The sequence below is a fragment of the Pan troglodytes genome, chromosome 21, assembly GCF_028858775.2.
Source record: "Pan troglodytes isolate AG18354 chromosome 21, NHGRI_mPanTro3-v2.0_pri, whole genome shotgun sequence".
In the NCBI taxonomy this organism is placed as follows: domain Eukaryota; kingdom Metazoa; phylum Chordata; class Mammalia; order Primates; family Hominidae; genus Pan; species Pan troglodytes.
This window is the reverse complement of record NC_072419.2, coordinates 51,939,336-52,011,424: the sequence shown is the minus strand read 5'-3', so window position 1 is coordinate 52,011,424 and position 72,089 is coordinate 51,939,336. Positions and strand designations below refer to the sequence as shown.

At 40.9% G+C, this 72,089-nt stretch overlaps 1 protein-coding gene and 1 long non-coding RNA gene across 2 annotated transcripts; one reads left to right on the top strand and one right to left on the bottom strand.

The window, feature by feature from the left end:
• Positions 1 to 15,770: 15,770 nt before the first annotated feature.
• LOC129138246 (uncharacterized) lies at positions 15,771 to 65,417 on the top strand. The gene is made up of 5 exons (XR_008541390.1): positions 15,771 to 18,859; positions 34,284 to 34,327; positions 34,766 to 39,174; positions 39,529 to 39,593; positions 65,108 to 65,417. It is a non-coding gene; the product is annotated as an uncharacterized LOC129138246 (long non-coding RNA).
• Positions 20,013 to 22,956, bottom strand: SPINT4 (serine peptidase inhibitor, Kunitz type 4). The gene has a single exon (XM_024352279.2). It carries the CDS (start codon positions 20,211 to 20,213, stop codon positions 20,013 to 20,015), a length of 201 nt encoding a protein of 66 aa, XP_024208047.1. The 5' UTR covers positions 20,214 to 22,956.
• Positions 65,418 to 72,089: the final 6,672 nt, after the last annotated feature.

Sequence of the window (72,089 nt, the reverse complement as noted above, 5' to 3'; positions counted from 1 at the left end):
CGGGAGGCTGAGGTAGGAGAATGACGTGAACCCGGGAGGTGGAGCTTGCAGTGAGCCGAGGTGGTGCCACTGCACTCCAGCCTGGGCGACAGAGTGAGACTCTGTCTCAAAAAAAAAAAAAAAAAGAAAAAAAAGAGTGAGGGAATCCAGGGTTTTAACGTTCAAGGATTTTGGTTCATATTGGGCAAATCTTAATTCAATTCTCTTATTAGTGTGAAGATTTGCCTTGCTAAGGAAATAAATTATTATTTTCCATTTGGGCATTATAAATGAGAAGGTATTTAAAAGGTCCAGCTAGTATAAATAAAGTATCAATTCTGTTATATATCCTCACACTATAGCTCCATAAGATTAATAACATAAATTCTATGTAGCACCAAATGTAGGGAACCTCAATATAGATATAGCCAGGACATTATCTTGAAAAAATGTTAAACTTGCATTTTTACCTTTCCAATAACTCTGAATGATTTTGCATATTTGAATTCTATTGTGTTAGTTTTGATCCTGTCCTGCATGTTAGCATAATCAATATACAGATATTTAGTTTCTCTGTTGTATAATATATTGTTAAAGGGAGCCAAATAAGATACGATTCTTTTTTTCAAGGTTTTCATAAAGAAGTTGTATAAAAGAGTTGAAATCTGATTTTATAGTCAATGGGTAGAGGCTAACTGTCTGGTGTTGGCAAGACTACATTCCCCATAGTGTGGAGAAAGGTTAGGACTAGAGCTTTGAGTAAAAGGAATCTGAAGGTGCTGGTTCCATGTTTCCAACAAAGTTAATGTCTTTGCTCCTCCGTATCACCAGCTTCATTGTTCCAATTAAGATAAGGCTGGGTGGTGGCAGGGTTGAGTGGCAAAGACCCTAGGCTACAATGGTGGGATAAATATGTTCCCAAGTGCCAGATGCCTTGTGTTCTGCCCGTGTGTGTTGAGAAGGAGGGCTTCCTAATGACAGTATTATTTAAATGTTGGGTTCCTGAAGTGCCTGTATGATCATGTGTGAGTGTGGGAGTGAATATTTTGAGCTGCATGTCCCCAGGGAGAGATGATATGTTCCATTCGAGAGTGTGGGCCTTAAGACATTGAGTGAAAATGTTATGAGATGGAAAACAGTGAGGATCATTAACTTCCTGTTTGTTTGGTAAAGGCCTGTGAAGGAAAGATGCTTTAGAAAATCTTGGAGTACCCATTGAACCCATAAGCAGTTCATTTAAAAAAAAAAAAAAAAGGACTCTACATTTTACCAGGTATACTATGGCCCTAAAGGTGCAAGTAAGTTTTATGAGCAAGTAGATTATATTCCCAGCCCATGAAATATCCCGTTTTTGTTGTGTTGTCACAGAATTTGAAATCCACACTTATGGCTTCTTTGAGAATTCCTGAAGACCAGATGTCTAATGTTGGAAAAATTGTTGCCTGGTTTGCGCAAGTTCTCCAGTGAAACGTGTTTTAGGACTAATTGTAAACAATCTGCTTTAACTCATTTTCCCTGAAGGACAGCGGGGAATGAAAAATTTCCCAGTAGGCAGAACTTGAGGAAAATGCATTCTTGTCTATTTTACCTGCAAGCAAAGATAGCCTAATTCATGGATTTGGGAGTGGTTGGAATGACCTTGTATTGCAAGGGTAGCGGAATAAGTAAGACTAGAAAGTTGGTGAGAACAAGTTTTAGAGAAGGACAATGTGAATGGAAATTCTATTATGACATATTAATTTGTCAAGAATAATTTATTGACAGCTGGGTGCAATGGCTCACGCTTATAATACCAGCACTTTGGGAGGCTGAAGCAGGAGGATGTCTTAAGCCCAGGGGTAGGAGACCAACCTGGGCAACATAGTGAAACCCTGTCTACACACACACACACACACACACACACACACACACACACAGGATAATTTGTTGGGCCGGGCGCGGTGACTCACGCCTGTAATCCCAGCACTTTGGGAGGCCGACGTGGGTGGATCACGAGGTCAGGAGATCGAGACCATCCCAGCCAACAGGGTGAAACCCTGTCTTTACTAAAAATACAAAAATTAGCTGGATATGGTGGCATGTGCCAGTAATCCCAGCTACTCGGGAGGCTGAGGCAGGAGAATCACTGGAACCAGGGAGTCGGAGGTTGCAGTGAGCCGAGATCGCGCCACTGTACTCCAGCCTGGTGACAGAGCAAGACTCCATCTAAAAAAAAAAAAAAAAATTTGTTGAATAAATGGATCTATAATGTGAGATTATTCATGTTTCATGTAACTGTTTATCAGGGGTCCTCAGTAAAGAAGATATCCTTAATAATCAGATGGACCAGATATGTCACTCTGTAAATTCCATCTATCTTCTTGCTCAGGCAGTCCGTTAACCAAGTAATGGGCTTGATATAGCCATAGTCTTAGACACAGAAACTATGCATAAATTTAACCCAAGTGACTTTCAACTTTTAAGTGTCCTTGTTGGTATGATACTAATTTAGTCCCATGTTACAAAAGAACCAAATAGATCATTTGGGACATTTTTCCTCATTACTATGCTGTTATAATGAACTTAGACTCGGTTTTTTATTGTAGTAAAATATACATCACATAAAGTTTACCTATTTATTTATTTATTTAGACAGCGTCTCATTCTGTTACCCAGGCTGGAGTGCAGTGGTGCCATCTCAGCTCACTGCAACCTTTGCCTCCCAGGCTCAAGTGATTCTCCTGCCTCAGCGTCCCAAGTAGCTGGGATTACAGGCGTGTACCATGACACCCACCCAATTTTTAGTAGAGATGGGGTTTCACCATGTAGGCCAGATTGGTCTTGAACTCTGGACTTCAGGTGATCGCCTTCCTCAGCCTCCCAAAGTGCTAGGATTACAGGCGTGAGCCACCACACCCGGCCAAATTTACCATTTTAACCATTTTAAAGTGTACATTTCAGTGACATTAAGTACATTCACATTGTTGTGGATTCCTTACCACTGTTCATCTTCAGAACTTGAAAAAAAAATTACCTGGTCCAAAATGTCATGTTTTTCAGGTTTTTTTTTTTTGAGACAGGGTCTTGCTCTGTTGCCTAGGCTAGACTGCAGTGGTGCAGTCATGACTCACTGCAGCTTTGACCACCTGAGCTCAAGTGATCCTCTTGTCTCAGCCTCCCAAAGTGCTGAAATTATGTGTGTGAGCCACCGTGCCCAGCCTATACTTTTTTTTTTTTTAAACACAGGATCTCACTCTGGTTGCCCAGGCTGGAATGTAGTGGTGTGATCCCAGCTTACTGCAGGTTTGATCTCCCCCGCTCAGGTGATTCTCCCACCTCAGCCTTCTGAGTAGCTGGGATTACAAGCATGTGCCACCATGCCTGGATAATTTTGTATTTTTAGTAGGGATGGATTTCACTATGTTGCTCAGGCTGGTCTCAAACTCCTGGACTCAAGCAATCTGCTCGCCTCAGCCTCCCAGAGTGCTGGGATTACAGGCATAAGCCACGATGCCTGAACTAGAATTTTGTAATCATCCCATTAGACTTGCTTTTTTCATCCACCATATCTTGTTAATATCAGCTTTGATGGGCTTGTCCAATACCTTATGGTCATCTTAGCAAATAATACTATATTGTTCCTGCCTGTTTTCGGAACTTACTTCCCACTACAAGAAGTAAGAAAATATATTAGTGCTTATGTATCTACTTACCTAGTGTATTACCATCTCTAGAGGCATATTGTCTTATAAAGTTGAAGATGCAACTATGTTTCAAGGCTGGGGATTTCCCTTGCTGTATGCAGTATAAGCCCTGAGCTTATGTTCTTTGTAGCATCGTCAAAACACATAGGTTTGGGGACCAAGTTGGTGTAGGTAGTATTTAAGATTCTACTTTGTAATAGTTTTGCTTCCCATTCTTATGATTATGCACTCTACTGGTTTGATTGTTTTTGTGTCTAAATGGGGGAATACTTTCATCAAGCAATTAAAAAATGGACCTGTTCAATTCAGAGTTGAGATTTATATCTGGCCACTTCAGTCTCTTCATAAGAATAACAAAATTGACAAAAGATGGGTATTACAGTTTGCCTGCAATTTTTGAAACTGTGAAGATAAAATAGGGTTAATTTTCACTTTAGCTACCTTGAAAAATATATACATATAATTGTACCCCATCTCAGTTGTAAAATATAATGGGAGCCATTAAAGTCCAAAAGATGGGAAAATGTAAAGCCTGCCCAGGCAGTTCTCTCAAAAGCTAATATCACACAGAAATGAAGTTTTACATAAAGAACACAGCTTATTTGTGGTATTGGCTAAACACAAAAGTATGAAATGCATAATAGAGGAGGATTGTTAACGCAAGTCAGCTATTACGGCCTTATAATGAACAGCACAAATAACGCTACCTGTATTTTCCTAATCATTGTGTTGTAGCATTAATATTTTTCAAGCATTTATTTTTTATTTCTTTTATTGTATTATATAGGGTATGTTGGTTTATGATATAATTAACCACTTTGTTCACAGTATTTATTGGTAATATACAGATAGAGCTCATTTAGAGATTTTATACTTGTAGCCAGTTGAAGGAGTCGGAGCTGACTTTCGATTGTCTCCCTTTAAGGAGTAGGTAAGTACTTTTTGTGATGTTAGACCAAGGCGTTAAACATATTTATGAACAGAAAGGAGAGAGTATATGCATGGAATAGTCAAGGGTTGGGAGGTAGTGAACAGCCATTGTTTAGGTCTGCTCATCAGTATATTTCACATCTAATAATAGCATTCCAACTTTTCCTTGTAGAATTGTCCTTCCCATTCATAGTGCCCTAAGTTGCCTAAACATATAAACTTGAGAGAATTAAGGATGGGACAGTTGGGGGCTGTGATCATTATTGTAAATCTTGGGGAACTGAGGCATTTTCTACACTGGGATTTGTTTATATTGAGCCATTTTTGGGTTTTTTTTAAAAAAATTCATTTTCGACAAGTTATAGTTGTGTGTGTATCTATATATATATGTAACTATAACTTGTATATATGTTACATATATAGTTTTGTAAACTATATATATAACTATATATACGGTTTTGTAAACTATATATATAACTATATATACGGTTTTGTAAACTATATATATAACTATATATACGGTTTTGTAAACTATATATATAACTATATATACGGTTTTGTAAACTATAACTATATATATAACTATATATAGTTTTGTAAACTACAACTATATATAACTATATATATAGTTTTGTAAACTATAACTATATATAGGTTTTTTTTTGACTTGGGGTCTTGCTCTGTCACCCAGGCTGGAGTGCAGTGGCATGATCTTGGCTCACACTAGCCTCGATCTCCTGGGCTCAAGCAATCCTCCCCCCTCAGCCTCCTGAGTAGCTAGAATTATAGGTGTGCACCACCACACCCGACTAATTTTGTGTTTTTTTTTTTTTTTTTTTTTTTGTAGAGACGATGTCTCACTATGTTGCCCAGGCTGGTCTTGAACTCCTGGGCTCAAGCAATCCTCCTGCCTCAGTCTTCCAAAGTGCTGGGGTTATGGGCAGGAGCCACTGTGTCGAGCTTGTTGTATATATTTCTGGGGTACAAAGTGATGTTATAATTTATGATTTGATTGGAATAATCAACCAAATTAACATATTCATAATCTAAAATACTTATTTTTTGTGGTGAGAACATTTGAAATCTACTCTTAGTGATTTTGAAGTGCACAATATACTATTATTAACTATATTCACCACATTGTGTTAATAGATCTTGAAAAAATCTTATCCTTCTAGTCTGAGGCTTTGTACCCTTTACAATCATCTCCCCATTTCCCCCAACACTCCAGCCTCTGGTAACCACCATTCTAATTCTGCTTCTATGAGTTTGATTGTTTTAGATTCTACATGTAAGTGAGAACATGTGGTATTTGTCTTTCTGTGTAGACTTATTTTAATTTAGGATAATGTTCTTCAGTTTCACCCATGTTGTCACAACTGACTGAATTTCTTTCTTTTTTATTTTTTCTCTGGAGTGTCTGGTTTATTGAAAATCCTGATCATGGAGCAGGAACCAAATTGTTGGGAACTGTGGGGCTGAACAGGAGAGGGATATCCAGGTATCAGAAGGTAAAAGGAGGTCAGCTGGGCAGCCAGGGCAGCATTAGGACCAGGTTGAGCAGGATGAATTTCTTTTTAAGGGCTGAATAGTATTCCATTGTACATAACTAAACACACATTTTCTTTATCCATTCATTTGTTGATGGAAAGTTAGGCTGATTCCACAACTTGGCTATTGTGAATAGTCGATGCAATGAACATAGGAGTGCAGACATCTCTTCAACATACTGATTTCAATTGTTTGAGTAAATATCCAGAAGTGGGATTGCTGGGTCACATGTTAATTCTATTCTAATTTTTTGAGGTGCCTCTATAATGTTGTCCATAATGTCTGTACTAATTTACATTCCTGTTAACAGTGTACAAGGGTTTCCTTTTCTCCGCATCCTGCCAACACTTGTTATTTTTCATTTTTTTGACAATGGCCATTCTGACAGGTGTGAGATTGTGTCCAGAATTGGTGGGTTCTTGGTCTCACTGACTTTAAGAATGAAGCCGCAGACCCTCGCGGTGACTGTTACAGTTCTTTTTTTTTGAGACAGAGTCTCGCTCTGTCACCCAGGATGGAGTACAGTGGTGCGATCTCGGCTCACTGCCACCTCTGCTTTCTGGGTTCAAGCGATTCTCCTGTCTCAGCCTCCCGAGTAGCTGGGACTACAGGTGTGTGCCACCACGCCCGGCTAATTTTTTTCTATTTTTAGTAGAGATGGGGTTCCACTGTGTTAGCCAGGAAGTTCTTGATCTCCTGACCTCTTGATCCACCCATGTTGGCCTCCCAAAGTGCTGGGATTACAGGCATGAGCCACCACGCCTGGCCTGACTGTCACAGTTCTTAAAGGCGGCATGTCCAGAGTTTGTTCCTTCTGATGTTTGGATGTGTTTGGAGTTTCTTCCTTCTGGTGGGTTTGTGGTCTCGCTGGCTCAGGGGTGAAGCTGCAGACCTTTGTGGTGAGGGTTACAGCTCTTGAGGCGGCATGTCTGGAGTTGTTCATTCCTCCCGGTAGGTTCGTGGTCTCGATGGCATCAGGAGTGAAGCTACAGACCTTTGTGGTAAGTGTTACAGCTCATAAAGGCAGTGTGGACCAAACAGTGAGCAGTAGCAAGATTTATTGCAAAGAGTGAAAGAACAAAGCTTCCACAGTATGGAAGGGGACCTGAGCTGGTTGCCACTGCTGGCTCCAGCAGCCTGCTTTTATTCTCTTATCTGGCCCCACCCCATCCTGCTGATTGGTCCATTTTACAGAGAGCTGATTGGTCTGTTTTAAACAGAGCTGATTGGTCCATTTTGACAGGGTGCTGATTGGTGTATTTACAATCCCTGAGCTAGACACAAAAGTTCTCCATGTCCCCACTAGATTAGCTAGATACAGAGTGCTGATTGGTGTATTTACAAACCCTGAGCTAGACACACAGTGCTGATTGGTGCATTTACAAACCTTGAGCTAGATACAGAGTGCTGATTGGTGTATTCACAATCCCTTAGCTAGACATAAAGGTTATCCAAGTCCCCACCAGATTAGCTAGCTAGAGAGTGCCGATTGGTGCATCCACAAACCCTGAGCTAGACACAGAGTGCTGATTGGTGTGTTTACACTCCCCTAGCTAGACATAAAGGTTCTCCAAGTCCCCACTAGACTCAGGAGCGCAGCTGGTTTCACCCAGTGGATCCCGCTCTGGGGCCACAGGTGGAGCTGCCTGCCGGTCCCGCGCCATGCGCCCGCACTCCTCAGCCCTTGGGCAGTCGATGGGACCAGGAGCCGTGGAGCAGGGGGCGGTGCCCATCAGGGAGGCTCCGGCTATGTGGGAGCCCACTGTCGGGGGCTTAGGCATGGTGGGCTGCAGGTCCCAAGCCCTGCCCCGTGGGGAGGCGGCCGAGGCCCAGCGAGAATTTGAGTGCAGCGCAGGTGGGTCGGCAGGGCTGGGGGACCCGGCACACCTTCTGCAGCTGCTGGCCCAGGTGCTAAGCCCCTCATTGCCCAGGGCCGGCGGTGCCGGCCGGCCACTCCGAGTGCAGGGCCCACTGAGCCCACGCCCACTCGGAACTCACGCTGGCCCACGAGTGCCACATGCAGCCCTGGTTCCTGCCCGTGCCTCTCCCTCCACACCACCCTGCAAGCAGAGGGAGCCAGCCCCAGCCTCGGCCAGCCCAGAGAGGGGCTCCCACAGTGCAGCTGCAGGCTGAAGGGCTTCTCAAGCACAGCCAGAGCAGACACCGAGGCCAAGATAGCACTGAGAGCGAGCGAGGGCCACCAGCATGTTGTCACCTCTCAAGATGATACTCATTGTGGTTTTAATTTGCATTTTTCTAATGGTTAGGAACATTGAGCTTTTTTTTTTTTGTATATCTGTTGGCCATGTGTGTGTCTTCTTTTGAGAAACATTCAGGTCCCTTGTCTATTTTTTAAATGGGGTTGTTTTCTTGCTAAAGAGTTGTTTGAATTCCTTATGTATTTTGAATATTAGCCCCCTATGAAATACATGGCTTGCAGGTATTTTCTCCGAAACTGTAGAGCATCTGTTCACTCTGTTAGTTGTTTCCTTTATTGTGCAGAAGCTTCTTAATTTAATGTAATCCCATTTGTCTATTTTTGCTTTTGTTGCCTGTGCTTTTGAGGTCAAATCTGAAAAATCATTGCCCAGACCAATGTCCTGTAGTTTTTTTCCCCTCTGTTTTCTTGTAGTAGACTTACTGTGTAAGTCTTTTTTTTTTTTTTGAGACAGAGTTTTGCTTTTGTTGCCCAGGCCAGAGTGCAGTGGCATGATCTCAGCTCACTGCAACCTCTGCCTCCCATTATGTGTATAAGTCTTTAACCCATTTTAGTTCATTTTTGTATATGGTGTGAGATAAGGGTCCAATTTCATTCTTCTACATTTGGATATCCAATTTTCCCAACACCATTTATTGGAGAGACTTTCCTTTTCCTATTGTGTATTTTTGGCACCTTTGTTGAATGTCAAATGACTGTATATGTATGAGTTCATTTCTGCACTCTTTATTCTATTGGTCAATGTGTCTATTTTTATGTCAGTGCCATTTTTATCACTTTGTAGTATAGTTTGAAATTAGTAGTATGATGCCTCTGCGTTTTTTTTTTTTTTTTCCCTCATGATTGCCTTGGCTATTTTTTTTGTGGTTCCATATGAATTGGGGATTTTTTTCTTATTTATGTGAAGAATGACATTGGGATTTTGATAGAGATGGCAATGACTATGTAAATTGCTTTGGGTAGATGAATATTTCCACAATATTAATTCTTCCATCCCATAAACATGGGATATCTTTCCATTTATTTGTGTCTTCTTTAATTTATTTCATTAATGTTTTATAGGGTTCCATGTACAGGTCTTTTATCTCCTTGTTTATATTTATTTCTGATTATTTTATTCTTTAGAAGCTATTATAAATGGGATTGTTTTTTTGCTTTCTCTTTTGGATAGTTCATTATTAGTGTATAGAAATGCTAATGATCTTTTTGTGTTGATTTTGTATCCTACAACTTTACCATATTCATTTATTAGTTCTAACAGTTTTTTGGTGAAATCTTTAGGGTTTTCTATATATAAGATTGTGTAATCAGCAAATACCAACAATTTTACTTGTTCCTTTCTTATTTGATGCCCTTTTTTCCCTCTTGACTAATTGCTCTGGCTGGGACTTTCAATAATATGTTGAATAGAAGTAGGAAGAATGGACATCCTTGTCTTGTTCTGGGTTTCAGAGGAAAGGCTTTCAATTTTTCACTGTTTAGTATAATGTTTCCTGAGGACTTGTCATATATGGCCGTTATTGTGTTGAGATATATTCCTTTTACACCCAATTTGTTGAGAGTTTTTCTTATCATGAAAGGGTGTTGAGCCATTTTAAAATTGTTATTTATGACTGGTACCTGGAACGTTTTGTATACTACTCATGGTTTTGTATTAAGTAGATAAATTCTTTTTTCTCTTGAAACTTTATTTTTTAATTCCCCCAACTGTATTGAAGTATAATCGACAAATAAAAATTGTATATATTTGAGGTGTACAATGTAATGTTTTAATATATATGTGTGTGTATATATATATATACTATATACACACATGCATACATATACACATTGCAAAGTGATTACTATGGTCAAAATAATTAACATATCTATCACCTCATGTAGTTTTTTTGTGGTGAGAACATTTAAACTTTATACTCTTAGTTCGATGCTCTGAATGTTCATATACCCTCAAATACATATGTTGAAATCCTAACTCCAAGGTGATAGTATTAGGAGATGGGACTTTTTGGGAGGTGATTATGTCATGAGGTCAGAGCCCTAAGTAATGGGATTAGTGCCCTTCTAAAATGAGCCTAAGTGAGCTTGTTTACCCCTTCTACCATGTGAGAGCACAGGGAGAAGTTATCATTTATGAACTAAGAAATAGTTCTGGTCTTACCAGATCTCAAATCTGCTGGTACCTTGATTTTATACTTAGACCTAGATCTTAGATCTTAGACTTCTCAGTCTTCAGAACTATGAGAAATTTCTGTTGCCTATAAGCCATCCAATCTACTGAGTTTTGTTATAACAGCCCAAACAAGCCCAAATGAACTTGTCCTCATTCATTTCATGTGGTGGGGGCAACAGATTTTTGGGCAGTGGATAAGGGTCTGCCCATGTCATAAAGTATTTTGAAGAAGAAAGATTGGAAAATTTGTTTCAAGGAATTTTAGGCTGTAAATTTTGTATAAGTTTAACAAGAGGGACTTCCACCTTCTGACTATCTAGTTTGCTAAGACACTGATTTGTTACCATGCTTGAAGGGAATCACTCCATAGGTCAGCTAGGTGATTTGTTCTTTTAGTAAAGACTCCTTTACAAGCAGCTGTACACCCATATGCTGGGCTTGAGAAACAGCCCTGTGGGTTGCTCCTGGCAGACACACGTCCAGATTGACTGAGCAACTGCATGCCAGTGCTCCCAGCCAGAATAACAGCTCTGTGGCCCCAACCCCAATTTGGCTGACCCACCTGAGAAACACACATGCACTCCCCACCTGAGAAAGCCTAGAAAGCCCATTTCTGGCAAAGTTCACTACTATTATCACAAACTCTCTTAGCCTAGGCCGCTGAGAAATTCACAAACACTATTAGTGTGGATTAAGGTAGAAGAAACTAAATGGATACTATACTACTGCATCCACCTAGAACCAAGGCCAATGAACTCCACCGAGTCAATACCTATGAAAATGAATAAGTCTTTCCTTACAAAACCTACTCTATAAAATTGTAAGAGGCAACTTTTCTACCAGATATATAGAAATCAATGTAGGGACACATCAACCATGAAAAAGCAAGGAAACATGTTACCTCAAAAGGAAAACAATAATTCTTCCATAACAGACCCTAAGCATAAGGAAATATATGACATGCTAAAAAAGAATTAAAAATAATAATCTTAAGGAAACTCAGTGAGATATAAGAGAATGCAGATAGATGAGTCAACAAAATTAGGAACAGAATTCATTATTTGAATGAGAAATTCAATGAAGAGATAGATATCATAAAGAGAGCCAAACAGAAACCTTAGAGCTGAAGAATTCAATGAATGAAATAAAAAACACAATTGAGAGCTTCAACAACAGACTACCCCAAGCAGAAGAAAAGAATTTCTGAACTTGAAGACAGGACTTTTGAAATAACATAGGCAGATTAAAAAAGAAAAGAGAAAAAAAGAATGAAGAACGCCTACAGGATTTGTGGAATTCCATTTTCCATTAAGTGCACAATATGCATATTATGGGTGTTCCAGAAAGAGAAGAAAGGGAAAAGGTAAGGAAAACATATTTAATAAAATAATGTCAGAAGACTTCCCAAGTCTTGGGAGAGATGGACATTCAGGTCCAGGAAGCTCAAAGAACCCCAGATTGATTCAGCCCAAACAGGTCCTCTCTGAGGCACATTATAGTTAACTTGTCAAAAGTCAAAGACAAAGAAAGAATTTTAAAAGCAGCAAGAGAAAAGCATTAAGTCACATATAGGGGAATTACCATTAGCTATGAATCTCCATTAGACTATCATATTTCTCAGCATAAACCTTACAGGTCAGGAGAAAATGGTATGACATATTTAAAGTACTGAAATAAAAATAAAACTCTGCCAATTAAGAATATCATACCCAGCAACGTTATCCTTCAGAAATGAAGGAGAGGCTGAATGTCGTGGTTCATGCCTGTAATCCCAGTAATTTGGGAGGCTGAGGTGGGAGGATCACTTGAGCCCAGGAGTTCAAGACCAGCCTAGGCAACATAGTGAGACCCTGTCTCTACCAAAATATAAAAAATTATCTGGGCATGATGGCGTGTGCCTGTAGTCCCAGCTAGCCAAAAGAAGGTGAGAGATTTGGTTGAGTCTGAGAGGTCGAGGCTATAGTGAGCCATGATTGTGCCAGTGCACTCCAGACTAGGTAACAGAATGAGAGCCTGTCAAAAAAAAAAAAAATGAAGAAGAAATAAGATCTTCAAGACCATCCTGGCTAACACGGTGAAACCCCATCTCTACTAAAAATACAAAAAATTAGGTGGGCATTGTGGTGGGCGCCTGTAGTCCCAGCTACTCAGGAGGCTGAGGCAGGAGAATGGTGTGAACCTGGGAGGCAGAGCTTGCAATGAGCTGAGATCGCCCCACTGCACTCCAGCCTGGGCGACAGAGCAAGACTCTGTCTCAAAAAAAAAAAAAAAAAGAAATAAGATCTTACACAGACAAACAAAAACTAAGAATTCATTACTACTAGACTGGCCTTACATGAACTGCTCAAGGGAGTCTTATATCTGGAAGTGAAAAGACAATAGCCACCATCATGAAAACATAAAATGATAAAACTCACTAGAAGAGCCAATACACAAAGGAGAAAGAGAATCAAATCTTACCACTACAGAAAACCACCTACCTGCAAAAATAATAAGAGAGAAAGTAAGGAACAAAGGAACTATAAAAGAACCAGAAAGGCCGGGCGCGGTGGCTCATGCCTGTAATCCCAGCACTTTGGGAGGCCAAGGCGGGTGGATCACAAGGTCACGAGATCGAGACCAGCCTGACCAACATGGTGAAACCCAGTCTCTACTAAAAATAGAATAATTAGCTGGGTGTGGTGGCACGTGCCTGTAATCCCGGCTACTCGGGAGGCTGAGGCAGGAGAATTGCTTGAACCTGGGAAGCGGAGGTTGCAGTGAGCTGAGATCGTGCCACTGCACTCCAGCCTGGTGACGGAGTGAGACTCCGTCTCAAGAAAAAAAAAAAAAAAAAAAAGAACTAGAAAACAACAAAAAAAAGATGAGTAAGTCCTCACCTATCAATAATAACCTTGAGTGTAAATTAATTAATTTCCCCATTTAAAAGGTTTAGACTAGTTGAATGGATAAAAAACAAAACCCAACTATATGATGCCCACAAGAAACTCACCTCAGCTGTAAAGACACACATAGACTGAAGTGAAGGAATGGAAAAAGATAATCCATGCCAAGGGAAACAAAAGCAAGGAATAGCTCTACTTAGATAAAACAGACTTCAAGTAAAAATCTGTAGACAAAGAAGGACATTATATAATAATAAAGGAATCAATTTAGTAAGATAAAATAATTGTATATGCACCCAATACCACAACACTCATATTTATAAAGCAAATATTATTAGATCTAAGGGGATAGACCCCAATACAATAATCACTGGGGATTTCAACACCCCACTTTCAGCATTGGACAGATATCTAAACAGAGAATCAACAAAAAAACTTTGGTTTAAAACTGTACCATAGACCAAATGAACCTAACAGACATTTATAGAACATTTCATCCTGTAACTGAATGATACACATTCTTTTCTTTGGCATGTGGAACATTCTTCAGGACTGATCATATGTTAGGACATGAAACAAGTAACAAAAAGTACTCATCTGACAAAGGGCTAATATCCAGAATCTACAAAGAACTCAAACAAATTTACAAGAAAAAAAAAACCCATCAAAAAGTGGGCGAAGGATATGAACAGACACTTCTCAAAAGAAGACATTTATGCAGCCAACAGACACATGAAAAAATGCTCATCATCACTGGCCATCAGAGAAATGCAAATCAAAACCACAGTGAGATATCATCTCACACCAGTTAGAATGGCGACCATTAAAAAGTCAGGAAACAACAGGTGCTGGAGAGGATGTGGAGAAATAGGAACACTTTTACACTGTTGGTGGGACTGTAAACTAGTTCAACCATTGTGGAAGACAGTGTGGCGATTCCTCAGGGATCTAGAACTAGAAATACCATTTGACCTAGCCATCCCATTACTGGGTATATACCCAAAGGAATATAAATCATGCTGCTATAAAGACACATGCACACGTAGGTTTATTGCGGCACTACTCACAATAGCAAAGACTTGGAACCAAGCCAAATGTCCAACAATGATAGACTGGATTAGGAAAGTGTGGCACATATACACCATGGAATACTATGCAGCCATAAAAAATGATGAGTTCATGTCCTTTGTAGGGACATGGATGAAGCTGGAAACCATCATTCTCAGCAAACTATCACAAGGACAAAAAACCAAACACTGCATGTTCTCACTCATAGGTGGGAATTGAACAATGAGAACACTTGGACACAGGAAGGGGAACATCACACACTGGGGCTTGATGTGGGGTGGGGGAGGGGGGAGGGATAGCATTAGGAGATATACCTAATGTAAATGAAGAGTTAATGGGTGCAGCACACCAACATGGCACATGTATACATACGTAACAAACCTGCACGTTGTGCACATGTACCCTAGAACTTAAAGTATAATAAAAAAAATTGAAATCATATCATGTATCTTATATGACCAAAATGAATAAAACTAGACATCAATAACAAGAGGAACATTTGAAACTATGCAAACTCATGGAAATTAAACAACATACTCCTGAATGGGTGAAGGAAGAAATTAAGAATGAAAATAAATAATTCCTTGAAACAGTGCTGCAGTGAACATATGCATGCATGGATCTTTATAATAGAATGATTTATATTCCTTTGGGTATATACCCAGTAATGGGATTTCTGGGTCAAATGGTATTTCTGCCTCTAGGTCTTTGAGAAATTACCACACTGTCTTCCATAATGGTTCAGCTAACTGAATTCCCACCAACAGTGTAAAAGCATTCTTATTTTTCTGCAACCTCTCCAGCATCGCCATTGCAACTAGCATGAGATGGTATCTCACTGTGGTTTTGATTTTCATTTCTCTAATGATCAGTGATATTGAGCTTTTTTACATATGTTTGTTGGCTGCATATTTTATCTTCTTTTGAGAAGTGTCTGTTCATGTCCTTTGCCCACTTTTTAATGGGATTGTTTGTTTTTTTCTTGTAAGTTTGTTTAAATTCTTTGTAGATTCTTGATATTAGGACTTTGTCAGATGGATAGATTGCAAAAATTTACTCCATTTCTGTAAGTTGCCTGTTCGGTCTGATGATAGTTTTTTTTTGCTGTGCAGAAGCTCTTTAGTTTAATTAGATCTCATTTGTAAATTTTTGCTTTTGTTGCAATTGCTTTTTTAATTTTGCTATTTATTTATTTTTGTTGCAATTGCTTTTGGCAATTTCACCATGAGATCTTTGTCCATGCCTAAATCCTGAATGGTATTGCCTAGATTTTCTTCTAGGGTTTTTATAGTTTTGGGTTTTACATTTAAATCTTTAATACATCTTGAGTTAATTCTTGTATGAGGTATAGGGAAAGAGTCCAGTGTCAATTTTCTGCACATGGCTAGCCAATTCTCCCAGCACCATTTACTAAATAGGGAATCCTTTTCCCATTGCTTTTTTTTTTTGTCAGGTTTGTCAAAGATCAGATGGTTGTAGTTGTGTGGTCTTATTTCTGAGTTCTCTATTCTGTTCCATTGTTCTATGTGTCTGTTCTTGTACTAGTGCCATGCTGTTTTGGTTATTGCAGCCTTGTAGTACAGTTTGAAATCTGGTAACATGATGCCTTCAGCTTTGTTCTTTTTGCATAGGATTTCCTTGGCTATTCAGACTCTTCTTTGGTTCCATATGAATTTTAAAATAGTTTTCTTCTAATGTAATGAAGAATATCAATGGTAGTTTAATGGGAATAGCATTGAATCTATAAATTACTCTGGGCAGTATGGCCATTTTCACAATATTGATTTTTTTCTATCCATGAGCATGGAATGTTTGTCCATTTTTTATTTCCTGTCTGATTTCCTTGAGCAGTGGTTTCTGCTAGGAATCCAGGCTAGAACCACTGAGCCCAGCCTTCTTCTTATGCCTTTGCACTTTAATAGCTTAGCTCCCCAAAGCCCAGCTCTTTTAACTTGTGCTGCTCTTGGTGGATTCAAGGGTGGTTGTGGTGGTGGTAGATGATTCCAGAGAAGAGACTTTACAGTGATACAACCTGGGCTTCCTTACTCCATTTGCTTCTTCCTAAATAACATTATTGCTCTATCTTCCTCCCCCCACCTCCAACCAGAGAAAATATCTACATTTCTGTCCTAGATGTATTTTCTAGGAACCTTTCTTCCTCTTAGTTTTAGTCACATAAACCTTACTGTATATAGGAGGAAGAGAAAACAGTAAACTCTGTGTCTGGCTAGCTCAGTTGCACCTGTTTTTATGCTTCTCACTTCTTTTATGCTTTTATACTTCTCTAGCCGGACTCTGGAACGACCACTATGTTATCTGGTATTTTGTGGCTGTTAGTGATTTGGCAAGAGAGCAGGCAATGACTGATCCAGATCTTTGTGGTGGGGAGAATAACACAACTCGAAAGCCTCAAAAGCTCTTACTCAACTCATTATCTCACTTTTGATGCTCAACAATCTGTCCTGGGCATCTATTTCCTTTTCTCACCAGGATACAATTGCCTTCTTTCCTCAGAGGATTCTTAGTCTTGACTTTATTCATATCTGTACACCCCTTTTTTACTTCTCTGACTTTTCAAGGAGTTGGCTGAAGTAGGAAGCAAACAGGCTCCCGAAATATACTATCTTGTCCCTGAAAGACTATCTGCTTCTGGGACACCCAGTTTCATGATTCATAACAGGAAAATCTCAGAACTTCTGTGTATGTGGACTAATTAGATTAGTCTCATCTCTATTATTTTAGGGTCTTGCAGCTGGCTGGGCTCAAGAATGATCTATAATTTTAGGATCTTCATTGAAGATGAAATATGCCAGAATCAACTGGGTTATTAGCACTTTACCTGCTCAGAATAAACCCTGTCTGGTTGAGGGTATGATCTTGTAGTTACCAGAATTTTTGCAGAAAAGCATCTTAATTTAGGGCATTGATCTTCCTAGTCTTAAGATGGAGCAGAGATCAGGCTTGTGTGTCTAGTTATGGTCTCACTGGTTTACAATGTTGGCCCTAGCTACCACTGTTCCAGGTTGTGATTCACAGGTGAGGGATTGGCTTTGTCTATAAGATGGACATGGTAGATATGCAGAGGGTAATAACAGGTGCCAGGATAGGTTTTCCTACTTCAGTGCAGGTTCAGTTTGGATGCCTGAAAAAATTCAGAGGTGAAGTGGTCAACTTGTAAATCTTACAGCTAGGCTGATCATGGCCATGCCAAACCTTGTAGCATTATATGCAGAAGATTTGGGAACCTGTGTTTGGATAATCATTTTTTGGTAGCTGAAACACAGTCACTGGACTGAAGTTGAGGATTCTTTTCCAGAAGGACTGACTATAATCAAGTCAAATAGCAATGACAGAGGTCCATATAATTACTCCTAAACAGGGACCAGGTTGGGAGGTAATTAAACTAATTGAGGGACTTGAATCAGGAAACACGACAAAGAAAAATTTGTTATGAGTGCAGGGACATTTCACATAAGTGTGCAGTTCGCTGCTAGGTTTGATTTGAAGATCAAAAGGGAGTATAGGTTTGGGACTTTGGTTCCACTAACCAGTTCAATTTGACAGGGGAGGTGATGCAAACCTGTACAGACTTGTCAAACCTGAAACAGTTTAGCAGTTTAGGATAAATGAAGCTAAGTGTGCATATGTAAGGGATGGCTCAGGAGTGAGGGGGAAGTCAATGGATGGGACCAGCTGACATTTACAGCTCTGCAAATCCAGATAAGACAAGTGGAGAGAAATTAAGAGAGCCAGGGCTGACAGAAAGACTCTTTCATTCTAATGATCATACAGTTAATTTCCAGGAAAGACAAAACTAGGGTCAGGAAAATAGCAAACAGATGGAAGCTTAAAGTATTATGGAAATATTACAAAGATTTCAAAATCAGTCTGAATTTTCTTGTGTCTTTATTTCGGATGGTGCAGCAGACAACTTCATGAGTTCACATCCTCTCACCTCCCGTTTAAGCAAAGGAAAGAAAAACCCAAATCGGTGTTACAGGTTTTTGAAGGTCTCCCTGGATTAATGCAGGTCATTTTTTATCCTAGGGAAAGCACAGAGGATGCCTTCTATCTCAATGTTTCCCTTATTTTATTGATTAATCTTTCACTTTTTCATTCACTTAACACTTAATCATTGCTTAGTATGTGCCAGGTACTGAAAAGATCCACTAGGAATATAAAATAAACAAAACAACATTTCTGCTTTCTAGTTACTCCCAAGGCCACTCTCCAGCCAGTTCTCCTGGGAATCAGCCAAACCACAGCCCTGTTAGGCACCATTGACCTTCTATTTCCAATGATTGGGAAATAGTCAAGCATGGGCTGGGAGCTTAATTGTATAAAGCAGCAAGTTGCTATGAAGAGTTCAAAGGTATGAGAGTGCAAGAATTTGGTTTGGGTGACCTTGTCCATGTAAGATTGTCAAGACCATTGTGACTGTCAGCTCTGGTTAGAAACCCTGCTGTGCCATTTAATAATGTGACCTCAAGATGCTTGGTTACTTGTACTGTACTTGGTTTCTTCATCTGTCACATAAAAATAATGATATATATCTATTGAGATATATATATATATATATATATATATATATATTTTTTTTTTTTTTTTTTGAGATGGAGTCTCACTTTGTCTCCCAGGCTGGAGTGCAGTGGCATGATCTTGGCTCACTGCAAGCTCCGCCTCCCGGGTTCACACCATTCTCCTGCCTCAGCCTCCCGAGTAGCTGGGACTACAGGCGCCTGCCACCACACCTGGCAAATTTTTTGTATATTTGGTAGAGACGGGGTTTCACTGTGTTAGCCAGGATGGTCTCGATCTCCTGACCTTGTGATCCGCCCACCTCGGCCTCTCAAAGTACTGGGATTACAGGCGTGAGCCACCACGCCTGGCCCTACCTTGATATAATTTTAAATTATATCAATATATGTTAATTGCTTAGTGCAGTGCCTGACACACAGTAATTGTCCAATAGATGGTGGCTATTATTTTCTCTCTGGGCATTTGATTTCCTAACTGCAAAATGAGCAAATGATCCTGACATCCCACCCAAATGTGGTTTTTTTTTTTTTTTTTTAGATGGAGTTTTGCTCTTATTGCCCAGGCTGGAGTGCAATGGATGGCGCGATCTCGGCTCGCCGCAACCTCTGAACCCTCTGAACCTCTTGAACCCTCCCGGGTTCAAGTGATTCTCCTGCCTCAGCCTCCCGAGTAGCTGGGATTACAGGCATGCGACACTATGCCTGGCTAATTTTGTATTTTTAGTAAAGATGGGGTTTCTCCATGTTGGTCAGGCTGGTCTTGAACTCCTGACCTCAGGTGATACACCCACCTCAGCCTCCCAAAGTGCTGGGATTACAGGCATGAGCCACTGCGCCCGGCCAACCCAACTGTTAAAACTTCTTATTTGAGCAATCCTCCCTCTTCCCACTCCAAGCAAGGTTAGCCCCTGATCAATTTTCTCTATCTTAGGATGTCAAAACCTCTTCTTTTACTACCCCCAAGGACCAAGGACAGGATTAGATTCCTTACGGTGGTTTGTATTTTGCAACACAGGCTACTTCACGTTCTATTTTAAGCTTGAAGTTGTTAAGGTTGCCATTACAGCCGGAGAAGACAAAAGTTTCACATCTTTTGGAGGTTCTGTTGTAGAAATATCTAAAGTGAACTTCATAGCAGCTTCCAAAATTCATGTCCAATTTGCAGGGATCTGCATGAGAGGTTCCCATTGAGTTAGTGGGAATTGGTAAGGACTCAGCAGGAGAACTTGTCTTTATGGGCCCTTAAAAATTCCTACGTTTAGCCTGGAACTATTCTCATATTCAAGGACTCTGAAAGATGTGGTTTTCTCTTGGAGTTAGAGTTGCTTGGAAATGTTGCCTTTGCACAATGCAAATTGGTTAAAATTCCAGGTTGTTGTCGTGAGCAGTGTATTGGAGAAGGAGAAGTAGTGATCAGTGAAAAAGGAGGTTCCACCACTAGCTTGTGCAGGGCGATGAGCTTCCCTACATTTCCTATCTTACAGTTTATTAAAGTACAGTATCCTCCTGCTTCCCCACATCATCTTCCTTTCCTTTTAATTGCCCACATAGGACATGCAATTCAGAGTGCCTCCTCCCCAGTTTTCATACATTCACTATACTACCTATACTTCAAAATTTAAGTAACCATGCCTGCTGCTATCCTTAAAGCAGGATGCATACTAAAATGCTAAAATGCATAACCTTGGGGTGATGCTCTTTCATCCTCATACCCCGTCATCTTCTCCTTTCTTGCCTTCTCAGAGGCAAACCCTCTGTTTTTATTGTTAAGAGTTGGGTAGTAAGTGGTTGGAACAGCCACAATCATGGTTGTATTGACAATCCACCTTACTCAAGCAGCCAGCCTGGAATTTACTCTCTGGTAAAGTTATGTGCATAATCTTATTTCATACTCACAAACACCCTCTGCAGCAGGCACTTTTCTGATCTTCATTTTACACATGGGGAAACTGAGACTAAGAGAATAATAAGTGGTTGAGTGACTTGTCCAAGGGCACATATCTGCTAAGTGAACAGGTCCAGAACTTGGAGTGTCTGACTTATGGTATAAACTGTGCTACTTTCTCATCCCCTGGAAGCGCTGAGCCTTCACACACTATCTATGGAAGAAAGTCTCATTGCCTCTCCCATTTACATTGTGAGCTCCTCTAAACAGGAATCATCTGTCCAAGAGTTCTGTATATGTCCATAGCCCAGATACTGAAAATGTCTTAATTTGCTCTGTCTCCAACCCCCTTTCTCTCTCATCCCAATACATACTCGTCAATGGTCTGGGATCTTTGAAATTTGTCACACAACCTCTGATTCAAAATACTTCCAGTCCTTTGGACCTCCTATAAAAGAGGTCTCCATCTGGAAAGGACTTTGTGTCATTTCTGTTTTTTCTCATCAAACATCCAAAGGACCCCTAGTGTAAGTAATGCCCCGAGTCAAGGGACTAAGTGTCTATGGGTATTGTCATGAAAGGAAGACCTTCCTGGACTACCTAGATAACACACTTTTCTCCCAATATCTTCTCTCTCATTCATAATTGACCTTTGGATTTATTTTCTGCCTTAGCTTCATACCTTTGAGGTCTCCACATATCTTCTCTGCAATTTTATTAACACCACCCAATAACAGGGTATTCAATGAGCAGAAGATGAAGAATCTTAGAAGAAATACCAGCTTGGCAGACTTCGTGGTGCAGCAAGCAGCAGGCAGGATAGTTGTGGTATCACCTGATGTTATATTTTGGGCTTGATACTTGAGACGGTTGAGCTCACCTACCCCAAGGGCCAGGACTGGACATTACTAGGTGTTGAGTTGAACAGTGAGTGCTTGGGTACCCAGCCATGAAGCTGAAGGCCCCAAACTGATTAGACCCTTGATAGTGAGTCCCATGTTCATCTAGAAGCAATAGAAACTTAAGGATCAGAGCTTCTGCATATATTTAATCATGAAGGGTAGAATCATCAGAGCGAGGAATTAAAAAGGGATTTCTTCCTTTCTCTTTTTGACCTTTTATGCACAGAAGAAACTAATCATGGCACAAGAGAAAGAGTGCAATAGCACTATAATAATAGTAACAGGGTTAGTTATAACCTAGAGTACTACTTAATTCCAGGTGCTATTTTTAAGTAATTTTTATATACTTTATCATCATATACACCCTATGAAGTAAGTACAGTTATTACCATCATTTAAGGATGAAATGGAGGCAGAGATTAGGTTACATGTACAAGGTCACTCATTTATTTTGTGGTAGAGACAAGATTTGAACTTGGCTTCAGAGTTTTTGTTCTTAGTCACACTACACTATGTTATCTAGGAACATGAGGACATCTTGGATCTGTTTTCTCCTAAAAGTTTTGAAATTTTGGCTTACCTTTACACCCTAAAACCACCTGATGTTGATTTTTTGGTAAGGTATATCATAAGGATCGTTTTTCATTTTTCAGTGGTCCCAGACCTATTTATTAATGAGTTCCTCTTCTATTTAACTGCAAAATAATTTTGCTTAATTACTTAGGATTGCTTCTGAGCCCTTTATTTCACTCCACTGTATACCCCCACTCCAAAGCCACACTTAATCTCTTGAACTTTGTTTATCTTAGGATTTTGTATTTTCATATAAATTTTAGTCAGTTTATCAAGTTATTCAAAAGACCTGTTTCGGGCCAGGCGTGGTGGCTCATGCCTGTAATCCCAGCACTTTGGGAGGCTGAGGTGGGTGAATCCCATGAGGTCAGGAGTTGGAGACCAGCCTGGTCAACATGGCAAAACCCTGTCTCTACTAAAAATACAAAAATTAGCTGGTTATGGTGGTGAGTTCCTGTAATCCCAGCTACTTGGGAGGCTGCGGCATGAGAATTGCTTGAACTGGGAGGCAGAGGTTGTAGTGAGCTGAGACTGTGCCATTGCACTCCAGCCTGGGTGACAGAGCAAGACTCTGACCAAAAAAAAAATAAAAACAAAAGACCTATTTTGGATATTCATTTGAATTGCATTGGATCTACAAATCAATTGGAAAAGAATGATATCCTTATAATATTGTCTTTGATAGATATATTTCCATCTATTTTGACCTTCATTAATATTTTAAAGAAAGGTTTATGACATTTCTCATGCAGGTGTTACAATCTTATTTATATTTTTAATATTATTGTAAATGCTATCTTTTAAAAAAATCTTCAACTTTTAAGTTCAGCGGTACATGTGCAGGATGTGCAGGTTTGTTACACACATAAACCATGTGTGCCATGGTGATTTGCTGCACAGATCATCCCTACACCTAGGTATTAAGCTCAGCATTCACCAGGTATTCTTCTTGATGTTCTCCCTCTCCCTACCACTCCCATGATATGCTCCAATGTGTGTTGTTCCCCATATGTGTCCATGTATTCTCATCATTCAGCTACCACTTGTAAGTGAGAACATGCAGTGTTTGGTTTTCTGCTCCTGTGTTAGTTTGCTGAAGATAACTGCTTCGAGCTCCATCCATATCCCTGCAAAGGACATGATCTCATTTCTTTTTATGGCTGCATAGAATTCCATGGTGTGTGTGTGTATATATATATATATTTCAATATCACATTTTCTTTATCCAGTCTATCATTGATGGGCATTTGGATTGATTCCATGTCTTTGCTATTGTGAATAGTGCTGCAATGAGCATATGCATGCATGTGTCTTTATAATAAAATGATTTATGTTCCTTTGGGTATATACCCAGTAATGGGATTATTGGGTCAGATGGTATTTCTGCCTCTAGATCTTTGAGGAATCTCCACACTGTTTTCCACAATGGTTGAACTAATTTACACGCCCACTAACAGTGTAAAAGTGTTCCTTTTTCTCTGCAACCTCTCCAGCATCTGTGTTTTTTTTTTTTTTTTACTTTTTAATAATCACCATTCTGACTGGTATGAGATGGTATCTCATTGTGGTTTTGATTTTCGTTTCTCTAATGATCAGTGATGTTGAGCCTTGTTTCATATGTTTGTTGGCCACATGTATGTCTTCTTTTGAGAAGTGCCTGTTCATGTCCTTTGCCCACTTTTTAATGGGATTGTTTGGTTTTTTTCTTATAAATTTGTTTTAGTTTCTTGTAGACTCTGGATACTAGAACTTTGTCAGATGGATAGATTGCAAAAATATACTCCATTTCTGTAGGTTGTCTGTTCACTCTGATGATAGTTTCTTTTGCTGTGCAGAAGCTCTTTAGTTTAATTAGATCCCATTTGTCAATTTTTGCTTTTGTTGCAGTTGCTTTGGTGTTTTCATCATGAAATCTTTGCCCATGCCTACGTCGTGAATGGTATTGCCTAGATTTTCTTCTAGGGGTTTTGTAGTTTTGGGTTTTACATTTAAGTCTTTAATCCATCTTGAGTTAATTCTTGTATGTGGTATAAGGAAGGAGTCCAGTTTCAATTTTCTGCATGTGGCTAGCCACTTTTTTCAGCACCATTTGTTAAATAGGGAATCCTTTTCTCATTGCTTGTTTTTGTCAGGTTTGCTGAAGATCAGATGGTTGTAGATGTGCAGTCTTATTTCTTAGTTCCCTCTATTCAGTTCCATTTTTCTATGTGTCTGTTCTTGTACCAGTACCATGCTGCTTTGGTTATTGTAGCGTTGTAGTATAGTTTGAAGTTGGATAGCATGATGCCTCTGGCTTTGTTCTTTTTGCTTAGGATTGTCTTGGCTGTTCAGGCTCTTTTTTTGGTTCCATATGAATTTTAAAATAGATTTTTCTAATTCTGTCAAGAATGTCAATGGTAGTTTAATGGGAATAGCATTGAATCTATAAATTACTTTGGGTAGTATGGCCATTTTCACAACATTGATTCTTCCTATCCATGAGCGTGGAATGTTTTTCCATTTTTTTGTGTCCTCTGTGATTTCCTTGAGCAGTGGTTTGTAGTTCTCCTTGAAGAAGCTCTTCACTTGTTAGCTGTATTCCTAGGTATTTTATTCTTTTTGTGGCAATTGTGAATGGGAGTTCATTTATGATTTGGCTCTCTGCTTGCCTGTTTTTGGTATATAGGAATGCTAGCAATTTTTGCACTCAGATTTTGTATCCTGAGAGTTTGCTAAAGTTGCTTATCAGTTTAAGACGCTTTTGGGCTAAGACGATGGGGTTTTCTACATCTAGGATTATGTCATCTGCAAACAAAGATGATTTGACTTCCTCTCTTCCTGTTTGAATTGCTTTATTTCTTTCTCTTGCCTGATTGTCCTGGCCAGAACTTCCAATACTATATTGAATAAGGAGTGATGAGAGAGGGTATCCTTTTCTTGTGCTGGTTTTCAAGGGGGAATGCTTCCAGCTTTTGCCCATTCAGTATGATATTGGCTGTGGGTTTGTCATATATGGCTCTTATTATTTTGAGGTATTTTCCTTCAATATCTAGTTCATTGAGCATTTTTAACATGAAGGGATGTTGAATTTTATTGAAGGCCTTTTCTGTGTTTATTGAGATAATCATGTGGTTTTTGTCTTTAGCTGTGTTTATGTGATGAATCAGATTTATTGATTTGCATATGTTGAACTAATGTTGCATCCTGGGGATGAAGCCAACTTGATCATGGTGGATAAGCTTTTTGATGTGCTGCTGGATTTGGTTTGCCAGTATTTTATTGAGGACTTTTGCATCAATGTTCATCAGGGGTATTGGTCTGAAGTTTTCTTTTTTTGTTGTATCTCTGCCAGGTTTTGGTATCAGGATGATGCTGGCCGCATAAAATGAGTTAGGGAGGAGTCCCTCCTTTTCAGTTTTTTGGAATAGTTTCTGTAGAAATGGTACCAGCTTTTCTTTTTTTCTTTTCTTTTCCCTTTTTTTTTGAGATGGAGTCTCACTCTGTCACCCAGGCTGGAATGCAGTGGTGTGATTTTGGCTCACTGCAACCTCCGCCTCCCAGGTTCAAGCGATTCTCCTGTCTCAGCCCCTCCGAGTATCTGGGATTACAGGTATGCATCACCATGCATAGCTAGTTCTTGTGTTTTTAGTAGAGACCTGCCTCAGCCTCTGATTACAGATTACAGATGTGAGCCACCGTGCCTGGCTGGTATTACAGATGTGTAATTGTTGGGATTACAGATGTGAGCCACCATGCCTGGCTGGTATCAGCTTTTCTTTGTGCCCCTGGAAGAATTCAGCTGTGAATCCATCTGGTCCTGGGCTTTTGTTGTTGTTGTTGTTGATAGGCTGTTTATTACTGTCTCAGTTTCAGAACTCGTTATTGGTCTATTCAGTGTTTCGATTTCTTCATGGTTCAGTCTTGGGAGGGTGTATGTGTCCAGGAATTTATCAGTTTCTTCTGGATTTTCTATTTTATGTGCATAGAGATGTTTATAGTATTCTCAAATGGTAGTTTGTATTTCTGTGGGATCAGTGGTGATGTCTCCCTTATCATTTCTAATTGTGTTTATTTGATTCTTCTCTTTTTTCTTCTTTATTAGTCTATCTTGCAGTCTATCCGTTTTATTGATTTTTTTTTCAAAAATCAGCTCCTGGACTTGTTCATTTTTTGAAGGGTTTTTTTGTATCTCTGTCTCCTTCGGTTCAGCTCTGATTTTGGTTATTTCTTGTTTTCTTCTAGTTTTGGGGTTTGTTTGCTTTTGGTTCTCTGCTTCTTTAAGTTGTAATGTTAGATTGTTAACTTGAGATCTTTCTAGGTTTTTGAGGTGGGCATTTAGTGCTATAAATTTCCCTCTCAATACTGCTTTAGCTGGATCCTAGAGATTCTGGTATGTTGTCTCTTGGTTCTCATTAGTTTCAAAGAATTTCTTGATTGCTGCCTTAATCTTATCATTTACCTAGGAGTCATTCAGGAGCAGCTTGTTCAATTTCCATGTAGTTGTGTTGTTTTGAGTGAATTTCTTAATCTTGAATCCTAATTTGATTGTGCTGTGGTCTGAGAGACTGTTGTGATTTCAGTTCTTTTGCCTTTGTTGAGGATTGTTTTACTTTTGATTATGTAATCAATTTTGGAGTAAGTGCCATGTGGTGATGAGAAGAATGCATATTCTGTTGTTTTTTAGTGGAATGTTCTGTAGATATCTATCAGGTCTGCTTGATTCAGAGCTGAGTTCAAGTCCTGAATATCTTTATTAATTTTCTGTCTCGATAATCTGTCTAATATTGTCAGTGGGGGGTTAAAGTCTCCCATTATTATTGTGTGGGAGTCTAAGTCTCTTCATAGGTCTCTAAGAACTTGCTTTATGAATCTGGGTGGTCCTGTATTGGGTGCATATATATTTAGGATAGTTAGCTCTTCTTGTTGAATTGAACTGTTTACCATTATATAGTGCCCTTTTTTATCTTTTTAAAGTCTTTGTTGGTTTAAAGTCTGTATTCTCAGAAACTAGGATTGCAACCCCTGCTTTTTTCTGTTTTCCAATTGTTTGGTAAATTTTCCTCCCTCCCTTTATTTTGAACCCATGTGCATCTTTGCTTATGAGACAGCATACTGATGGGTCTTGGCTCTTTATCCAGCTTGCCACTCTGTGTTTTTTAATTGGGGGCATTTAGCCATTCACATTTAAGGTTAGCATTATGTGTGAATTTGATCCTGTCATCATGATGCTAGCTGGTTATTTTGCAGACTTGTTTATATGGTTGCTTCATACCGTCAGTGGTCTGTGTACTTCAGTGTGTTTTTGTAGTGGCTGGTAATGGTTTTTCCTTTCTATATTTAGTGCTTCCTTCCTTCCTTGCAAGGTGCTCTTGCAAGACAGGCCTGGTGGTGATGAATTCTCTCAGCATTTGCTTGTCTGAAAAGAATCTTATTTCTCCTTTGCTTATGAAGCTTAGTTTGGCAAGATACGAAATTCTGGGTTGGAAATTTTTTTCTTTAAGAATGTTGAATATTGGCCCCCAATCTCTTCTGGCTTGTAGGGTTTCTGCTGAAAGGTTCACTGTTAGTCTGATGGACTTCCCTTTGAAGGTGACCTGGCCTTTCTCTCTGGCTGCCCTTAACATTTTTCTTTCATTTTGACCTTGGAGAATCTGATAATTATGTTTCTTGGGGTTGATCTTCTCATGGGGTATCTTAGTGGGGCTCTCTGCATTTCCTGAATTTGAATGTTGGCCTGTCTTGCTAGGTTGGGGAGTTCTCCTGGATGATATCCTGAAGTATGTTTTCCAACTTGATTCCATTCTGTCCATCTCTTTCAGGTATCCCAATCAGTTGTAGGTTCAGTTTTTTTTTTTTCCAAGACAGAGTTTCATTCTTACACCCAGGCTGGAGTGAAGTGGCGCAATCTCAGCTCACTGCAATCTCTGCCCCCTGGGTTCAAGCGATTCTCCTGCCTCTGTCTCCTGAGTAGCTGGGATTACAAGCACCTGCCACCATGCCCAGCTAATTTTTGCATTTTTAGTAGAGATGGGGTTTCGCCATGTTGACCAGGCTGGTCTTGAACTCCTGACCTCAGGCAATCCACCCGCCTCAGTCTCTCAAAGTCCTAGGATTACAGGTGTGAGCCACCGTGCCTGGCCGGTTCAGTCTTTTTATATAATCTCATATTTCTCAGTTTTTATTTATTGCTTTTCATTCTTTTTTCTCTATTCTTGTCTGCCTCTATTATTTCAGATAGATAGTCTTCAGGCTCTGAGATCCTTTCCTCTGCTTGGTCTATTCTGCTATGTATACTTGTGATTGCATTGTGAAGTTCTTGTGTTGTATTTTATAGCTGCTTCAGGTCAGTTATGTTCCTCTCTAAACTGGCTGCTCTGGTTGTTAGCTCCTGTGTTGTTTTATCATGATTCCTAGCTTCTTTGCATTGGGTTACAACATACTTCTTTAGCTCAGCAAAGTTCATTATTACCCACCTTCTGAAGCTTCTTCTCATCTGTCATCTCAGCCTCAGCCCAGTTCTGTGCACTTGCTGGAAAGGTGTTGTGGTCATTTGGAGCAGAAGAGGCATTCTTGCTTTTTGAGTTTTCAGCATTTTTGCATTGATTTTTTTTCTCTTATTTGTGGGCTTATCTACCTTAGATTTTCTGTGGTTGCTGACCTTTGAGTGGGGTTTTTGGGTGGGGTTTTTGTTGTTGTTGTTTTCTGTTTGTTTGTTTTTCTTTTAACAGGCCACTGACTGTTAGCACCTGTAGGGCTGCTGTGGCTTTCTAGGGGTCCACTGCAGACCTTAGTTGCCTTGGCTTTTCCTGTAACTCTAGGTATCACCAGTGAAGTCTGCAAAACAGCAAAGCCTGCTTCTCTTCTGGAAGCTCCATCCCAGGGGGTACTGACCTGTTGCTGGCCTGAATGCTCCTGTAGGAGGTGTCTGGAGACCCCTGTTGGGAAGTCTCACCCAGTCAGGAGGAATGGGATCAGGGACCTGCTTACAGAATCAGTCTGGCTGCTTTTTGGTAGAGCGGGTGTGCTGTGTTGGTGGGGACCCTTCCTTGTCTGGACCACCTAGTCTCTCCAGAGCTGGCAGGCTGGAACAGCTGAGTCAACTCAACTGCAGAGATGGTGGCCACCTCTCCCCATAGGAGCTCCATCCCAGGGAGAGATCGGAATTCTGTCCATATAAGCCTGGCTGGGGTGACTGAGGGCTCCCAGCAGGGAGGCCCCACCCAGTGAGGAGGAATGGATCAGGATCCTGCTTAAAGAAGCAGTCTGTCACGATCTGGCAAAGCAGGTGTGCTGCATAGAAGGGGACTAGTCCAGACTGCCTGGACTGTCCAGAGGTGGCAGGCTGAAATACTAGTTGACCAAACTGCAGAAATGGCAGCCACCCCTCCCCCCAGGTCCTGGAAACTCCCCCAGTCTCAGGCAGACTCCGCCTACTGCCACTGTGGCTGGAACTCCAAGCCAGCAGGTCCCAACTTGTGAGGTGCTGTGGAAGTGGGGCCTGCAGAATGATGCCGCTTGGCTCCCTGGATTCAGCCACCTTCCTAGGGGAATATACAGATGGATCTGCCCCCTTGTTGGGGATCCCGAGGCCAGAGTATGTAAAACTCCTGGGTCTCTGTGTGTGCTGGAGTTCTGCTCTGCTGAGACTCCACACAGCTCTGTGTATTGAATCCAAGGCGCTGCTCATGTAGGCTCATGAGGGGATCTCGTCATCTGCAGGTTGCAAAGATCTGTGTGAGAAGTGTGGTTTCCCAGGCAGGGTCGCACAATCACTCACTGCCTCCCTTGTTTGGGGATGGGGGTTCCTTCGGCTCCATGTTGCTCCAGGTGGGCCCTCACCCCACCCTGCTTTTCTTCGCTCTCCATGGGTTGAGCTGATTGCTTAGTCAGTTCCAATGTGAGAACCTGGATACTTCAGTTGAAGGTGGTGAATTCACTTTGCTGCTCTCCTTCCTCAGCAGTGCTGTGACCGCAGCTGCCTGTAATTAGCCATGTTAAATGGTATCTTTAAACATTATATTTCTTTCTATGTTTTTTTGGTGTACAAAAATGTAATTCATTTTATATATTAATCTTATATCCAGTCACCTTCCTATATTCTGTTGTTATTTCTAAATAATTTGTATGTGGTTCTCTTTGCCTTCTACAAAAATAGGCAGTTACCATCTGTGAGTAATGATGGTTTTGTGCCTTCTATTCCAATTATGAATGCTTTAAATTTCTATTTTTTAACATCATTCTGGCTAGAATCTTTAGTACATTGTGGAATAGAAGCAGTGTAGTGGTCATCCCTGTCTTTTTTTTGCAGATTTTAAGGGACTGCTTCTAATAGTTTCACCTTTAAGAATGATGTATACTGTAGGTTTTATTTAAAAAAAAAATGCCTACACTTTATCTTGTTAAGGATATTCCCTTATATTCCCAGTGTGTTAAAAATGTAATCTGTCAAAATTTGAATTTTATAAAACTATTTTTTGCATCTGTTGGGATAATCACATGGCTTTTAAATTGTTATACGGTGAATTGTATTCATAGATTTTTCTCATTTTTACTCTTGCATTTCTGGGATAAAGTTGCTTATGCTAAATAATCTTTTTATACACTACTGAATTTAGTTTGCTAATATGCTGTATAAGATTTTTCTGTCTACGTTTGTGAGTTAGATTGGCCAGTAATTTTCATTTCTCATGCTCTCCTTATTTGGTTTGAGCACTAAGACTATATGGCCTCAAAGACTGAATTCAGGAATAGTCATTTCTAGTCTCTGGATGATTTCATATAAGATTGAAATGGTTTATTCCTTGAAGATTTGATTGAACTTTTCTGAAAATCATGTGGACTTGGTGTTTTCTGTTTTAGGAGATTGTTTCTACTTAGTAAACTTGTTTAATGACTTCCTATTCCTTCTTCTTCTTCTTTTTTTGAAATGGAGTCTCGCTCTGTCATCCAGGCTGGAGTGCAGTGGCGTGATCTTGGCTGACTGCAACCTCTGCCCGCTGGGTTCAAGCAATTATCCTGCCTCGGCCTCCTGAGTAGCTGGGATTACAGGCGTGCACCACTACGTCTGGCTAATTTTTGTATTTTTAGTAGAAATGGGGTTTCACCATGTTGGCCAGGCTGGTCTCAAACCCCTGACCTCATGATCTGCCTGCCTTGGCCTCCCAAAATGCTGGGATTACAGGTGTGAGCCACTGTGCCCAGCCCCTATTCTTTCTTTTTTCAAATTTTATTTTATTGTGGTAAAAGCACTTAACATGAAGTCTACTGTTTTAACATATTTTTAAGTGTATGATACATTTTTGTTGACTATAGGTACAGTGTTATATACTAGATCCCTAGAGCTTATATTTCTTTTGCTTGACTGAAACTTTATGCCTGTTGATTACTAATTATCCATTTCACCTCCACCCAGGCCCTGGCAACCACTGTTCCACTATTGATTCTATAAATTTGACTATTTTAGATACTTCATATAAGTGGAGTCGTGAAGTATTTATCTTCCTGTGACTGGCTTTTTTCACTTAGCATAATGTCCTCAAGGTTCATCTATGTTGTGACATATTGCAGAATTTCCTTTTTTTAAAAGGCTGAATAGTATTCCATTGTATGCATATACTACATTTCAAAAAAATGTCTTCATCTGTCAACGTACATAAGATTGTTTTCACATCTTGGCTGTTATGACTAGTGCTGCAATGAACATAGAAGTGCTAAGGGTTAATATCTCTTTGAGATCCTGAGTTCAGTAATTTTGAATAAATATTCAAAAGTGGGATTAGTGGATCATATGGTAGTTCAATTTTTAATTTTAAAAGGAACATTCACTCTGTTTTGCATAGTGGCTGCACCATTTTGAATTCCCACTAATGGTGTGCAAGGGTTTCCTTTTCTCCATATCCTTGCCAACACTTATCTTTTGTTTTGATAATAGGCACCTGGCAGGTGTGATGTGATAGTTCATGTGGTTTTGATTTGCATTTTCATAATGATTAATGATGTTGAACATCTTTTCATAGACTTGTTGGCCATTTGTATGTCTTTGAAAAAATGTCTGTTTGGGGACTTTCACTATTTTTTTATTTTTTATTTTTTGTTATTGAGTTGTAGGAGTTCTTTATATATTTTGCATATTAACTGTTATCAAATGTATTTTTTACAAATATTTTCTCCATTCCATAGGTTGCATTTTCATTTTGTTGATTGTTTCCTTTGCTGTGCAGAAAATGTAGTCTCCCTTGTTTATTTGTGTTTTTGTTTCTTGTGCTTTTGGTTTCAAATAAAAAAAAATCATCGTCCAGACCAATGGAACTTTGTCCCTATGTTTTCTTCTAAGAGTTTTACAGTTTCAGGTCTTATGTTTAAGTCTTTAGTCCATTTTGAATTGATTTTTGTGTATGGCGTAAGTTTTCCTAACATCATTTAATGAAGAGATTATCCTTTCCCCATTGTATATTCTTGGTGCCTTTGTTGGAAGTTAGTTGACGGTACATGCAAAGGTTTAATTCTGGGCTCTCTATTCTGTTTCGTTGCCATATGTGTCTGTTTTTATGCTAGTACCATACTGTTTGGATTACTGTAGTTTGCAATATAGTTTAAAATCATGACGTGTGATGCTTCCAGCTTTGTTCTTTTTGCTCAGAATTTCTTTAGCTATTCAGTGTCTTTTGTGGCTCACATGAATTTTAGGATTGTTTTTTCTATTTCTGTGAAAAATATCTTTGGAATTTTGATAGAGATTGCATTGAGTCTATGGAGTAATTTAAGCATTATGAACATTTTAACAATATTAATTTCTCCAACTCATGAACATGGGATATCTTTTCATTTTTTGTGTGTCATCTATAATTTCTTTTATCAATATTCTATAGTTTTCAGCATACAGATCCTTCACCTCTTTGGTTATATTTACTCCTATTTTATTCTTTTTGATGCTATTGTAAATGGGATTATTTTTCTTGATTTCTTTTATGGATAGTTTGTAGTTAGTGTAGAGAAATTCAACTAATTTTTGTATATTGATTATTTTATCCTGCACTTTTATTGAATTTATTAATTCTAACAGTTATTTTTGTTATTGAGTCTTTAGAGTTTTGTATACATAAGATGCTATCTGTAAACCGAGACAATTTTCCTATTGTCTCTGTTTCCTTCTGCTTTCATACTTGGATGACTTTTATTTCTTTTTCTTGCCTAATTGTTCTGGATAGGATTTCAAGTATTTTGTTTAATAGAAGCGGTGAGAGTAGGCATCCTTGTCTTATTCCCGATCTTAGAGGCAAAGCTTTCAGCTTTTCATCATTGAGTATGATGTTAGCTATGGGCTTGTTATACATGGCCTTTGTTATATAGAGATACATGGCTTGTATACCTAATTCGTTGAGAGCTTTTATTATGAAAAAAAAGTTGAATTTTTCTCAAATGCTTTTTCTTTCTTTCTTTCTTTCTTTTTTTTTCTTTTGGAGACAAAGTTTTACTCTTTCATCCAGGCTGGAGTGAAGTAGCATGATCTCGGCTCACTGCAACATCCACCCCCTGGATTCAAGCAATTCTCCTGCCTCAATATTTTAGCATTTTATCCTTTCTTGTCTCATTAAAAGGTACTTACTTATTGAGCTCCTGCTATATTTCAGTAACTATTCTCAATGTTGGGTATATAGAGATGAATTAAACAAAGTTTTGTCCTCAAAAGTTGTATACGAATCTTGGCTCCAAGGCTGGGAAGCAGAACCCATGAACAAACAAGATTTCACCTTCAAAATTGTAAATTCCATTCCTAACACAGCCAAACCCACCTTTCCCAGCAAACCTAAAATTATGTTGGATTGTTGACTAAGCACTTATAGGAGGCAATGACAGAGTACAAGAGTGCTCTCCAAAGGGCCATAGTCTTCATATTATTCATATTTATCTTCTTCCCAGGTGACAGCAAGAAAAAGTGACTCTTTTTTCATTGTGTCTCCCAAGTATCCTTATTGACTTGGTATAGCCCCTACTGAACTACTGATCTTTCACCATCTCTGCTGGGATGGACTGAGAAGAGAACTCCCAGCAAGAATTTGCAAGATATCCATAAGCATTGTTATTTTTTGAACAGTTTTATTCTGGCTTCATTGTGGCCAAATTCTTGTCTCTTAGCTTTTCATCTTTATTCACTCCCCTGGGGAAGAGTTGGACCTATCTATTAGAGCATCTTTTCCAAGATTCCCCATGCCTGTCACTTGTTCTTAATAAACTAAATAAACTCATGATTGGCTGAAGCATCCCTTCAAGATTTCATCCTGGAGGGTCAGCCTGTCCTGTGTGGTTGTGTGTCAGGTACTTTCCAGTCCGGCCATGTTCCCTTCAAAGCAAGTTGATACTGCTGAGTTACTGGTTACTTAATTAAGCCTCCCAACCACCAGACTACAATCAAGAACTTAGTATCACAAATTACCTAAGGTAAGTGGTGTTATCTCTATTTTAAGCATGAAAAATTCAAGTTTTGAAGAATTTAGATGATTTGCCATAGTAGCACAACTATGGTTAAGTGAGAAGTCATGGTGTATAGATTATATTCACTGATGAAGGGGTGAAAATCCATCTTTCTTCTTCCTTAATGCCATTCCTTATATCTCACCCTTTGCAGTAAGTCCTCAAAATGTTAACAATAATCATAACCATTCATATTTCTGTCACAGTGCATACAACATATTTTTATGCATATTATATTATTTAATCTTTTTGTATAGTCTTGTGAAAATGAAGAACAATTGCTTATGCTGTTTTCCTAATGAGGAACACAAGGCTCACTGGTACAGAGTTGGCAGTAATGGAGGCAAGCAGAGAAAGGCCCAGGCTTTGTGGAGCTTGATGCTTGTATAATTATGGATACCTTGTTTTAGAAAAATAATGCAGAACTACTAATACAAAATTAGAAACGTAAGTGAATATTTATTTGAAATAAAAAAATTGCAACAAATTACAAACTTAACAAAAGCTTACGAATATATCAAATATCATGAATCCCAGAAAAATAACACTTTATTATTATTATTTTAAATACCTTTATAATACCTTTTTAATATTTTATGGCTGATTATTTTTGATTGTCTCTTCTTATGACTATAGTTTTTATATCATTTCTGTAGAGAGAACAGAAGGATAATTCAATCTTTGCTCTAGCATGGTTGATCAAAAATTTAAAGTTATTATTGGTAGTTTAGGAAAGATTATTTCCATTTCCATAACTTATCAGTAATGCCACACTGTCATGTCCTCTGCAGTTTCTGGCTCAGGTGGTGCTACATGCCGGGGGCAAGACCTTGGAGAGTTCTAGCCCTTTGATTTTGATTTCATGGCACCTTATTGCAGCCTCTTAGTCACTGATCCAGCTCTATCAGGTCCTCACCACCCCCACTGTGCCTGTCCTGGGTTCATGATATGGCCATGAAGCCTTGAAGCCTGGCCCCAAGGAGGTTGCCATGCAGTGTCTGGTTGATATTTCTCCTTGAGGTTAAATATGGGATCAATTAGCCTGATGAGTGCAACCAAGGGCAGGTAATCAGTGAGGGTTGTCCAGATGTTGATGTGGTAGGTCCTTAAGACCACCACCAGGGCACACACAGCATCCCTGGACTGGAACAGTGCTGCTTGTCTCTATGCCAAAGTGGGGTTTCTGCTTCCTCTCCTCATCCCAGGAGGAAACTGTGCTGAGCTTTGGAAGGGGCTCTTGCAAGTGTTGACCTAAAGCTTAAGCTTCAAGAGTTTTATGGTAGATTAGCCTTTATTGCCAAGCTCAAAAACGATTTGCAAGTTAGATAGATATTGGGCCTCCAGTTTCTTGCTTCTCAATACCTTCCTAAAGGTGGACCAAGAAAAAACATTGTAGAGGCCTGTGGGGAAGGAAAGATAATTAGTCCATTTATTCTTCTTGATTCTTTAAACATCCTTGGACATCATGTTGGGTCTCTAGAGAATTACTGTCATTGAACTGTCTGTTGTCAGGCTATGCTTAGGAACTCCTTAAAGAAATAGCCCCCAAAAACTTTTCCTGGAGTCTAACATGAAGCTGTCATAGAGGGTGTCCTCTGTCATGATCACCTTTAATTAGCCATCATTTTTTAGACATCAGCTTTATGTAGCTTAAAGCAATGCTTTCCATTAGAACTTTCTGTGTTCTGTATTTATAATGTGTAATATGGTAGCTACTAACCACATGTGGTTATTAAACACTTGAAATGGAAAATAAGGCTAAGGAACTGATTGAATATTTTATTTTATTGTAATTCATATGAATTAACATTTAAATATCCTCTCGTGACCAGTGCCTACAGTATTGGATAGATCAAACTCAGATTATTAAAACAGTGATAGCCAACCTGTATGTAAGAGACCTGCCTCACTCAGGTCAACTCGAACCACATATGGTCAGTTTCTGGTAGTAAAAGAGTCTATAGATTTTTCTGAACAGTATTTCCTGCCCTGGATCAGGGGTCACTAGGTTATGGTAGGCCAAAGATAGGGCACTGCAAAAGACAAAGAGAGGGACTAATTCTGTCTGGAGTGAACTGGTGAAGTTTCTATGGAGTGTTTAATTTAATAGAAACCTTGAAGCATGAGTGGGAGCTCATCCGCAGCATGGTGGGCTCACCAGAGCCTGGGCAAGTGCTCATGCGCCTAAACTGCTCCACTGGCCTCCACCTGCTACTATTTATCACGCTCCTTTGTACAGGGTTAATCAAAGGACTAAGCTGAAAGACCACCATTCTAATTTGGAACATCTGGAGACATCAGAAGGCCCATTAGAAGACCCTAAACTTCTAATTTTTTCTTTCAAATACTCTGAAACGAAATCCACCAACTTATGAATACTATCATTTTTTTGGTGGTGGAATTCCACAGGACTCCATTTTGTTCACCATTCTTGAAGCATCAGTAAAATAATAAAGATGATTCCCACTCCCTCTTTTTTTTTTGAGATGGAGTCTCACTCTGTCGCTCAGGCTGGAGTGCAATGGTGCACTCTCGGCTCACTGCAACCTCTGCCTCCTGGGTTCAAGCAATTCTCCTGCTTCAGCCTGCTGAGTAGCTGGGATTCCAGGTGTGCACCATCACGCCCAACTAATTTTTGTATTTTTAGTAGAGACAGGGTTTCACTGTGTTGCTCAGGCTGGTCTCGAACTCCTGACCTCGTGATCCATCCACCTTGGCCTCCGAAAGTGCTGGGGTTACAGGTGTGAGTCACTGTACCTGGCCCACTCCCTCTTTTTTCAGAGAAAAAACTGGAACCTGAATGAGTGACCTTGTAAGTGAGTTGCTGGCAGTTTCTACCTTTGCAGAGACCAAGTTCTTCCATCTACATGGCCTTGTGTTGTCCTCCCAATACCCCAAGGCATGGATGTTTTCTTCATATTTCACATGAAGGAGGTGACTGTCTCAGAGAGGTACAGTGAGCAGACCAAAGTCTCAGAGCGTGAAGGGCTCAGCTTGAGTCCCTGCCCAGGGTGCTGTCAACCCGGAGGCTAGAAGAGCTTGTTCCTTGACAAAGCCTCAGATCTGAGTGCCCTGGGTTCCCCCTGGGCCATGACTTGGTTCCTTACGTTGCTCTGTGTTGCAGAATTCATGCTGGACTGCACCGTGCCTCTCCCAGGGAGTGCAGAGATAGCCCTTGGAGGGGAATGATGGAGGAGGAGGCAATCAGGTAATGAGAGGCCATTCTGACCTTGTGGGAATGTGGTGCCCCTGGTGAGGCTACAGGAAGAAAGTGAGCATCCCTGGGAATCTCACACGAGGAAGGCCAGACCAAATCCCTGTACGTACAAAATGCTCTAGGAAATATGCCTCAGTTGGCAGGCATGATGACTTCTGAGCCCTTGTGTTTGATTCTGTAGAAGAAAAATATTTTCAAATATTAACTAGTGAAGTTTTATTTTTAGAGATATATATTTTTCTTTCAATTACTTCCACCATTAATATTAGACCATGAAGCTCAGTTCTCTTGCCATAGGGAAGGCAGAACCTCAAAAAACTCAATGACACCAAAGAGTTATATTTATGCTTCTGCATTCCAATGTAGAGCATTGAAAGATATGGAATTTAATTGCAAGGGCTAGTCTCTTCAAAGAGAAGTGGTTGCCTAATCCCCAAAATTCACAGCAATTATGTTGGCAAGTAATGTTTTAAAGCTTACATGGATTGTCTATTTTAACCTCACTATTATTGTTCCAGTCTTAAGGATGAGGAAGTTGATGCCCAGAGAGAGGTTAATTAGCTTGTCTAAGATCACTTAAGGTCACTTAGCTAAGAAGCCAGGATTTGAGCCCAGGTGTTTGGCTTTGAGCCCATGCTTAATCACTCTGCACATTATCTCATATGCTGGGTATTCTGCTCATGGTAGGGAATACAGCAGGGAACAAGACTGCCAGGCTTCCCTCAAAGGGCTCATTGGTTGAGTCTTCCACTGTGGGTCTTTTGAAATTTCATATGGGCCTTGCAAAGCAGGAAAAAACAAGAGTACTTATTTTACTCATGAGAAAAAGAAAGTAAAAAAGAGGGAATTGTCTTACTCAAGGTCATAGAAAGACATAGTTGCAAGATGGGATTAGAAACCATATGTCTCATCAGCACCCTATGTCCTTTCTCTGCCCTGGGAGCACACTCCATTTAGCAGGCTTGCGGCTAGTGTTAATGTCTGGACAATTAATCAAAACTTCCTTTGGGCTGGATCTCCAGAGCCCAAGAACACTGGTGGCCAAAGGATGGTGTCTTGTGAAAGGAGGGCAAGCAAAAGTGTAGGACAAATTTCGCTTTGGGATTTTGGTTACACCTGCAGGTACAGTGTCCCTGGGATAAGGGTGGATTCTGGGTCGGGGGAAGGTCTGTGGATAAAGGCATTTGTGGGTGTGTTCAGAGAGGCAGAGTCAGAAATTCACGGATATGGTGATGGGATGTGGTGATTGGGAGGGGAGGAGGGCTTTTCTAATCAGGACTTTTATGGAAATTATCCTTGGTCAAGAGAAGGGGCATGTTGGCAACATGGCCACCAAGGAAAAAAAAAAAAGGAGAGATCCAGCACAGTTGCTGGTAAGGGACTCTTCTGCTGGGCTCCCACCAGCAGCTCTAGGATCAGACCTGGATATGAGATATCTCTTACCTGTTGCGCTTTTGAAATGTTTCTGATGAACAGACTATCCCACAGAAGGAGGAACAGCACTGAAATCCTTTCTCGCAATCTTCCTGCATTGTACACAGGTGAGTACAGTTTTCAGGTGCTGATATGCAGGGTGGAGGTTCCAAGATATACTCTGGAACACAGAACAAGTAAGAGAAGGGCCTCACTAACAGGCTGGAGTAATGTTCAGAACTCAGAAAGCCCAGGGAACTGCCAGGAAACCTGCCACCCTCATCTGCCTTGCATGGTTCCAGGGTGGTGGCATCAGGTTTTGTCCTCAGCTGCTGCCTTCCTCTGAGTTCTGAGCAGGGAAGCAGGGCATGGATATTTTTTGATCAAGAATAGAGTTTGGTAGAACCCTGCACCCATTGGTCATTCACCATCCTTGTAGTTCAGATGCCAAGCCCCCATTGACTATGGTTGGGTCCATATCAAGGGTATCTATGGTGTATGTGGTGAACAAGAAAGAGGTTTGTATGTTCGTTCTGCACTGATTCATTGTGTGGTCTTGAGCAAGTTGTAGAGCTTCTCATTAACAACATAGTTTACCCTGGGGTTAACCTAACGTGGGTTATTTGTGTACAGGAAGAATGAGTGAAAGGTAAGTTTTGGTAAAGGATGAAGACCATGCGTTAAACTGAAGGTACTGGATCAGAGAGCTGGGACCCAATTCACAAGTAAGTTCTGGGAGTGACTTCTTTCATGGTAAGAAGGGTGGGGATTTCAGAATGGCATTCAAAGATTCAGCTTTTTTCTTCCTTGGTGTCTCTCGATCAGGAGGCCAGAGCACCAGGATGCCCCACTTTCTACTGTTAGAGAAGAATAAGCATCATTATGTTGACTTCCTATTTCCTCCCCTACCCCCAAGTATTTCAGTTCAAAGCTAAGACCTACCTGCCCTGGGAGATTCTTCCCTAAGTCCACAACCCACAATCTCCTTTCTATTCCTGGACTCTAAAGATGGGCCCCATTAATCCCTTTCCCCAAGCCCTTCCAGGTCCTAATTTTTGTACCTTGTGATTCTCCCTTTCTTTGGGGGCAAAAGTCAAAAGTGGGGCATTCTATTGCAAATAGAGGAATTGTGGGTCTATTCCTCTGCAAATATTTGCAATTAGAAGGAAATCTATAGGATATTATGATGATTTGAAAGGAATGAATGAAGAAAGAGGTCATGACTATAACTGTAGTAGCAAACGGCACCAGAATTGGGGTAAAAGAAGCTGAGGTTCAAGCTGTTGACAATTTAACAGAGACCAATAACTAGTACTCACCCCTGGCCTCTCAGCTATTCTATAGCTCACTGGGGCACTGCAAGAAATTGGAACTAATCCACACTTTGAAGAGCTTGGGGCTCAACAGAGCAGTTTAGAGATAGACACCATGATCCAGAGATCTCAGAGAGGTCACCCTTTTCAAGTCTTGACCCCTCTTCTGGGTATCTGGTCCCAACTTCACTCACAGCACTTACCAGTCTTTTAGAAAGCCTCTTTGCGCCTTTCCTCAAATTCTGATTCTCCAGTTAACTCTACCCTGGGCACTCCTATTTTCTTGTAGCTTGCTTAGTCCCTCTTAGTCCTACAAACCTGCATGCCTTTTCTGAAACTTCTTAAGCAGGACCTAGCCTCCCCAGACACATGAGCTACCACACTTATCCCTCTTCTGAGCCGCCAGTATTCTGAAGATGTTTTCCCCATAGAAGAGTGGATGTATGATGAATAACAGTTCTTTTCCCACTTGGTATTGGTTAAGGTCAACATTACTAGAGCCAGAGCTCTTTTGAGTTGAGCTGGGCAGTGGTGGCTGCTGAGATGGACTCTACACTGTCCCATTGATGCTAATTACCGGTAATTGTACAGTACCTCTGGAGTTTGAAAATGTGGAATAAAAGGCAAGACTTCCTTTCCCTCCTTCCCAAAACATCCTCCAAGGCCAAGGTTATGTAGATTCTAGCTTGAGTTCTACCAACTTCGTTGTCTCTCTGTTTTATTGCTTGAAAAGTGAGTCCAAGCATCCATGAAGGAGCCACGGGCAGCAAGACTAAGCTGGATGATGAGGCTGATCACATTTACAGCATTTAATATTACTGAGCATTTACCATGGTTTAGTAAGAGTGAGCTATGTCTGCATGCATTATCTGTTCTCCTCCTGTATTCATTATAAGGATAAAAACCTAAGGCCCAGATACTATGCCCAAGGTCACTCAGCAACAGAGCAGGGATTCAAACCTAGATCTTGCCAACAATAAAGCGTGGGCCCTTGAACATGACACGGTATTTTTCCAAGAGGTGTGACAGACTGTCAGCCCTCAGATCCTCTCCTATCCACACATGTTACTTCCCTCCTTGGGCCCAGATCCAGCACCTACTCAGAACACGCTGCTTGGGACTCCCAGGCACCAGCTGCAGTGCTAGGCAGAACACCACCAGGAACTGGAGAGGCAGCACAGGCTTCATGGTGTCAGTGGGATGGGTGAGTAAGTTCTGGCCAAGGGTTGCTGGGTTTGACCAGGCACTGCTGTGAGGAGAAGAGAAGGAAAGAGGGCAAAGTGGAGGCCCAGTGTGACTAGCCTTTCACCGTGTACTCCAATCAAAACCGGCAGGGCAGGAATCCAAGCACCTCCCAATCACACCCACTCCAGGGTCACGTAGTGTTTTCATATCCTCCTTTATTCCCCTAATCTTGACCTTGCTATCTCTTTCATCTGTATCTAGATCTTATTCATGTCCCTTAACATTTTTTTATAATTTTCCCCTGTGGAAATTGTACATTTTATATTTATTCACAGAGGATTGAATTTTTTTTTTTTTTTTGAGATGGAGTCTGGCTCTGTCACCCAGGCTGGAGTGCAGTGGTGCGATCTCTGCTCACTGCAGCCTCTTCCTCCCAGGTTCAAGCAATTCTCGTGTCTCAGACTCCTGAGTTGCTGGGATTACAGGCGTGTACCACCATGTCCAGCTAATTTTTGTATTTTTAGTAGAGATGGGGTTTCACTGTGTTATCCAGGCTAGTCTTGAACTCCTGACCTCAGGTGATCTGCCCTCCTCAGCCTCTCAAAGTGCTAGGATTACAGGTGTGGGCCACCGCGCCTGGTCTGAGGCTTGAAGTTTTAAAAGGAAATTGTAAATGTTATCATAACTTTTCAACTAATTCCTTTTGTTTACTGCTAATGTAGAGAAGTTAACTTTCCAGTTTGCTCAAAAATCTCCACCATGACAATTATTTGACCTCACTGAAACCAATAAACATTGACTCTTCACTTCCCTATTTCGTAGTCCTCCCCTATAGGCGTTTACTTTTCTTTCTATCAATGTAGGACTCAGAACCTGTCATTTAAATCTCCTTGCTTGAATCTGCCTACAAAAACTGCAACCCTGAATGAATCCAACCATCAATTTCATTGAAGCTTGAACCTAGGCAGATAATTGTTGCTGGGGGAAAATAACTCAACTGGGCTACTAAACAGCACAATAGATGCACCATCACCAAACCAAAAAGGGTCTGGCAGTCTTACTAAGTTTCTTCAGTAAGCCAGTGTTCCCACTTTCTACAAATACTATTTCAAACTTGCTTTCCTCTCTTTAAAGCTTGGATCTTTTCTTCTTTCCACAAATTTGTAACTAGTTAGCTTGCTAAATTCTCCCATTGTTTATTATGGTTTCTTTGTGTGTTCTCTTCAGTGTTTATCATAGGCAAATAAGCAGTTATAGTTTTCTTCTTCAAACTTTATGCCATTTTTAATGCCTCACTGTGCTCGCTAGGCCCTTGAGTACATCATATGTAAGTGGTGATAATATTTTTGTCTGATACCTGATTTAAAATGAAAACTTCTTGTTTCCCCTTTTAGAATTGTCTCCACTTTAGGTTTCTCATAAGTACCCTCTATCAGGTTTAGAAAGTTTTCTTTCATTCCTAACAAGAAATTTTAAATTAGTTTATGTCAGATTATATGTATTGCTTTTTTCTATGTATATTGAGATGATAACATTTTTATATCCTTTAATCTGTTAAGGCAGTGAACATTTTCAAACATTAAGCCATTTCTATGGTAATATAAGGTGATCATTGAATATTATCATTTTTATATTGTTTGGTTTAGTTTGCTATTTTTAAGGTATTTTACATCTATGTTCATAATGAACTGGGCCTGTAACTTGTCTTTCTCATATTGTCCTTGCTTGGTTTCATAGCAAGTTTATGCTGACTTCATAGGATGTGCTGAGTAGCAGCCCTTCTTTATCAATTCTCTAGAAATTCTTGATTTAAGATAATTAGTTACTTGAACTCTCAACTCTGTTTTTCTTGCACGAATATACTCATTTGCACCTTGTTGTTTTCATTTAACAATATATCCTGAAAACTGCTCTCCAGTAGTTCATAACAATTTTTCCTCTATTACAGCTGCATTTGACATACACCTTAGTCATATAGCCAGTCTCCTATATTTGGGCATTTAGGTAGTTTCCAAGATTTTGCTATTATAAATAACGCTGCAATGAACAATTATGCATAATTTTCTGTATTGTTGGAGGTATAATATCAGTAAATTTCTAAAAGTGTGATCATTGGTTAAAAGGATAAATGCACGGCTGGGTGCGGTGGCTCACGCCTGTAATCCCAGCACTTTGGGAGGCTGAGGAGGGCAGATCATGAGGTCAGGAGTTCGAGACCAGCCTGGTCAACATGGTGAAACCCCATCTCTACTAAAAATACAAAAATTAGATGGGCGTGGTGGCACATGCCTGTAGTCCCAGCTACTCAGGAGGCTGAGGCAGAAGAATCGCTTGAACCCGGGAGGCAGAGGTTGCAGTGAGCCAAGATCAAGCCACTGCACTCCAGCCTGGGTGACAGAGCTAGACTTTGTCTCAAAAGAGAAAAAAGAGGATAAATGCACATATAGTTTGGCTAGATATTGCCGATTTCTACTTCATAAAGATTATACCTTTTTGTAATGCCACCAACAATGTGACTGTGCATGTTTCCTACAGTCTCACTAACAGAACGTGTTGTCATGCTTTTGAATTTTTTCCAAAACAATTGGGTAGGAAATGTTATTTCTGTAGTTTTTGAGGTTCATTTACTATGTAGCATGCACCAGTACTTCATTCCATTTTATGGGTGAATAATACTCCATTGTATATGTATATATATCACAATTGTTTATCCATTCATCTGTTGATGGACATTTCAGCTGTTTCCTTGCTTTGGCAATTGCAAATAATGCAGCTATGAACATTTGTAGATGAATATTTTTTTGAGTATATATTTTTAACTCATTTGGGTAAATATTTGGGAGTAGAACTGCTGGGTCATATGTTTAACTTTGTATGTTTACTTTTTGAGGAAACTCCAAACTCTTCCCACAGTGGCTGAACAATTTAATACTTCTATCAGCTATGCACGAGGGTTCCAATTTCTCCACATGCTTGTCAGCACTTATTATTTTCCTTTTTAGAAATTATAGCCAGTCAAAAAATGTGAAGTGGTATCTCATGGTTTTTATTTGTATTTCCCTAATAACTAATGATGTTGAGCATTTCTTTCTTTTTCTTCTTCCCCCTCCCCCTCCCCCTCCTTCTCCTCCTTCTTCTTTTTTTTTTTTTTAGATGGATTCTCACTCTGTCGCCCAGGCTGGAGTGCAGTGGTGTGATCTCAGCTCACTGCAACCTCTACCTCCCAGGTTCAAGCGATTCTCCTGCCTCAGCCTCCTGAGTAGCTGGGATTACAGGCGCCTGCCACCCACACCTGACAAATTTTTGTATTTTTAGTAGAGACAGGGTTTCACCATGTTGGCGAGGCTGGTCTTGGACTCCTGACCTCAGGTGATCCACCTGCTTTGGCCTCCCGAAGTGCTGGGATTACAGGCATGAGCCACCGTGCCCAGCCGATATTGAGCATATTTTCATGTGCTTGTTGGTCATTTTTATATTTTCTTTGAAGAAATGTATATTCAAGTCCTTTGCCCATTTTGTAATTGGGTTTTTTTTTTTTTTCTTCTTGAGTCGTAAGAGTTCTTTAATATATTCTGGATACTCACCAGATAGATGATTTTTTCAAATATTTTCTCCCATTCCATAGGCTGTCTTTCCACTTTTTTGATAGTCATTTGAGGCACAAAAGTTTTTAACTTTGATAAAGTCTGATTTTTTTTTCTTTTGTTACTGTGCTTTTGGTGTCTTTTCTAAGAATCCATTGCCCAGTCCATAGTCATGAAGATTTACTTCTACATTTCTTCTAAGAATTCTGTAGCTTTTATGTTTAAATCATTGGCTTATTTTTGAATCAGGAAGTGTGAATTCTACTTTTTGAAGATTGCTTTGGCTATCCAAAGCCTTGGCTTCGGTTCAGCCTTGCTGGGAAAAACATGCAACTGGCTGGGTCACAGAGCCAACAAGGCACTCTCTGTTTTTCACTCAGAATGCACAAAATGGGGGAAATGGGAGACCCCACAAAGTACAACAATGAAAAGGCAGTTTTGTATGAACTTGAGGATCAAGTTTTCTGTTTCTCAAATAAAGAAAAATCCGGCCAGTTGTGGTGGCTCACACCTATAATCCCAGCACTTTGGGAGGCCGAGGCGGGTGGATCACCTGAGGCCAGGAGTTCGAGATCAGCCTGGCCAACATAGTGAAACCCCATCTCTACTAAAAATATAAAAATTAGCCAGGAGTGGTGGCACACTCTGGTAGTCCCAGCTACTCAGGAGGCTGAAGCAGGAGAATTGCTTGAACCTGGGAGGCGGAGGTTGCAGTGAGCTGAGCTCGCGCCACTGCACTCCAGCCTGGGTGACGGAACGAGACTCCATCTCGAAAAAAAAAAAAAAAGAAAAAGAAATACCTGTTGGAACTTGATTGGAATTGCATTGTAATGCCGTCTTAATAATTTTAAGTCTTCCAATACAGAATATGGGATGTCGGCTAGGTGTGGTGGCTCACGCCTATAATCTCAGCACTTTGAGAGGCCAAGGCAGGTGGTTTGCTTGAGCTCAGGAGTTCGAGATCAGCCTGGGCAACATGGCAAAACCCTGTCTCTACAGAAAATACAAAAATTAGCTGGGCGTAGTGGCATGCGCCTATAGTCCCAGCACCTGGGAGATGGAGGTTACAGTGAGTCAAGATCATGCCACTGCACTCCAGCCTGGGTGACAGAGCCAGATGCTGTCTCAAAAAAAAAAAAAAAAAAAAAAAAAAAAAAAAAAAAAAGATGGGATGTCTTTCTATTTCTTGAGGTCTTCTATAACTTCTTTCAGCAATGTTCTGTATTTTGTGGTATACAAGTCTTTTACCTCCATGGTTAAATTTATTTCTAGGTATTTTATCCTTTCATAGCCTGTTGTAAATCAAATTGTTTCCTTAATTTCCTTTTTGGATTGCTCATTGCTGGTGTTTACAAAAACAGCTGAGATAGTTTTACTTTCTTCCCAATTTGGATGACTTTTATTTCTTTTTATTACTTGATTGCTTTGGTTAGAACTCCATTACAATGTTGACTAGCAGTGGTGAAAGATGCATCCTTGTCTTATTTCTGATCTTGGGAGAAAGATTTTGATCTTTTGCAATTGAGTATAATGATCATTGTATATAGTTTTTTATAGGTGCCTTTAATCATGTTAAGGAAGTCCTTTATTTCCTAGTTTTCTGAATTTTTTTTAATTATAGAAGGGTGGTGAATTTTGTGAAATGCTTTTTCTGTATCAGTTACGATCGGAAAACTTTGAGAAGGATTGGTGTTAATAAAAAAAATGTTTGGTATAGATTTTATCAGTGAAGTCATCTAGCCCTAGGCATTCTTTTTGTTGAAGAGAGTTGTGTGTATTTTTCAAAAATTACTGATTCTATCTCTTTATTTGTTATAGGTCTGTTAATATTTTCTATTCCTTCTCAAGTCAGTTTTGGTGATTTGTGAGTTTCTAGGAATTTTTCCATTTCATCCAGGTTATCTAATTTGTTGGTGTAAAATTGTTCATAGTATTCTCTTATAATTTTTTTAGTTCTGTAAGGTTGGTGGTGATGTCCCACTCTAATTTCTGATATTAGTTATTTGTGTCTTTTCTCTTTTCTTCTTAGTCAATCTAGCTAAAGATTTTCAATTTTATTGATCTTTTAAAAAAACCAAGTTTTGGTCTTGTTGATTCTTTTTATTGGTTTTCTATTTCCTATTCCATTTTTCTGTGCTCACATGTTTATTATTTCCTTCCTTCTGCTAGCTTTGGGTGTATTTGTTCTTCTCTTTCTAGTTTCGTATGATGTAAAGTTAGGTTGTAGATTTGAGATCTTTTTTTTTTATTATACTTTAAGTTTTAGGGTACATGTGCACATTGTGCAGGTTAGTTAGTTACATATGTATACATGTGCCATGCTGGTGCGCTGCACCCACTAACTCATCATCTAGCATTAGGTATATCTCCCAATGCTATCCCTCCCCAGTCCCCCCACCCCACAACAGTCCCCAGAGTGTGATATTCACCTTCCTGTGTCCATGTGATCTCATTGTTCAATTCCCACCTATGAGTGAGAATATGCGGTGTCTGGTTTTTTGTTCTTGTGATAGTTTACTGAGAATGATGATTTCCAATTTCACCCATGTCCCTACAAAGGACATGAACTCATCATTTTTTATGGCTGCATAGTATTCCATGGTGTATATGTGCCACATTTTCTTAATCCAGTCTATCATTGTTGGACATTTGGGTTGGTTCCAAGTCTTTGCTATTGTGAATAATGCCGCAATAAACATACGTGTGCATGTGTCTTTATAGCAGCATGATTTATAGTCCTTTGGGTATATACCCAGTAATGAGATGGCTGGGTCAAAAGGTATTTCCAGTTCTAGATCCCTGAGGAATCGCCACACTGACTTCCACAATGGTTGAACTAGTTTACAGTCCCACCAACAGTGTAAAAGTGTTCCTATTTCTCCACATCCTCTCCAGCACCTGTTGTTTCCTGACTTTTGAATGATTGCCATTCTAACTGGTGTGAGATGGTATCTCATTGTGGTTTTGATTTGCATTTCTCTGATGGCCAGTGACGCTGAGCATTTTTTCATGTGTTTTTTGGCTGCATAAATGTCTTCTTTTGAGAAGTGTTTGTTCATGTCCTTCGCCCGCTTTTTGATGGGGTTGTTTTTTTCTTGTAAATTTGTTTGAGTTCATTGTAGATTCTGGATATTAGCCCTTTGTCAGATGAGTAGGTTGCAAAAATTTTCTCCCATTCTGTAGGTTGCCTGTTCACTCTGATGGTAGTTTCTTTTGCTGTGCAGAAGCTGTTTAGTTTAATTAGATCCCATTTGTCAATTTTGTCTTTTGTTGCCATTGCTTTTGGTGTTTTAGACATGAAGTCCTTGCCTGTGCCTATGTCCTGAATGGTAATGCCAAGGTTTTCTTCTAGGGTTTTTATGGTTTTAGGTCTAACGTTTAAGTCTTTAATCCATCTTGAATTGATTTTTCTATAAGGTGTAAGGAAGGGATCCAGTTTCACCTTTCTACATATGGCTAGCCAGTTTTCCCAGCACCATTTATTAAATAGGGAATCCCTTCCCCATTGCTTGTTTTTCTCAGGTTTGTCAAAGATCAGATAGTTGTAGATATGTGGTGTTATTTCTGAGGGCTCTGTTCTGTTCCATTGATCTATATCTCTGTTTTGGTACCAGTACCATGCTGTTTTGGTTACTGTAGCCTTGTAGTATAGTTTGAAGTCAGGTAGTGTGATGCCTCCAGCTTTGTTCTTTTGGCTTAGGATTGACTTGGCGATGCGGGCTCTTTTTTGGTTCCATATGAACTTTAAAGTAGTTTTTTCCAATTCTGTGAAGAAAGGCGTTGGTAGCTTGATGGGGATGGCATTGAATCTGTAAATTACCTTGGGCAGTATGGCCATTTTCATGATATTGATTCTTCCTAGCCATGAGCATGGAATGTTCTTCCATTTGTTTGTATCCTCTTTTATTTCATTGAGCAGTGGTTTGTAGTTCTCCTTGAAGAGGTCCTTCACATCCCTTGTAAGTTGGATTCTTAGGTATTTTATTCTCTTTGAAGCAATTGTGAATGGGAGTTCACTCATGATTTGGCTCTCTGTTTGTGTGTTATTGGTGTATAAGAATGCTTGTGATTTTTGAACATTGATTTTGTATCCTCAGACTTTGCTGAAGTTGCTTATCAGCTTAAGGAGATTTTGGGCTGAGACGGTGGGGTTTTCTAGATATACAATCATGTCATCTGCAAACAGGGACAATTTGACTTCCTCTTTTCCTAATTGAATACCCTTTATTTCCTTCTCCTGCCTAATTGCCCAGGCCAGAACTTCCAACACTATGTTGAATAGGAGTGGTGAGAGAGGGCATCCCTGTCTTGTGCCAGTTTTCAAAGGGAATGCTTCCAGTTTTTGCCCATTCAGTATGATATTGGCTGTGGGTTTGTCATAGATAGCTCTTATTATTTTGAAATACCTAATTTATTGAGAGTTTTTAGCATGAAGCGTTGTTGAATTTTGTCAAAGGCTTTTTCTGCATCTGTTGAGATAATCATGTGGTTTTTGTCTTTGGCTCTGTTTATATGCTGGATTACATTTATTGATTTGTGTATATTGAACCAGCCTTGCATCCCAGGGATGAAGCCCACTTGATCATGGTGGATAAGCTTTTTGATGTGCTGCTGGATTCAGTTTGCCAGTATTTTATTGAGGATTTTTGCACCAATGTTCATCAAGGATATTGGTCTAAAATTCTCTTTTTTGGTTGTGTCTCTGCCTGGCTTTGGTATCAGAATGATGCTGGCCTCATAAAATGAGTTAGGGAGGATTCCCTCTTTTTCTATTGATTGGAATAGTTTCAGAAGGAATGGTACCAGTTCCTCCTTGTACCTCTGGTAGAATTCGGCTGTGAATCCATCTGGTCCTGGACTCTTTTTGGTTGGTAAGCTATTGATTATTGCCACAATTTCAGCTCCTGTTATTGGTCTATTCAGAGATTCAACTTCTTCCTGGTTTAGTCTTGGGACAGTGTATGTGTCGAGGAATTCATCCATTTCTTCTAGATTTTCTAGTTTGTGTAGAGGTGTTTGTAGTATTCTGTGATGGTAGTTTGTATTTCTGTGGGATCGGTGGTGATATCCCCTTTATCATTTTTTATTGCATCTATTTGATTCTTCTCTCTTTTTTTATTAGTCTTGCTAGCGATCTATCAATTTTGTTGATCCTTTCAAAAAACCAGTTCCTGGATTCATTAATTTTTTGAAGGGTTTTTTATGTCTCTATTTCCTTCAGTTCTGCTCCGATTTTAGTTATTTCTTGCCTTCTGCTAGCTTTTGAATGTGTTTGCTCTTGCTTTTCTAGTTCTTTTAATTGTGATGTTAGGGTGTCAATTTTGGATCTTTCCTGCTTTCTCTTGTGGGCATTTAGTACTATAAATTTCCCTCTACACACTGCTTTGAATGCGTCCCAGTGATTCTGGTATGTTGTGTCTTTGTTCTGATTGGTTTCAAAGAACATCTTTATTTCTGCCTTCATTTCGTTATGTACCCAGTAGTCATTCAGGAGCAGGTTGTTCAGTTTCCATGTAGTTGAGTGGTTTTGAGTGAGATTCTTAATCCTGAGTTATAGTTTGATTGCACTGTGGTCTGAGAGACAGTTTGTTATAATTTCTGTTCTTTTACATTTGCTGAGGAGAGCTTTACTTCCAACTATGTGGTCAATTTTGGAATAGGTGTGGTGTGGTGCTGAAAAAAATGTATATTCTGTTGATTTTGGGTGGAGAGTTCTGTAGATGTCTATTAGGTCTGCTTGGTGCAGAGCTGAGTTCAATTCCTGGGTATCCTTGTTGACTTTCTGTCTCGTTGATCTGTCTAATGTTGACAGTGGGGTGTTAAAGTCTCCCATTATTAATGTGTGGGAGTCTAAGTTTCTTTGTAGGTCACTCAGGACTTGCTTTATGAATCTGGGTACTCCTGTATTGGGTGCATATATATTTAGGATAGTTAGCTCTTCTTGTTGAATTGATCCCTTTACCATTATGTAATGGCCTTCTTTGTCTCTTTTGATCTTTGTTGGTTTAAAGTCTGTTTTATCAGAGACTAGGATTGCAACCCCTGCCTTTTTTTATTTTCCATTTGCTTGGTAGATCTTCCTCCACCCTTTTATTTTGAGCCTATGTGTGTCTCTGCATGTGAGATGGGTTTCCTGAATACAACACACTGATGGGTCTTGAATTTTTATCCAATTTGCCAGTCTGTGTCTTTTAATTGGAGAATTTAGTCCATTTACATTTGAAGTTAATATTGTTATGTGTGAATTTGAACCTGTCATTATGATGTTAGCTGGTTATTTTGCTCGTTAGTTGATGCAGTTTCTTCCTATTCTCGATGGTCTTTACATTTTGGCATGATTTTGCAGTGGCTGGTACCGGTTGTTCCTTTCCATATTTAGCGCTTCCTTCAGGAGCTATTTTAGGGCAGGCCTGGTGGTGACAAAATCTCTCAGCATTTGCTTGTCTGTAAAGTATTTTATTTCTCCTTCACTTATGAAGCTTAGTTTGGCTGGAGATGAAATTCTGGGTTGAAAATTCTTTCCTTTAAGAATGTTGAATATTGGCCCCCACTCTCTTCTGGCTTGTAGGGTTTCTGCTGAGAGATCTGCTGTTAGTCTGATGGGCTTCCCTTTGAGGGTAACCCGACCTTTCTGTCTGGCTGCCCTTAACATTTTTTCCTTCATTTCAACTTTGGTGAATCTGACAATTATGTGTTTTGGTGTTGCTCTTCTCGAGGAGTATCTCTGTGGCATTCTCTGTATTTCCTGAATCTGAACGTTGGCCTGCCTTGCTAGATTGGGGAAGTTCTCCTGGATAATATCTTGCAGTGTGTTTTCCAACTTGGTTCCATTCTCCCCATCACTTTCAGGTACACCAATCAGACGTAGATTTGGTCTTTTCACATAGTCCCATATTTCTTGGAGGCTTTGCTCATTTCTTTTTATTTTTTTTTCTCTAAACTTCCCTTCTCGCTTCATTTCATTCATTTCATCTTCCATTGCTGATACCCTTTCTTCCAGTTGATCGCATCAGCTCCTGAGGCTTCTGCATTCTTCACGTAGTTCTCGAGCCTTGGTTTTCAGCTCCATCAGCTCCTTTAAGCACTTCTCTGTATTGGTTATTCTAGTTATACATTCTTCTAAATTTTTTTCAAAGTTTTCAACTTCTTTGCCTTTGGTTTGAATGTCCTCCCGTAGCTCAGAGTAATTTGATCGTCTGAAGCCTTCTTCTCTCAGCTTGTCAAAGTCATTCTCCATCCAGCTTTGTTCCGTTGCTGGTGAGGAACTGCATTCCTTTGGAGGAGGAGAGGCGCTCTGCTTTTTAGAGTTTCCAGTTTTTCTGTTCTGTTTTTTCCCCATCTTTGTGGTTTTATCTACTTTTGGTCTTTGATGACGGTGATGTACAGATGGGTTTTTGGTGTGGATGTCCTTTCTGTTTGTTAGTTTTCCTTCTAACAGACAGGACCCTCAGCTGCAGGTCTGTTGGAATACCCTGCTGTGTGAGGTGTCAGTGTGCCCCTGCTGGGGGGTGCCTCCCAGTTAGGCTGCTCGGGGGTCAGGGGTCAGGGACCCACTTGAGGAGGCAGTCTGCCCGTTCTCAGATCTCCAGCTGTGTGCTGGAAGAACCACTGCTCTCTTCAAAGCTGTCAGACAGGGACATTTACGTCTGCAGAAGTTACTGCTGTCTTTTTGTTTGTCTGTGCCCTGCCCCCAGAGGTGGAGCCTACAGAGGCAGGCAGGCCTCCTTGAGCTGTGGTGGGCTCCACCCAGTTGGAGCTTCCTGGCTGCTTTGTTTACCTAATCAAGCCTGGGCAATGGCGGGCGCCCCTCCCCCAGCCTCGCTGCCACCTTGCAGTTTTGATCTCCGACTGCTGTGCTAGCAATCAGCGAGACTCCGTGGGCGTAGGACCCTCCGATCCAGGTGCGGGATATAATCTCGTGGTGCGCCGTTTTTTAAGCCCGTCGGAATAGCGCAGTATTCAGGTGGGAGTGACCCGATTTTCCAGGTGCTGTCTGTCACCCCTTTCTTTGACTCGGAAAGGGAACTCCCTGACCCCTTGTGCTTCCCAAGTGAGGCAATGCCTCACCCTGCTTCAGCTCGTGCATGGTGTGCGCACCCACTGACCTGCGCCCACTGTCTGGCACTCCCTAGTGAGATGAACCCAGTACCTCAGATGGAAATGCAGAAATCACCCATCTTCTGCCTCGCTCACACTGGTAGCTGTAGACCGGAGCTGTTCCTATTTGGCCATCTTGGCTCCTCCCGAAAAATGAGATCTTTTTTTTTTGAGACAGAGTCTTGCTCTGTCACCTAGGCTGGAGTGCAGTGGCGCGATCTCGGCTCACTGCAACCTCTGCCTCCTGGGTTCAAGCGATTCTCCTGCCTCAGACTCCTGAGTAGCTGGAACTACAAGGCTCATACCACCATGCCTGGTTAATTTTTGTATTTTTAGTAGAGGTGGGGTTTCACCGTGTTAGCCAGGATGGTCTCGATCTCCTGACCTCGTGATCTGCCTGCCTCGGCCTCCCAAAGTGCTGGGATTACAGGCGTGAGCCACTGCACCTGGCCGTGCTCTTTTTTAATGTAAGTATTTACAGTTATAGATTTTCTACCCTGAGAACTACTTTTACTGCCTCTCATAAGTTTTTGGATGTTGTGTTTTGTGTTTTCATTTTCATTCATCCGAAAGTTTTTTTCCAAGTAGTTGGGACTACAGGTGCATACCACCATGCCCAGTTAGTTTTTTGTAGAGACAGGGTTTTTTTATGTTGCCAGGCTGGTCTTGAATTCCTGGGCTCAAGTGATCCACCCACCTCAGCCTCCCAAAGTGCTGGGATTACAGGCATGAGTCAACATGCCTGGCTCAAATTATTTTCTAATTTCCGTTGTGATTTATTCTTTGACTCATTGGTTGTTTTAGAGTGTATTTCACATTTTTGAGAATTTTCCAGTTTTCCTTCTCTTACTGATTTCTAGCTTTGTTCCATTATGGCTGGAGAAGATAGTTTGTATAATTTCAATCTTTTAAAATTTATTTAGGCTTGTTTTGTGGCCTAACATGTAGTTTATCCTGGAGTATGTTCCATATGTGCTTGAGAAGAATATGCATTCTCTTCTTGTCTTAGGTCTGTCTTAGGTTTATAGTGTTGTTTAGTACCCTATTTCCTTATTGATTTTTCTGTCTACATGTTCTATTCATTATTGAAAGAGGGCCTGGAATGCTTTCCAACACCAACAACCAATTCTCCTATCTCTGGACACCAACTGGGTGTTCCAAAATTTAATTTAATTCTGACACTAACTACTTGAAGTTAGTGCAGACCCCACAGCTTATAGGCTTGATTTCACAAGACTACTCCCAACTTCAGGTGCCAGTTGCAAGTCTTGGGCCTCCTGCACTTTTGATCTACTGGCTATAAATCAGGGGCTCCCACAATCCCATCTGAAAGTTTGATAATTTGCTGCAACAGCTCACAGAACTCAGGAAACACTTTACTTAAGGTTTATCAGTTTATTATAAAGGATACAAATGAATAGCTAGATGAAGTAAATAGGGTGAGCTTCAGAAGGGTCCCAAGCACAGGAATTTCTGTCCTTGTGAGTTGTGTGTGCCACCCTCCTGGCACATGGATGTGTTCACCAATTCAGAAGCTCATCAAATCTTATTAAGAGTTTTTATAGAGCTTCAACTCCTTCCTCCTTTAACTTCCTGGAGGAGAGTGGGTGGGTCTAAAATTTCCAAACCTCTAATCACTTGATCTTTCTGGTGACCAGCTCCATCCTGAGGCTACCTAGGGGCCCCACTCCAAGTTACCTCATTAGCAGAAACTCAGGTGGAATCGAAAGGGGCTTCTTATGAATATCAAAAGACACACCCATCACTCAGGAAATTCCAAGAGTTTTAGGAACCTTGTGCCAGGAACTGGGGACAAAGACCAAATATATTTCTTATGATGCCATGGTGGGATATTGAACTCTCCAACTATTTCTGTAGTGTTATGTCTCCCTTCAATCCTGTGGTGTTTGCTTCATATATTTTGAAGCTCTATTGCTTGGTGTGTATATGTTTATAATTTTTATATCTTTTTGATGAATTGACCCTTTTATCGATATATAATCATGTTTTTTGTTTCTTTTAACAATATTTGACACAACGTGTATTTTGTTTGACTTTAATATAATAATCACAGCTCTTTTTGCTACTATTTGCCATATGCAGAAAATTGAAACTGGGCCTCTTCCTTATGCCTTATACAAAAATTAACTCAAGATGGATTAAAGGCTTAACTGTAAAACTCCAAACTATAAAAACTCTAGAAGAAAATCTGGGCAATACCATTCAGGACATAGGCATTGGCAAAGATTTCATGACAAAATCACCAAAAGCAATTGTGACAAATGGCATCTAATTAAACTAAAGAGCTTCTGTACAGCAAAATAGACTATCATCAGAGTGAACAGACAACCTACAAAATGGGAGAAAATGTTTGCAATCTATCCACCTGACAAACGTCTAGTATCCAGAGTCTACAAGGAACTTAAATTTATAAGAAAAAACAAACAGGAGGAGGAGCCAAGATGGCCGAATAGGAACAGCTCCGGTCTACAGCTCCCAGCGTGAGTGACGCAGAAGACGGGTGATTTCTGCATTTCCATCTGAGGTACTGGGTTCATCTCACTAGGGAGTGCCAGACAGTGGGCGCAGGTCAGTGGGTGCAGCGCACCGTGCGCGAGCCGAAGCAGTGCGAGGCATTGCCTCACTCGGGAAGTGCAAGGGGTCAGGGAGTTCCTTTTCCTAGTCAAAGAAAGGGGTGACAGATGGCACCTGGAAAATCGGGTCACTCCTACCCCAATACTGTGCTTTTCCGACAGGCTTAAAAAACGGCGCACCAGGAGATTATATCCCACACATGGCTCGGAGGGTCCTATGCCCACAGAGTCTCGCTGATTGCTAGCACAGCAGTCGGAGATCAAACGGCAAGGTGGCAGCGAGGCTGGGGGAGGGGCGCCCACCATTGCACAGGCTTGCTTAGGTAAACAAAGCAGCCAGGAAGCTCCAACTGGGTGGAGCCCACCACAGCTCAAGGAGGCCTGCCTGCCTCTGTAGGCTCCACCTCTGGGGGCAGGGCACAGACAAACAAAGACAGCAGTAACTTTTGCAGACTTAAATGTCCCTGTCTGACAGCTTTGAAGAGAGCAGTGGTTCTCCCAGCATGCAGCTGGAGATCTGAGAACGGGCAGACTGCCTCCTCAAGTGGGTCCCTGACCCCTGACTCCTGAGCAGCTTAACTGGGAGGCACCCCCCAGTAGGGGCAGACTGACACCTCACACAGCTGGGTACTCCTCTGAGACAAAACTTCCAGTGGAACGATCAGACAGTAGCATTCGCGGTTCACGAAAAACCACTGTTCTGCAGACACCGCTGCTGATACCCAGGCAAACAGGGTCTGGAGTGGACCTCTAGCAAACTCCAACAGACCTGCAGCTAAGGGTCCTGTCTGTTAGAAGGAAAACTAACAAACAGAAAGGACATCCACACCAAAAACCCATCTGTACATTACCATCATCAAGACCAAAAGTAGATAAGACCACAAAGATGGGGAAAAAACAGAGCAGAAAAACTGGAAACTCTGAAAAGCACAGCACCTCTCCTCCTCCAAAGGAACACAGTTCCTCACCAGCAATGGAACAAAGCTGGATGGAGAATGACTTTGACAAGTTGAGAGAAGAAGGCTTCAGACGATCAAACTACAAGCTACAGGAGGAAATTCAAACCAAAGGCAAAGAAGTTGAAAACTTTGAAAAAAATTTAGAAGAATGTATAACTAGAATAACCAATACAGAGAAGTGCTTAAAGGAGCTGATGGAGCTGAAAGCCAAGGCTCGAGAACTACGTGAAGAATGCAGAAGCCTCAGGAGCCAATGTGATCAACTGGAAGAAAGGGTATCAGTGATGGAAGATGAAATGAATGAAATGAAGTGAGAAGGGAAGTTTAGAGAAAAAAGAATAAAAACTGAACAAAGCCTCCAAGAAATATGGGACTATGTGAAAAGACCAAATCTACGTCTGATTGGTGTACCTGAAAGTGACAGAGAGAATGGAACCAAGTTGGAAAACACTCTGCAGGATATTATCCAGGAGAACTTCCCCAATCTAGCAAGGCAGGCCAACATTCAGATTCAGGAAATACAGAGAATGCCACAAAGATACTCCTCGAGAAGAGCAACACCAAGACACATAATTGTCAGATTCACCAAAGTTGAAATGAAGGAAAAAATGTTAAGGGCAGCCAGAGAGAAAGGTCGGGTTACCCACAAAGGGAAGCCCATCAGACTAACAGCGGATCTCTCGGCAGAAACTCTACAAGCCAGAAGAGAGTGGGGACCAATATTCAACATCCTTAAAGGAAAGAACTTCAACCCAGAATTTCATCTCCAGCCAAACTAAGCTTCATAAGTGAAGGAGAAATAAAATACTTTACAGACAAGCAAATACTGAGAGATTTTGTCACCACCAGGCCTGCCCTATAAGAGCTCCTGAAGGAAGCACTAAACACGGAAAGGAACAACCGTTACCAGCCACTGCAAAATCATGTCAAAATGTAAAGACCATGGAGACTAAGAAGAAACTGCATCAACTAACAAGCAAAATAACCAGCTAACATCATAATGACAGGTTCAAATTCACACATAACAATACTAACTTTAAATGTAATGGACTAAATGCTCCAATTAAAAGACACAGACTGGCAAATTGGATAAAGAGTCAAGACCCATCAGTGTGTTGTATTCAGGACACCCATCTCACATGCAGAGACACACATAGGCTCAAAATAAAAGGGTGGAGGAAGATCTACCAAGCAAATGGAAAATAAAAAAAGGCAGGGGTTGCAATCCTAGTCTCTGATAAAACAGACTTTAAACCAATAAAGATCAAAAGAGACAAAGAAGGCCATTACATAATGGTAAAGGGATCAATTCAACAAGAAGAGCTAACTATCCTAAATATATATGCACCCAATACAGGAGCACCCAGATTCATAAAGCAAGTCCTGAGTGACCTACAAAGAGACTTAGACTCCCACACATTAATAATGGGAGACTTTAACACCCCACTGTCAACATTAGACAGATCAACGAGACAGAAAGTCAACAAGGATACCCAGGAATTGAACTCAGCTCTGCACCAAGCGGACCTAATAGACATCTACAGAACTCTCCACCCAAAATCAACAGAATATACATTTTTTTTCAGCACCACAACACACCTATTCCAAAATTTACCGCATAGTTGGAGGTAAAGCTCTCCTTAGCAAATGTAAAAGAACAGAAATTATAACAAACTATCTCTCAGATCACAGTGCAATCAAACTAGAACTCAGCGTTAAGAAACTCACTCAAAACCGCTCAACTACATGGAAACTGAACAACCTGCTCCTGAATGACTACTGGGTACATAACGAAATGAAGGCAGAAATAAAGATGTTCTTTGAAACCAATCAGAACAAAGACACAACATACCAGAACCTCTGGGACACATTCAAAGCAGTGTGTAGAGGGAAATTTATGACACTAAATGCCCACAAGAGAAAGCAGGAAAGATCCAAAATTGACACCCTAACATCACAATTAAAAGAACTAGAAAAGCAAGAGCAAACACATTCAAAAGCTAGCAGAAGGCAAGAAATAACTAAAATCGGAGCAGAACTGAAGGAAATAGAGACACAAAAAAACCCTTCAAAAATTTAATGAATCCAGGAGCTGGTTTTTTGAAAGGATCAACAAAATTGATAGATCGCTAGCAAGACTAATAAAAAAAGAGAGAAGAATCAAATAGATGCAATAAAAAATGATGAAGGGGTATCACCACCGATCCCACCGATGTAGTAGAAATACAAACTACCATCAGAGAATACTACAAACACCTCTACAAAAATAAACTAGAAAATCTAGAAGAAATGGATAAATTCCTTGACACGTACACTCTCCCAAGATTAAACCAGAAAGAAGTTGAATCTCTGAATAGACCAATAACAGGAGCTGAAATTGTGGCAATAATCAATAGCTTACCAACCAAAAAGAGTCCAGGACCAGATGGATTCACAGCCGAATTCTACCAGAGGTACAAGGAGGAACTGGTACCATTCCTTCTGAAACTATTCCAATCAATAGAAAAAGAGGGAATCCTCCCTAACTCATTTTATGAGACCAGCATCATCCTGATACCAAAGCCGGGCAGAGACACAACCAAAAAAGAGAATTTTAGACCAATATCCTTGATGAACATTGATGCAAAAATCCTCAATAAAATACTGGCAAACCGAATCCAGCAGCACATCAAAAAGCTTATCCACCATGATCAAGTGGGCTTCATCCCTGGGATGCAAGGCTGGTTCAATATACGCAAATCAATAAATGTAATCCAGCATATAAACAGAACCAAAGACAAAACCACCTGATTATCTCAATAGATGCAGAAAAGGCCTTTGACAAAATTCAACAACCTTCATGCTAAAAACTCTCAATAAATTAGGTATTGATGGGATGTATCTCAAAATAATAAGAGCTATCTATGACAAACCCACAGCCAATATCATACTGAATGGGCAAAAACTGGAAGCATTCCCTTTGAAAACTGGCACAAGACAGGGATGCCCTCTCTCACCACTCCTATTCAACATAGTGTTGGAAGTTCTGGCCTGGGCAATTAGGCAGGAGAAGGAAATAAAGGGTATTCAATTAGGAAAAGAGGAAGTCAAATTGTCCCTGTTTGCAGATGACATGATTGTATATCTAGAAAACCCCATTGTCTCAGCCCAAAATCTCCTTAAGCTGATAAGCAACTTCAGCAAAGTCTGAGGATACAAAATCAATGTTCAAAAATCACAAGCATTCTTATACACCAATAACAGACAGAGAGCCAAATCATGAGTGAACTCCCATTCACAATTGCTTCAAAGAGAATAAAATACCTAGGTATCCAACTTACAAGGGATGTGAAGGACCTCTTCAAGGAGAACCACAAATCACTGCTCAATGAAATAAAAGAGGATACAAACAAATGGAAGAACATTCCATGCTCATGGCTAGGAAGAATCAATATCATGAAAATGGCCATACTGCCCAAGGTAATTTATAGATTCAATGCCATCCCCATCAAGCTACCAACGCCTTTCTTCACAGAATTGGAAAAAACTACTTTAAAGTTCATATGGAACCAAAAAAGAGCCCACATCGCCAAGTCAATCCTAAGCCAAAAGAACAAAGCTGGAGGCATCACACTACCTGACTTCAAACTATACTACAAGGCTACAGTAACCAAAACAGCATGGTACTGGTACCAAAACAGAGATATAGATCAATGGAACAGAACAGAGCCCTCAGAAATAACACCACATATCTACAACTATCTGATCTTTGACAAACCTGAGAAAAACAAGCAATGGGGAAAGGATTCCCTATTTAATAAATGGTGCTGGGAAAACTGGCTAGCCATATGTAGAAAGCTGAAAGTGGATCCCTTCCTTACACCTTATAGAAAAATCAATTCAAGATGGATTAAAGACTTTAACGTTAGACCTAAAACCATAAAAACCCTAGAAGAAAACCTAGGCATTACCATTCAGGACATAGGCACAGGCAAGGACTTCATGTCTTAAACACCAAAAGCAATGGCAACAAAAGCCAAAATTGACAAATGGGATCTAATTAAACTAAAGAGCTTCTGCATAGCAAAAGAAACTACCATCAGAGAACAGGCAACCCATAAAATGGGAGAAAATTTTTGCAACCTACTCATCTGACAAAGGGCTAATATCCAGAATCTACAATGAACTCTAACAAATTTACAAGGAAAAAACAAACAACCCCATCAAAAAGTGGGCGAAGGACATGAACAGACTCTTCTCAAAAGAAGGCATTTATGCAGCCAAAAAACACATGAAAAAATGCTCACCATCACTGGCCATCAGAGAAATGCAAATCAAAACCACAATGGGATATCATCTCACACCAGTTAGAATGGCAATCATTCAAAAGTCAGGAAACAACAGGTGCTGGAGAGGATGTGGAGAAATAGGAACACTTTTACACTGTTGGTGGGAGTGGTGATTCCTCAGGGATCTAGAACTAGAAATACCATTTGACCCAGCCATCCCATTACTGGGTATATACCCAAAGGACTATAAATAATGCTGCTATAAAGACACATGTACACGTATGTTTATTGCGGCAGTATTCACAATAGCAAAGACTTGGAACCAACCCAAATGTCCAACAATGATAGACTGGATTAAGAAAATGTGGCACATATACACCATGGAATACTATGCAGCCATAAAAAATGATGAGTTCATGTCCTTTGCAGGGACATGGATGAAGTTGGAAATCATCATTCTCAGTAAACTATCACAAGAACAAAAAACCAGACACCGCATATTCTCACTCATAGGTGGGAATTGAACAATGAGAATACATGGACACAGGAAGGGGAACATCACACTCTGGGGACTGTTGTGGGGTGGGGGGAGGGATAGCATTAGGAGATATACCTAATGCTAGATGATGAGTTAGTGGGTGCAGCGCACCAGCATGTCACATGTATACATATGTAACTAACCTGCACATTGTGCACATGTACCCTAAAACTTAAAGTATAGTAATAATAATAATAAAAGAAAAAACAAGCAATCCCATTAAAAAGTGGGCAAACGACACGAACAGACACTTCTCAAGAGAAGACATATATGCAGCCGATAAACATGAAAAAAAGCTGAACATCAGAGTAATGCAAATCAAAACCACGAGGAGATACCATCTTACGCCAGTTACAATGGAGGTTATTAAAAAGTCAAGAAACTACAGATGCTGTTGAGATTGTGGAGAAATAGGAACGCTTTCATGCTGTTGGTAGGAATGTAAATTAGTTCAACCATTGTGGAAGACAATGTGATGATTCCTCAAAGATTTAGAACCAGAAATACCATTTGACCCAGCAACCCCATTACTGGGTATATACCCAAAGGAATGGAATCATTCTGTTATAAAGACACACGTATGCGTATGTTCATTGCAGCACTATTCACAATAGCAAAGACATGAAATTAACCCAAATGCCCATCAATGATAGATTGGATAAAGAAAATATGGTACATATACACCATGGAATACTATGTGGCATAAAAAGGAATGAGATCATGTTCTTTGCAAGGACATGGATGGAGCTACAAGCCGTTATCCTCAGCAAACTAATGGAGGAACAGAAAACCAAACACCCCATGTTCGAACACCCCATGTTCTCCCTTATAAGTGGGAGCTGAACAATGAGAATACATGGACACAGGGAGGTAAACAACACACCTTGGGGCCTGTCATGGGAGGGAGAGCATCAGGATAAATGGCTAATGCATGCTGGGCTTGATACCTAGGTGATGGGTTGATAGGTGCAGCAAGCCCCCACAGCACATGCAACAAACCTGCACATCCTGCACATGTACCCCAGAACTTAATATTAAAAATATAGCTCAATCATATAGAGTTTTGTGTAATGAATTGATAAGAATAATTTATAATTAGGCCGAGTGTGGTGGCTCATGCCTGTAATCCCAGGACTTTGGGAGGTTGAGACAGGTGGATCAATTGAGACAGGTGGATCAATTGAAGTCAGGAGTTCAAGACCAGCCTGGCCAACATGGCGGAACCCCATCTCTACTAAAAATACAAAAATTATCTGGGTGTGATGGCACATGCTTGTAATCCCAGCTACTCAGGAGGCTGAGGTGCGAATTGCTTGAACCTGGAAGGTGGAGGTTGCAGTGAGCCAAGATCACGCCATTGCACTCCAGCCTGGTGTGGAGTGAGACTCTGTCTAAAAAAAAAAAAAAGAAGAATTTATAATGAACACATCCATTATATGCAAATAGCCACTTCCTAAAGGAGCTCATGATATGATTTCTGCTTTCACAACTGTGGAAATTGGAGTGTCTATCTGTAGCTACGTTCACCCCCCCCCCAAAAAAATTATGTCTTTTCTTTTTGAGAAATAATGACATTGTAAATATTTGCATGACTAAATAAAGGTGGCAGATGGTAGGTAACAAAAGATAGGTGATTCAAAAATGAGAAAATAAAAGATTGTTTACATTAAATATACAGAGGAACTAAAAGATAATGTAATAAAATATGGGTTAATTCTAAGCACCTTTTAAAAAATTATATTTCTTCTTTTCTTTTTTCCATAAAGCATTTTATAATTAGAAAGCAGAAATAAAGAGTACCTTTTGGAAAAGAAAAACTCTGTTAGCAAGAACACAGGACTGGTTATGTGATGTGAGAGGAGGCATCATTCCTGCAGAAGCCCTATCCTACATGGAGAAGGACAGGGCCAGGAGAAGGCAAGGGCAGGAAGCAAGGACTCTTGCTCTGCCCTGACTTGTCCAGTGGAGGCAGCGAGGAGCTGAAGATCATTCCTTCTTTATTTCCTTCCCTCTCCACAGGCAGCTCTGCAGGGAAGTCTGTGACTGCCTGGCCAGACTTAGGGCTCACGCTCTGGTCAGAGTTATGGCACCCCAGACTCTGCTGCCTGTCCTGGTTCTCTGTGTGCTGCTGCTGCAGGCCCAGGGAGGATACCGTGACAAGATGAGGATGCAGAGTAGGTGATGGGCTGCTGGATGGGTGATGGAGAGTTGGGTAGGGGGAATGGAGGAGCTGTGTCCAGTCTGAGTAGGACCTAGGACTTGCAACCTTTCTGCATATCCAGCTCTGACCACAATGCTGTGCAGACTCTGGGCTGTCCCAAACCATGGCCCTCCAACCCCTTTACCTGGCCCTGGGAATAGTAGTGGGAATGAAGGGGGAACCTACATCTTTTGTTGTTTGCTCCCAGTACTTAGAGACAAATGGTACATCCCATAGTGAAAGGTGAACCAGGGCTGAGAATCCAATGGGAAAGCAAGACAATTATTCTTTGATTTATGCACATTTGTGAGGAGTGAACATCTAGAAGTGGTTATGAGGGTAGGTGTAGAAATGGGTATAAGTGTAGCGTAAAAAGGACATAAGCAATGAAAAGTTGGAGTATACAGGGCAAAGTTAAGTATAACATCAAAGGAGCCAGGAGAGTGGTGGTGGGAAGCGATACTAGGGACAGTGACGGAGAGGAGAGGGAGGGATGAGAGGCAAGTTCATCTTCTTTTCTGGGCTCTGCAAATTCTGGAGACTAGGGGAGGGTTTGGAAATGTCTCAGGCTTCTTTGAGCTCTCAGGGTCAGACCATAGATTCTATGGGGGTGACTTCACCATGATTAATGGGGAGACAGAGTTCTGAATGCAGGTGTATGGCGAGAGTCCAGGAAGCCCAGGCATTGAAGTCTACTGGGGTGAGATGCAGGGCAGGGAGACAGGATTTAAGATACTGCCAATCACTAGGATTGGTGATGGGCTGGAAGGAAGTTCCCTGAAGAGTCCAGGAGAGTCGTGGTGGCAGGGGTGCCTTGGTTCTGGGGCCATGGAGGAGCTTCAAGCTTGAGAAGGCTGCTCTATAGGTGCATGGTTTCATTGACCCTGCTCCTGCATCATTTCAGGAATCAAGGTCTGTGAGAAGTGACCCAGCATAGATCTATGCATCCACCACTGTTCATATTTCCAAAAGTGTGAAACAAATAAGATATGCTGTTCAGCCTTCTGTGGGAACGTTTGTATGAGCATCCTATGAGTGGGAGAGTGGGCTGGGATGTGCATCCTGCTCCCTGAACCCTTCCATCCGAGACTGTGCCCACATCCGAAGCACAAGGACATCAAATCATCAGCACAAGAACATCAACAGGAATGCCACCCTCCCCACTGTCTGAACTCCCTCTCCCTGTCAAATAAACCAGAACAAATGCCCATGGATCCTGCCTCTTTTGCTGCCACTACAGGTGATCATTGAGAGCCCACTGTAGCCCCCAAAGATGCCCCACTCATCTTGTGTCCTGGTGTTCGATTTCTCTCCCTGGCTATGCTTCTCTACCCTCCCTCTCCCTCTTTGGCCCATGTATCCCTCCCAGCCCTCAGGATGCCCAGCCCCTTGCTGTTTTGCTCACTGAACCAGTACTCCCAGGGGGAGGAACTGCTCATGTGCAGCGTCTCCTGATGCTAAGGAGAACATTTCTCACCCTGGAGTCCGAAGGACCCATTAAGCACGAGATGGGTGGCAGTTAGAACCCAAGGTAAAGAGTGGGAGGCCCCCAAGCACTGCTTTGGTCTCCTTAGCCTTGGTACTCCCCCACCTCATGCTCCCCAATCTCTTTCTGAGCTTCAGATTGCTGTCTCTTTACAATGAGGATAATGAGTCCCAGGAAGGCCAGCGACATGCCTAAGGCCACAAGAGAGAGAGAGGATATGATGTGGCCGGAAGAGGATGTTTCCTCTGAGCTCACTTTTTCTCACTTCTCTCCATTACTTGAGACCAGAGGCATCCTAGTGAGAGTGAGTGCCTGCACCAACCCCAAAGCTCCTCCTATCCAGCACCCACCAACATGGCTACTCCTCTGATGGGACCCAATTTGGGTCTCAGGATCTAACACTCCAGCACCTTCCATTAACTGACTAGTCCCCATCTTTCCCAAGCCCTCTTCCTTAGGGGCTTATTCTCTTTTCTTTTGATCAAGAGGAACACCAAGGGGTGGGGAACAGGTGGTTCATGCTGCTGTTGCTAAGGAGTAATTGGCACAGAGTGGCAGTGGGTCTTGCCTGTCATCCTACTGTGAGTTAGTGGAAATTAACCACTGTGGTACAGACTCTCCCTTACTCTATGCAATCGCAACTCCTCTGAAATGATCCTGGGGCTAGATCCAGGGTTGGGTCACATGTGGCTAATTGGAACACAGAGTCAAATGTGAAGAGGTTTCAGGAGGACAGGCCATGCCCAGAGGCAGGTGTGCAGTGTTATGCTCCAGTCTAGTGCTTCTTGCTGGGCTATTCAATGAAAGAGACATCAGAGAAGAAAACTTCCCCCATCAGACCAGAGGCCATGAGCCACCTCTGAGGCATCACACCAGGCTCTGGATATCTCAGGTTTGTCTTCACCTTTCTCAAGAGCTTTTCTTGGACAAGGGAGTCTTAGAAAAGAGATCATGATCAACTACCAACACAGACATCATCAGCAGTAGGTGGGCTATAAGGGCATAGTCTCTAAGAGATCTTATTTGGTGCTTCCTCAGATAGCCTCCCTTAGCAAGCATCATCTCAGGCCATCTCCAAACGCTGCTAGGAGACACTATTAAGAGAGGCAAATTTACCTGTCAGGGACCATATAGAGAATAACCTCCCCCATTCAAGTTCAGTGCACTGTACCATGTGGACATGCCATAGGTGTCAGGTTGACCTATTCCATGTCACTGGCATGAGCATCATAGACTATGAATTTTACTGGAAGCAGTTGCTCTGCTTTCTTCTAATCACTGGTGCCCTGACCTGTGTTCCAGAGAGCTCTCTGGACGGCTCACAGTGCCCCAGGGAACTCAAAGCTGAAAGGAGTGCCCATTTGGTTATGACTGTGTGCTCTCTCTTCTATGAAAACATCTATGTGCTCTCATATTATGTAGAGTAAGGTAGTGAGGACCCTTAGAAGAACATGGACGTCTTGGAGGCAGAGGAAGAAGCAAAGGCAAATTCTTCCAAAATCTGGATCTCCAAAATGTCAAGTTCTAGCCTGAAAAGAATCACAGATGAGGCCTGTTGTGTTTGAGAGCAAACACATAGTCTTATGGTTGCCACTGCTTTTGCATTGTTTGTTCTTTTTCTATCTCCTAGGCCATGCTGCTTTTCGAAGTGAATGTAAATGGGAAGATTCTAGAAGGATACTGCCATCTCATGTATGCAACATGACACTGATCCACCCCTACCTTGTTTCTGTACTTTGGCTGCATTTGATGCTCACAGGTGGTTCTATACCAATGTCGTCACCAGCAATGTTTGTCCCTCTCCTACCTCTGTTAGCAGTCTGCATTATTCCAAACTCAGGATACCTAATTCATGAACTACAGGACATTATTTGAAATCTAAGGTTGCGTTTGGTGTCTGAGGCCCCTGTTGTGACTTCTTTCACCGTGAAATGCATGTTGGCACAAAAATAGAATGTTCACGCTGTGAAAGATTCAAGGGAAGTCTCCTATCCAGAAGTCATTGTTGCCAAGCCTAAAGGCTTACCCTTAGATGACATCAGCAACATGGTGAAATAGGAGACTCCTGACTCTCCCTTCACCCACCAATGCACTGAACAAACTATTCACTGATTGATTCTCTGAAAAAAGTCAGGAACCAATTGAGAGACTCCTACCCACTGGGCAACTGAGAAAAAACATCTGCATCAAATGAGTGGGAAAAGCTGAGGTGCACTCAGGCATGAACTCCACCTTGGACACTGTGCCGTACAGCCAGGAAAGGAGTCCCTAACACACAACTTCTCTCTGGAGAGGAGGGTTTGGGCCTCACATATAGTGCTTTAGCTCTGAAATTCCCCTTGGTTCGGCTCAATTAATCAACTCTGGAAGTGGAGGGGATTAGGAATACATGAGTCTTTCTGACCTACAGGAAAAAAGTGGTTTTATGCTACAGAACAAGCACTTCCAGTGTCCTCACTCTCTGGAGGCAGTGCAGAGAAGGGCTTAAAAAAATGCAGCTTCTTGTTTTTCTCTGGGAGGGGTTTATGACACTCTTCTAGGGGCTACTTGGTGGCTGGGCTTCTAATTAACTTGCATTAATTAACTTGCATTGGGGAGTTAAAGAGGCAAATAGTAGCCTGCTGGTAGCCTCAGAAGCAGATCAACACTTCCCAAGCCTTTTCCCCTGGCTCACTCCAGTGATAACTCCAGGTCTATTACTCCTTCCTGGAGAGAGTTTGTCCACATGTAGAATGCCTCAACTTTTGCAGCTTCTACTGGAAGGACTGCACTCTAAAACTCCCAGCTTTAGGAGCAGAGAGGACTAGGCATATGAGAATCTCTCTAGACAACAGACAAGAGTGGTAGGTTTATACAGGTGCACACCTATTTCTGGGGGTTTCAAACTCTTGGAGTGGTACAGAAAAGGGGCTTAAAAATGCAGCTCCCTGTTACTCCCTGTAAGGGGTTTATGCCATGCACTGAATGGCCCAACTTTTACAGCAACTACCACCTGAAACTATGCATACCCAAGTCTTCCCAGATCACATACAAAAAGGTTTTTTTTGTTTGTTTGTTTGTTTTTTAAACAGAGTCTCACTCTGCCACCCAGACTGGAGTGCAATGGCATAATCTTGGCTCACTGCAACCTCCACCTCCCGGGTTCAAGCGGTTCTCCTGTCTCAGCCTCCCAAGTAGCTGGGACTACAGGCATGCACCACCACATCTGGCTAATGTTCTGTATTTTTAGTAGAGACAGCGTTTCACCATGTTGGCCAGGCTGGTCTTGAACTCCTGACCTCAAGTGACCCACCCACTTCAGCCTCCCAAAGTACTGGGATTACAGGCTGAGCCATTGCACCCAGCCAAAAAGGTGGTTTTAAATGGACATAATAACACTTCCAGGGGCTACATCTCCTGGGAGCAGTGCAGAAAAGGGACTAGAATGCTGAGCTCCCATTTTCTCTTTGCAAGGGGTTTCCTGCTTACTCTATTGGTGGCTACTTGATGACCTTGCTTTTAATGAATTTGCATTGAGGACCTAAGGGGAGAAAGTAGCTCCCTGTCATCCTGAGCTTGAGCTGAGCACTTTCTGAGCCTTTCCTTTGGCTCATCCCAGTGATAAATCCAGTCAACCCATTCTTCCTGGAAGGAGTTTGTCCGTGTACTGAGTACCTAAGCTTCTATAGTTTCCACCCAAGGGACTGTCTTCTTATCAACCTAGCTCTGGGGACTAATGGGGCTTTGCATTCCCAATGAGACTTTGCATTCCTAAGTGGCCTGGGACTACAGAAAACAAAGACATGGGCATACAACGGGCCCACTTTCAGCATGTATTAGTCCATTCTCTCATTGCTATAAATAAATACTCAAGATTGCATAATTTATAAAGAAAAGAGGTTTAATTGGCTCATGGTTCTATGGGCTATACAGGAAGCATGGCACTATCTGCTTCTGAGGAGGCCTCAGGAGCTTTTACTCATGGCAGAAGACAAAGCCAGAGCAGGCATCTTCACATGGCTGGAGGAGGAGCGGGGTGAGGGATGTACTTATATACTTTTAAACAACCACATCTCACTCACTATCATGAGAACAGCACCAAAGAGATGATGTTAAACCATTCATGAAGGATTTACCCCTGTGATCCAATCACCTCTCACCAGGTCCACCGCCAACATTGGGGATTACAACTTGACATGAGATTTGGATGGGGACACAGATTCTAACCATATCAAGCAGCTATCTTGCCAGGATCAGAGGGTGCAGTTTGAACACAAGTATAGGCATTTGTCACAGATTATCTCTCCAGCTTAGTGCAGAGAGAGGGAGAGATAAATACCGGCATTCACCTTCACCATAGGATGGAAGAAACCAGAATACTCACCACCCTCCCCCTGCCATACATGCAAAAAGACAGAGAAAGTTTTAAAAACAGTGAGGAAATAGTGAATTGTTACACACAAGAGAACCCTCCCTTAGATTATCAGCAGATTTCTCAGCAGAAACTTTGTAGGCCAGAAGGGGGTGGGATGTTATATTAAAAATCCTGAATAAAACAACCCTGTCAACCAAGAATACTATACCCAGAAATCTTTTCTTTCAAAAATGAAGGGGTGATAAAGACTTTCTCAGATAAACAGAAGCTGAGAGAGTTTATTACTGCTAGACTTGCCTTACAAGAAGTGCTAAAGAGAGTTCTTCAAGCTGAAGAAGAGGACACTAGTTAGTGACTGGAAAACATGAAAGTATAACATTCACTGATAAAAGTAAATACATTGTGAAATCCAAAATACTCTGATACTGTAATGTCAGTGGGTAAATAAATTATATCTTTAATAACATTAAAAGGCAAAGCTATTAAAAACAATGAAACCTACAATAATTTGTCAAGGGATACAAATTATAAGAAGATGCAGATTGCGATATCAAAAACTTAAGACAAATTTTCTCTTCTCTGAGGCTAGCTTGACTTCTCTTTGTTCTGCGTTCCACTGTTACCTAAAGAGTGTCCTTAGTGCTTGCTTCACAGCCCAGCACAAGGATATGAGCTGCAGAGAGTGACAATACAAGAAAGGCTACTCTGTGGATATGTCTCTGGTGCAAAAGCTGGTTTGCCCTGTCCTGGAGAATTTTCCCAGGATGGGGAAAGCCATGTGCTTCTTAATCCTTCCCTGATATCTCAGGACTAAACTGGGAAGTGATGTCAACAAGATGGCAGAATAGATCTCCTGGGATCACTCCCTGGCACAAAAATAAAACGAAAAACTATTCAAAGACAAGAATGCCACCCTGAATACACCAGAACTTGAGAAGCAGAGAAACCCCCTGGGCTCATAGAATTGAGAGAAGCAGTGACAGGTAAGAGAAATGGTCATTTCAGCCTGTTCCACCCTCTCTCCCAGGCCATAATAATACCACTCACAGAGAACTTCCCTAGACCCACAGTTGCTGAGATGAGAAGAAGGAATTGGAGGTGGATATTTGATCTTCCCACTTGTCTAGGAATTTTAATGGTAAGTCCACTCCAGTTTCATCCCGCTAGAGAACCAAGAGGGCTAAAAAACCTGGGGTGAACTGGGGACAAAGAGTAGGTCACTGATTGCAGCAACTGGCATGTGGATCTTGGTGGTTGTTCAGTGCTTTGATCAGTGGGGATGCCATATTGAAGAGACTCGGCGGGGGAGGGCCAGAGTATTGTAGGGGACAAAATTTATGGGAAGGCCCAAATCCACAAAGCCCAGGTGCACATGTGAAGCTTTTCCCTGGCCCAGAAACAACTAAAAGGTCAAGATTTTCAGTACCCACCTAAGTTTTTCCCACACTGAGAAACAATAATAGGGCAGCAATATTGTTCCAGGGCATTTAAGCTGTGGTGCTCACTATAAGTTTTCCTTACACTGGGAAACAATGACAGGGCAATGAGTTAGGTCCAGTGCAATGTTTTAGTTCTGATGCTCACTATTAAGCCCTCTCTACAGTGTAAAGCAACAACAGGCCAGTGTTTAAGTTCTAATACTAAGAAGTAAAGGTCTAACACCATGAAAGAGCACCTGCAAAAACTGGAAGAGTTGGCAGTCGCCTCAAATATGCAGGCATCCATGTAAGGATACAAGGCTTGTGAAAACTCAGAAATATTCAATACCATCAAAAGAAATCAACAAAGCTCCAGGAATGGTCCCAGAAGAATTGAAGATTTATAGAAACAATGAAAAAAAAAACCAAGCAATAGAAATAGAAATGCTAGTAATAAAGAATAAAATAATTGAACTGAAAAACTCATTATAAAGCTTCAACAGCAGACTTGAGCAAACAGAGGAATTAGCAAGCTTGAAGACAGAACATTTGAAATCACCAATCAGAGGAGCAAAAAGAGAAAAAAAAGAATGAAGAAGGTCTACAAGAACTATGGGACATCATCAGG

Excerpts from the sequence above, each read along its gene's own strand:
- SPINT4 (XM_024352279.2), bottom strand. The coding sequence starts at position 20,213 with ATGGGAACCTCTCATGCAGATCCCTGCAAATTGGACATGAATTTTGGA.